This window comes from Pteronotus mesoamericanus, unplaced genomic scaffold, assembly GCF_021234165.1.
Source record: "Pteronotus mesoamericanus isolate MK-2021 breed Mesoamerican mustached bat unplaced genomic scaffold, CSHL_Meso_final scaffold_705, whole genome shotgun sequence".
Lineage (NCBI taxonomy): Eukaryota > Metazoa > Chordata > Mammalia > Chiroptera > Mormoopidae > Pteronotus > Pteronotus mesoamericanus.
This window is the reverse complement of record NW_026555326.1, coordinates 11641480-11713568: the sequence shown is the minus strand read 5'-3', so window position 1 is coordinate 11713568 and position 72089 is coordinate 11641480. Positions and strand designations below refer to the sequence as shown.

Here is a 72089-nt window from a genome sequence, read left to right as displayed (position 1 = left end):
GAAACTACATCAAAAGAAAGAAAATTCAGCAAAAAAAAAAAAAGTCCTTGATTGACATTGGGACTGTATGAGACAGCATAGTCATCATAGATGTACCTTCTTCATTTGCTAATCACTAAGGATTGTTAGAGTTGGTTGCCAACAGTGAATACTATGACTCCATCACCAGCCATGGGTTAACCTTGCTTTGCCAAGTGCCCTGGGACATTTTGGTCCTTGGCTGTGTGTGCTGCCATTTCCTCAGACCCACAGATCTTGTGACATACACTCTGAGTGTTAGTGAGTTGAGATGCCTGGAAAATGCTTAGTGTTCAAGTAATGGGAGTGAAGGGGGAAATTCTCCAAAAATAGTAACATAAACAGATGTCAGGTTGAGAAATAAGTCAAATTGCTTTATTATTATTTTGTTTTGGTGGTTTAATGCTACGACTTATTTTTGTCTCACTTCTTACATTCTTTATCCAAGGCAAAAGACTGGTTATTCCCCTACACTTTCTACTATCTCAGAGATAAACTGCTTGAGGGCGAGGACTGTGCCTTCCAAGAAACAACTCAACTAGAAGATAGTCATTCAGTGAAAGGCATAATTACCTAACTAATAAAATTTTTGAAGGTTTTTATTTATTTTTAGAGAGAGGGGAAGTGAAGGAAAAAGAGAGGGAAAGAAACATTGATGTGGAAGAAAAATGTCAATCAGTTGCCCCAACTGGGAATCAAACTGGTGACCTTTTGCTTTGCAGGACCATGCCCAACCAGGGCCCTAACTAATAAATTTAAAATTGAAGTTCAGGCTGAGTTACCTGTGTGGTCAGTTCCCTTTGGTTAGCACCATCCTTCATAGAGCTAACCCTCAAATCCACAAAGAATTCTCTACAGCTGCTTTCTCTTCCTCAGGTAGAATGGCAGCTTGACTAGACTAAGAAGCACAATGGTTTCCATTTCAGCTGGTTCAATTCTTAAATTCTTTCTAGTTGCTGGACAAGTCTTATCTATCCAGGGACAGCCCTTGAAAGAATTATGGAAACTGCAAAATGTGTCAAACTCTTTTTCCCCCTATATCTTTCCCTCACTGTCACTGGTTACCCTTCTCTTCCACTTCCACCAGTGCCCAAGATTTTACCCCTCCTTATCAGAATAAACTCTTGGGGAGCTAAAAATTATATTGGATAAATATACATCAGTTAGATCAGTTAATCTGAAAGGAGATATCAGCTCCTGCCTCTCTACCTATTATTCTTCAGCTCCCTGAGTAACAATTCCCCCCTCATTCTTAGCCCTGCTCCATTTCTCAGATCCTTCTCAAAGCTATTAGTGCAGTGGTTATAAGTACAGGCATTGCAGTCTAGCTATGTCACTTTGAACAAATCACAGAACCTGTCAGTAAAATGGGTACAAAATGCCTACCTCTTGGGATTATTGTCAAGAGTAAGCAAGATAGTATGTTCAAAGGTTTTAGTACTGGAACTGAAACATAAGTGCCCAATAAATGGTGAATGTTGTTATTACTCTTGATTTAAGCAATCTTACTTCTTGATCATGCATCCCCAGTTAACACCCACCTCAGTTGGGTACTTTGCTGTGACCACTCTCTTCCTGAACCTGCAGCTGTTTAAGATCAGGATATTGTTTCTATTTCTAGCACTCAATATAGTTCCCCATGTCTAACAAAGAGTAGATGTTCAGTAATTGCTGAGTGAAGATATGGGCCCAATAACTCTAACCTAGGTAAAGAATAGTGAGGCTGACTGGCACCTTGAATTCTTTCCTAAATTTCAGTTCCTCTTCAATTGGGTTTCTGAGTGAACTTATTTTTAGTTCTCCAGTTCTCCAGAGAGGACTAAACATTTTCTCCAACTGAGGACACTGGAGTCCTACCCCAAATCCCATTTTAGGCTGAAGCTAATCCCAAGAATAACCCCAGGCATCAGTTCTTTAAGGGATGGCTTAAAGTTCATTTTTGTTAATCTGCATCAGCACCTCTCCCATTGATATGGACAATGGTCATTTTATAAATGGTCATTTTATAAAAAACTTATTTTAAAAGCATTGCTTTGTTCATTAATTTATGCTATACAATTTAAGTAAAATCAGAGCACTTGCTATGCAAAAGCAGCTTCAAGACAAGAATCCTAACACCTCCTTCAACTTGATTTCTGTTCCTAAGTGCCACCAATCTGAAACTTCTGGAATCATCATTAATCCTGCCCCTTTGTCACTGATAGACCAGTAGTGGTAAACTTGGGCTAGGGCAGCTCCCTAAGCACCATCCTGCCCTAAAGCTGGCCTGGAAGCTAGGTGCATTTGCTCCAAAAGGGCCTAGTTTGCTCAGAGAAAATAGACTTGGGTGTACCTAGAAGATGTATTTTTTCCATTCATTTTTGGGAAAACACCAGGCCTTGAGTCTTGCTTTCCTATGACCTGCCATTGGACCCTGGTCATTCTCAGCTTCCTAGGTCTTGTCCAGCAGAAAAAAAAAATTAATGGAAACAATGGTGAAAGGCCTCTAGGCTTGAGCATCAATAGATTCCCACTCACAGAACCCCTTCCAGGTGGTGGACTTAATCCAACCAGAAATGATCTTCTCAAAGTCATGAAAGCCCCTCCTGGGCAGGCGGAGAAGGCCTATATTCAGTGTGAAATCAGAAACTTTCTTTCTTGCTGTGTAGCTCTTACTGCCTGAAGCTCCCTCCTCAATCAACCTGAGTCACCTACCTCAGATCTTAGGACTCTGTATACATTGCATGAATTCTATTTACTTTAATAGTAAAATAAACAAAAATCACCTCAGCATGGGGTGAGTGGTAACATTTCATTGACTACAAAATTGTTCCTATAATTTCATATTACCATACTATGATCGATGATGGCAAGGATGATGATATGCATAAGAAAAAAAGCACAATCTACTCTGTGAAGATGGTTCATCATTTCCCCTAATACTTTTGTGCTTTTGTTTAAGCCATTTCCCATCCTGGAAGGCCTTAACCCCACTAACTTCCATCAATTAAAGTCTTACTCATCTGTTAAAACCCAACTCAGATGTCACTTTCTCCAAAAAGCCTTTCCGAATCCTCCCATTAGAATGAATCGTTTCACTCTCAATGTTCCTGTGAGGTTTATTTTATAATATCTCATGTTATTATATTAAAATGATATATAATATTCATTATATAATATCCCTATATCATTATATTAAAAAGTTATAAAGATATATAGAAGATAATGAACACTCTGCCTAGCCTATAATCTAAATTCAATAAAAAGAAGCCATTATTAAGATTATGAATTATACTTATAACTGGTCATAGCTTAAGTTTTAAATGTACATAATTTGAAGGGGAAAACCACTTTTGGCACTATAAATCACAAAACTAAGCTGTTCTAGTAACAAATCTGAAAGAAAATAAAGATATGAGACATACTCTTTGTTCTTTCACCTGCTGGGGCAAACACTTCATTTTCTCTAAAAGACATTAAATACCAGAATTAAGTGGGTCCTACCAACTGACCTCCCCACCATCATCACCACCACAAGAGATACATAAAATCCCCTCTTTGTTATTTCAGCTATGCTCAAACTCACTTCCAACTGAGGTCACTGTTTAAACTTTTAAGAAACTATAATAAACATCATAAAAATAGCTCTCATTTACAGAGTTCCTATGTGTATTAGACCATAAGCTAGGTGCTTTACTATCTCAGTTAATACTCATGAAAATAAAAAAGTAAAAAGTAAACTTGCCCAAATGCACAGCTAATCAGTGACATATCTGAGATTCAAACCAAGGCAAACACAGCTAAGCATTCTTGCTTCCTTCATTGTTGAAAAGGTTCCCTAAATTTTATAATTTAGGTGGAAGCTGTGACTTCCACTCACCATTTCATTTTATCTTTGAGACCACCAAAACATACCTAACTCCCCTTTCATTTGACCAGCCTGAAAATTATTAAAAAGAGTTGGCCTGATGTTAAGCCCTCTCTTTCCCAGGCTAGATATCCTTCAGCTGTCTTCTCTCCTACAAAATGGCTTCAGAGTCCCTCAGGGCCTGGTTTCCACCTCTAGATATGTTTCACTTTGTCCCAGTTGCTCTTCAAGGACAGTACCCAGAACAAGCCGCACTCTCCAAGTGTTGCCCATGAAGCAGGGAGCCAGGTGGAATGCTTACTCCCACAGGAACATCATGCCCTTGCTTCAGGGTAAGTCTCTCTCAATTGTACTCATATTATGCCAAGTCACCTCCTGCCTCTACACACAAACAGTTGGCTTTTTAGGACCAAGTAGGAGACTTCCTCATTTATCCCTATTAAGTCCCTTCTTGTTAGATCTGAAACATCACTTTAGTCTGCTAAGACCTTTCTAAATCCATATCTTATCATCCAAATCCCTTAGCATATTTGATGAGTTCTGTAAACTCATCCGAGTCACTAGTAAAAATGTTGTCTGAGATCCTGCAGCAAATGACTAGAGATGTCCCTTAAAGTTGACACAGATTCATTTATCATCAGTCCTTGCATAAAATTGTTCACCAATTACATATCCACTTAACTGTACTGGGCTCATAGGTCTCTATCTTGCTGATACCTACCAGGTTGATAACCTCATCAACAAAGGAAATGAGCTTAGTCTGGCATAACTGGTTCTGAGTGAGCTCTTGTTTTATAACCATTAGTCTGGCAGGGTGGATTCTGAATCTACACTGCTTCTCCTGATGGTGTCTGAACATAAACTGGGAGTTGCAATAACAGGATAAATCACCTATAATTACTGCCAGAACTCTAGCAAGCTAGAGCTCCCAATTACCTATGTTAACACAAAACAAAAATACTTTAATACAAAACACCAGCCTGTAGGTTAATTGTGAATTTCTCTCTGCTTCTCTGACCCTCACTCTGATCCCTTCCCTATTTCATCATATTCTCTTTTCCCTACCTCATATGAATCCTATAACCTCATGAGCCCCTCTGACCTCCCAAGGCTCCCCACCTTGGTACTCTTTCTCATTCCTGCCCTCCCTGAAATGCTACAAGCTCCAAAATGAACCCTTCCTGAGCCCCTCCCTCCTCCATCCTAGTTTCCTAAAGTACTGATATCAGAGAGATATAAAAAAAAAAGCAACTGGACTGAAAAAAAATTCACTTAAAAGTGTGAATGATTAATTGCTCAGCAAGAAGCTTGGTATTTCTTAAACAGATGCATAGGTAACCCCAACTAATGTCTAGTTAGTGAATTAGAAGCTATGTGATAAAAATTTGGGTTAAGAATTGCAAGCAGAGGTGGTAATTCTTAAAGAAGGGGGTTGGAGGTGCAAGAGTGGGGATGACAATAGGGGAGGGTAGTTGCACAGACAGAGGAACTCAAGAGTTAAAGATTTTAGCTGTAGTTTTAATTGATTAAGTGATTAATACAAAGGGAAAGCTGTTTTTGTTCCCAGAACTGGAATACAGGACCTAAGTGACTCCAGGAGCAACAAGCAATTCAATCTTTGTGCCCTCAGGGGTCTGCAAATGAGGGGGATAGTATCTGAGCCATTGTGTTCCAGGGAAGGAGCACCTGTGATGCAGATAAAGAATTGTTGATCAGCAGATAAAGAAGTACTAGGAAAATCACCATGGGACTGCAACTCATCCGATTAACCTTTTTTCCAAACCTCTTACCTACCCTTTCTTCTCCTTATAAAAAAGTCAGCTTGAGATAAGATGCTAAGACAGTTTTTAGGGTACATAACCTGCTATCTTCTTAGATTGCCAGCATCTGAATAAGGCAACCATAAAAATTCAATTCTTGCATCTACTTATTGGTTCTGGTAGTGATAGACAGCATGAACACCACCCTTCAATTTTCAGTTCTAGTCAAGACTCTTGAACTTAAATAACAGACACTTAATATGATTACCTTAATCAGAAAAAGGATTTAGAATGGGTATCAGGTATTGTCCTCAGAGCTGTGAGGTGGCTTGAAAGTCAGACAGACCCAGGAAAGGGTAGGCAGCTGAGAAAACTCATTTAGATCATACAACAAAAACAGGTTGTCTGGAAAGCTGTGTTAATGTCCACTGCTTCTACTGGACACTCAACACTGAATCATCCCTAGGTACCTGAATCTCTGCCTCTGCTGACTTAAATATTTTCAAATGCCCCAAAGATTCACAACCAGAACCAAAGCATCCGTTGGCCAAGCCTGGGCCACATAGCTACCCTCCAGGACCAGGGAGCAGGAAGAAGACTACCTTCCCCTTTTTGGCTTCCCTAATGGGAGAGTTGTTCTTCTCACCCTCCCCCCTTATTTTAGGATTCAGAAGTAAAGCACCCAGAAGCATGAGGGATGTCCAGTATAATCTCTAGAGTTCCTCAAGTTTTACCATGTACTTTCACTGAGAATCTGCCATGCCCTGCCCATTCTAGAGCCATTTGTGGGGGTTGGAATGAACTCCCCATTTTCAAGAGTTATTGTGTAGATAATTTAGTACTGCAGTAACTAGTGTTTTTACCTCATCACACTGTTCCCAAACACAGCAGCCAGAATCTTTATAAACCACATTTTTAAACTTTTTATTAGAATATAACACACATACAGAAAAGCACACAAATCACAAATGTATAGCACTATGAACTTTTACAAAATGAACATTCTTGAACCTCAAGAAATATTACCAACACTCTAGGTGCCTCACCGCATCTTGTGTCAGTCACTACATCTCCAAGGTAACTGCTATCCTGACATCTAGCATAATACACTTATTTTAGAACTTTAAAACATGGCATCATATAGTAGTTTATCTTTTATGGTAGGCTTTTTCCCCCTTAAAATCCTTTTTGTGAAATTAATTTATATTGTTGGATATGGTTATATTTGACTGACCACTTTGCAAAGATCACTACCTGGCTGTCCCCAGGTGCCCTGGAAGTTACTGGCATCACATACTGAAGTCAGCTCAGAAAGCAAAATCTATAGACATTTGTTACATTCACAAGAAATTTGTACCCAGCCATGGTTAGTTTTATCTAGTGTGCTAGAGTAACACTGCCTTTCTGTTATAATCTGATAAAACCAGGTGAATCTGAGTAATAATAGTAGTGATAAAGATATAAAGAATATCTTAGGTTTACAGATGTGTTTTTACATGAGCTTAAAATACTCTAAAATGTCCTCTTAGTTTGTGAAAATGCTTGCATCAGAAACAGAATTCAACTTCACAAGCAGTTAAAGGACTTGATTTGAGAGTATTTGGAGTGCATGGGATATTTCCATGACAGAACAGAGCTGGCCCTATACTTGCACATGCCCATGTGAGCTATATTCATGCCCATTGCTGTGGTCTGTAAACACACGGGTGATTGCGGGTAAGTGGGCTTGAGGAATCATAATAGTGAGGGAAGGATTACTGGTGCAATTAGAGATAACAAAACAGGTTTACAAAAAGATTGCTTATAGAGACAAGGGGATGCATTAATAGAAGAGAGCTGGCCATGGGCAGGACAAGGAATGCTGATGATCAAATCTAAAACATTTATGCTCTCCCAAAAATGTGCTCCAGAAAAACAATCTTCTTGAAGAAACAGGTTGAAAATTAAATTGCACTTCCCTGGGAGTGCCTGTGGGATAGAGGGATCTAGAGGTGTGAAGCCAGGGAGAGGGAAGGGGTGACTAGCAGGGACTTAAGGGGAGAAAAATTCCTGACTCTCAACTGTTCTGTAAATGGAAAAAGAAAGTACTTTGCATTCCATAGGGCTCTATTCTTGATTAATTCATACTAACAGGACACAAAGAGGTTGCTGTGTGTGAGAGTTCCCAGTTAATGAGGAAGGCAGTAAGGGAAAAAGTCTGAAGCTTGGGGGTGTTGGGGAAGGAGGAAGCCTAAGTGGCCATGATCCAGCCCAGTGGTCTAGCCCTTCCCCAGACAAAAGTGATTGATTCTCTCTGCTTCCCATCAGCAATCCCCCCACCCTGCCACCACAAAAGCCCCAGTATCAGAGTCATTTAATCACTCTGTGATGATGGAGAGGGTAAAGCAAAGAGGAAAATGGAAAAGAAGCAGAGAGAGAGAAAAATCTGAACAAAAACAAAAAGTTGAAGGACTACCAGTATTAGGAAGAGAAAGAGGTGTGAAAGCTGAGGAAGGAGCTATGTCATAAAATCTTCTGTCATACTTCCCCACAAAACCATGAATTTGCCCCAGTGTGGATGATAAGCAAGGGGAAGCCATGAAAGATATTCAAGATGAAGGGGTAGGCAGGGTGAGGTTCTTGTGGGCTGAGGGATAAAGCTCTGATTTTACACTTCACTACAGCATTCATTCACATTTGCCTTCCATTCTTAGGCTGCTAAGGTCCTTTTGAAAGAAAAAGAAAAAAAAAAAAGCTTGATGTGGAAAGTTGAGAATTCAAGTCCAGTCAAGAGTCTCAACAATAATGTATATCTACATGTATGAGGTACTGTTTTAGAAGTAACAGGAGACAGAAAAATGAGAAGAATGTCTCTGTCCTCTTACCTATCAGAAAATAAAGGACAGATTCTGTTAAGGGCCATCGGAGGGTTAGATATTAAATAAGATATTGAGGACCAGCAAAGGGAGAGAGAAATCACTGTTAAAGTGAGTAGGGAGGCCTACCAGAAGGAAAGCATAATTAAGAAGAGCATTAAAAGATAGGGAGGGGAACTAAGTATTCTAATTAGAAAGAATCATCTTAAACCAACACCCACAAGTGGAAAAGCACTGAGCACTTTTGAAACAATTGATTCTGTGTAGTCAAACCCTAGGGAACTGGCTATAAGGAGATGAGGCTAGAAGGGAAAAAAAAGCCATATTATAAAGACATTTGAATGCCAGAGTTTGAGCTTTATTTGGTAAGCAATAAGGAGCCAGTAACTCTTTTCCTACAGGAGAGTTCCATGATCAAGTTGCATTTCAAGAATAGTAATCTGGCAGCAATGTATAAGTAATCATGATGGTAAGGGACTAGAGATAAGGAGTCCAGTCAGATGGCAACTGAAATAGTCTGGGTGGGGTGGGTGGGGGCAGAGTAATAGCCTGAACTCGGCCTGGGGTAATGGAAATGGAAAAATGGTATAGATATAGATACATATATTTTTAAATGTTTCATAAATAAAAATTACAGAACTTAGCTTTGATTGAATGTAGTTGGCATAAGAAAGGAAATAGTGACTCTAAGGTTTGTGCCCAGAGCTGATAGAAGCATAATGATGTCATTAACAGAAATAGAAAAATCAGAAGCTCGAGGGGGTAGGGTGAGGAGCAGGAAGCAAGGAGAAGGCTTGGTTTTGGGATGTATTAAAATGTTAATAGCTGGCCCTGGCCAGGTGGCTCAGTTGGTTAGAACATCATCCTGATATGCCAAGGTTGCAGGTTCGATCCCTGGTCAAGGAACATACAAGAATCAACCAATGAATGCTTAAATAAATGGAACAACAAATCAATCTCTTCCCCCACCTGCCTCAAATCAATAAATAAAAAAAAATTTTTAAATGTTAATAGTTTATCTAAATAAACTCTCTAGTAGGTAATTGAAACATGGAAAGCAAATAAATTGCAGCTAAATATATAGACATATATATTTAGTAATAGGAGTAATTGAAATCACCAAAAATTAAAATGCTAACACATAGTTGAGGTCTCACTGTGTACCAGGAGCTGTGCTAAGGTAATACATGCACTATCTCATTTAATCCTCACAATAACCATATGGTAGATGCTCTCATTATCCACATTTACAGATGAATGAAACTGAGGGTTAGAGAGATTGGTGAACAAGGATTTGAACCCAGGTAGTCTAACCCTAAAGCCTGTACTCTTTGCCACAAGACTCTACCATACCTGCAAGGGCTGTTTGAAAGAGCACGCTTTGGGAGAGAAGTGTGTGATAGGGAAGTAAATATAGCAGCATGTGGAAAAAAAAAAAAAAAGACGAAGAAGAAATGAACACAGTAACGATGGGACCAAGAGAACCAGGTATAAAACCTAAACAAATTAATAAGCTTGAGAGATCTTGAAGAGGAGCCCAGGACAGGCTAACTGACATGGTAAGGCACGGGAGGAAATTGGAAGGGGTGGAATTAGGAGGTCTTGGGAAGGAGTTAGCCTGAGCAAGAAAGTGAGAGACTTGTCTGGAACCAATGTAGAATATAAGAAAGTGTAAATACCAAGGAATTTGAGGAAGAACTGAGGAACCTGGGATAGGTGACTATTATGGATTGAATTGTGTCTCCCAACAAAAGGTGTTGGATTCCTAACTCCCAATACTTGTGAATGTGACTATATTTGAAAATAGAATTTTTGTAGATGATCAAGTTAAGGTGAGATAGCAGGATGGGTCCTAATCCAATATGACTGTTCCCCTAAGAGATTGGACACAGAGACAGATACAGAGAGAACACCATGTGAACATACAGAAGAGATTGAGGTGATATGTCTACAAACCAAGGAAGGCCATGCCAGAAAACCACCAGAAGGTAGGAGAGAGGCATAGAATAGATTCTCCCTCATACCCTCAGAAAGAACCAACTCTGCCAATATCTTGATCTTGAACTTCTGGCTTCCTGAACTGCAAAAATTAATTTTTGTCATTTTAGCTGTCCAGTGTGTGGTACTTTGTTATGGCTCCCCTAGAAAACTAATACAGGGGCCTTGACCTTCTCAGGAAGTGGAAGATGTCTCTCAGACCATGCAGCCTCTGTGGAGAAATGCTTCCAGCTCAGTCCAGGGCCAACCTAGGTTCTGGATGGTGGAGACAATACAGCCAGGGCAATACTTGGGCCAGAACTTAGGACAAATCAAATGGGAAAAGTCTTCCTTACCCTGCTTCCAGAGATTCATGGAGTAACAGCTTTCCTTATCCAGTTTGGTTCCCCAGGGCATCCTGGAGACAGGGTTCAAGACTGAGGCAGGCATAGTCCCTGAGCTGACACAGCTGAGCCAAGTATATATAAATGTATGCATGCAATGGGTCTATCCAGGGTGAGCGCCCATCTGTGATTGGGTTCCAGAATGTGAGGCTCACGCTGTTCTCAGTATATATTGTAGGTTACAGATAAAACCTTTGAGGAAGTAGGGTTGAGACTGACTTTTCTGAGGAGGAAAATGAAGAACTGATTTTTATTTTCATGAGGTCTCTGGAAGCCTGGGATTGGTACAGACTGGGAGAATGTGTGCTGATACTGACTCCTTTTAGGGCATGAGTACAAGCCACTGTGAGGATTAACCCATCTCCTTATCTATGACTTACACCTCTGTTATCTAGGAGTCTCTTGTCCCTGTACCCCAAATGACCAGTGACTATCATTCTTCTTGATATCCCCTCAGTGCCTAACCTAGGAACTGGCACATAGCTACCCAGTAAAGAGTGGAGGATCAAGAACTTCCCTAATACTTGGAATAAGGTTGATCATTTTGAGGAGAGCATGTTTCCATGTTTTTTATTCCAAATGCAGTTTTAGAACACTGAAGCCTATTTAAAAGCTGGACTGAAGCACACCTAATGTTGAGACATTTCTAACAATATTGACACCACCTATTCCAAAACAGCACATTTCAAGGTCATGAGCTACTGTTTCCTACAATTAGTGTGGTTCAATCAATTGTCCTAACAGAAAAAATAATTATAGCAAAACAGAGAGTATTAAGAAGGAAAAACTAGATGGCAGAACTTTAAAATGCTTAAGCACACCTGACTGAAAGCCCATGGATGGAGTGGGAGTCTGAAACAGACCAAAATACCAGGCAGTTGAAAAACCCATATTCCCCGACTAATCAGAAGAGTCTATTGGAAAGACAGCCCAAGAGGAGAAAAGGAAGGGACAGTTGAAAAAACTGGATGATTAGGGTAAAGTGGGAACTAGGTAATTAAAAATATGAAAGGAAGAACCCTGGCTGGGTGGCTCAGTTTGTTGGAGTGACATCCCATACACCAAAATGCTGTAGGTTTAATTCGCACTCAGAGCACATACCTAGGTCATAACTTCTATCCCTGGTCAGAACTTGTATGAGAAGCAACCAATCAATGTTTCTCACCCACATCAATGTTTCTCCCTCTTTCTTCCTCCCTTCCTCTTTCTCTAAAGTCAATAAGCATATTCTGAGGAGAATAGGAAGATGGTGGAGGAGTGAATGGGAGTCACGCTAACCTCCTCCCAAGACCAAACTGGAATTGAGACTAAATAGTGAAGTAATCACCTGGAAAACAATGGAATGATAGTGGGAGAGGAGCCTTGGAGCCGCAGACAGTGGATTCGGGGGGCGGGGGGGTGTCAGTGGCCACACCCCCAAAGAGCCAACGGGTGAGAAGTGCGATGGAGGCTCAAGATGGTGGGCTGGGTGCCCACGGGCACTGGCACCAGAGGGATGTTGAAACGGCCAGTTAGCTCCCCCCTAGAAGAACGAGGTCTGAATCATAAACAGGGACCCCTAAACTACAGCAGCTAAAACCAAGAAAATACAGACAAAACGCAACCCCAAAAAGTTTAGGGGCGCTGTCTGCCAGAGACAGGTGGCTGGGGATGCAAAGAGACATTTAAAGGGCCAAAGCAAAAATTGCAGTGGCAGCCACCCTCCTTGATCGCTGGGTAGAGGTGGCAGCAGGGTGGGCTGGTGCCTGGGAAAAGACTGGTGAGGAAAACTTTGTGACGAGAACTGACACAGCTGCCGGTGGAGCCCGGGGGGATAACACACCTCCCACTCTGCAGCTACCATCTCGCTCAGGCATAAGGGAATCAATTAACTTGCCTTTTGTGCGCTCCACACACAGCTTGTGCATGTGAGCTGGGGGACTGACTGCAGACTGGCTGGGAGAGCCTTGAGGAGAGACTGGAGACGGAGGCGTTGGGGAAAGAATGGGAGGAGGAACCGAGGAGTCCCGACTCCTTCCCCGTTCGGTAGTCTCCATTGTGGGCTGGAAAAGCGCGCCACCAAAGAGGCAGAAGAGGGGGGCGCAGGAACCAGACTGCCTGCGATTGAAACGCAGGCCGCACAGGTGGTTGATCCTTGGCCGAAGGGATCACAGAACTGCCCAGAGAACCCTGAGGAGAGACTAGAAAAGGAGGCGTTGGAGAAAGAACGGGAGGAGGAACAGGGGAGTCCCAACTCCTTCTCCTTGCCGTAGTCTCCATTGCGTGGGAAGTGGCCACACCCCCAAAGAGCCAAAAGCTGAAAAGCACACATAGACACCCCCAAAACACCCAGTGCAGGCGCACACACTTGCACCAAGTGACCGGTGAGGGTTCGCGAGCGTGTGTGTGACCCTCCCGGGCTGGTAAACGCTTGCACCGGCCAGAAGACCTCCCACAGATTGGCACCGATACGGCCTGTGAGGGAGTGCACAGAGTGGCAAGGGCAGGTGTAAATTGACCCACCCACCCGCGATTGCAGAGCGGCCCATAAAATTAGTAGATCCCTGGCCGAAGGGGTCACAGAGCAGCCCAGAGTCCCTGGAGGGGAGACCAGAGACAGGATTAACTGGAGAGTCCTGGAGCTGACTTCCTCCCATTTCTGTAGTCTCCATTTGGCGAGGGCAAGCAACGCACCCAAAGAGACAAGAGCGGGGAAAACACAATAGAAGAGCCTAAACTGACCAGTGCTGGGGAGCTCCACAGCAGGGGGACCAGATGAGTACACGAGGTCGCGAATAAGCCCCCTGGTCTGCGGCAAGCACATGCGAGCCCAGGCAGGTGGGGGATCCTGCTGAGACCGGGGAGCGCGCTAAGGAGCCGGAGTAAGAGTGCAGAGAGATCCCAAAAAATAGCCCAGCCCTGACCAAAGGGGTCACAGAGCTGCTCCAAGCAGGAGTCAGACACAGACAGTAAACTCCTGGAAGGCTCAAACAAACAACCCAAGGTCATATAGGGTCAACAACTGACATCATCAGATTCAGGCCCAAAAAGAAAAGGACAAAAATACTTAACAGACTCTCACAAAAATGGGAAGAAAAAGAAGTTCCACCCAAATGTGTGGAAAAGGGGACTCCCCACAGGGACAGCTAAATGAAATAGAGGCAAGGGAACTATCAGATACTGAATTCAAAACAATGGTTCTAAGGAAGCTCAATGAGCTTAGCCAGCTCAAAGAGAACTATGAGAAACTGCAGAGAGACTATCAGGATCTTACAGCAAACTATATCAGCCTGGAAAAGGACATAGAAACTATCAAGAAGACACAAGAGGATATGAAGAATACCATTTCTGAATTGAAGAACACAGTAGAAGGAATCCAAAGCAGGCTGGATGAAGCTGAGGATCGAATCAGTGAGATGGAGGATACAATAGAAAAAAGCTCCCAGAAAGAACAAAATGGAAAAAAGACTCAAAAAGAATGAAGAGACATTTAGGGAAAAGCAGGACAACCTGAAACGCAATAATATCCGTATAATAGGGATACCAGAAAGAGAAGAAGAGGAGCAAGGGATAGAGAACCTCCTCGAAAAAGTAATGATGGAAAATTTCCCTAATTTGAGGAGAGAAAGGCGATCATGGATGCAGGAGGCACAGAGGACCCTACTCAAGAGGGACTCAAGGAGGTCCACTCCAAGACACATCATCATTAAAATGGCAACTATCAAAGACAAAGAGAGAATCCTCAAGGCAGCAAGGGAGAAGGAGAAAGTACCATACAAGGGGGCCCCGATACGCCTAGGAGCTGACTTCTCAACAGAAACACTACAAGCCAGAAGGGAATGGCAACAAATATTCCAAGTCATGTAAAGCAAGGGCCTACAGCCAAGGCTGCTCTACCCAGCGAGGCTCTCCATTAAAATACAAGGGCAAATACGGAGTTTCCCAGACAAGACTAAAAGAATACATCTCTACCAAACCAGCATTCCAAGATATGCTAAGGGGACTCGTTTAAGCAGATGAAGGAAAAGAATGAGACAGAGAGGAACACAGGTACAAAGAGAAAAGATGAGTAAGTTTCTATCAGTAATATCTCTCAATGCGAATGGACTAAATGCCCCAATCAAAAGACACAGGATAGCTGAATGGATAAGACAACATGACCCACACATATGCTGCCTACAAGAGCCCCACCTCAGAGCAAGAGACCTACACAGATTGAAAGTAAAGGGATGAAAAATAATATTCCAAGCAAATGGGCATGAGAAAAAGGCCGGGGTTGCCATACTTGTATCAGACAAACTAGATTTAAAAACAAAGGCCATAAGGAGAGACCCAGAGGGGCACTTTATCGTACTGAAAGGAAGAATCTATCAAGAAGACATCAACATTGTAAACTTATATGCTCCCAATATAGGAGCCCCCAAGTTTATAAGGACATTGTTGGATGACTTCAAAAAAGATATAGACAGCAACACACTGATAGGAGGGGGATTTCAACACCCCACCATCAAAAATGGACAGATCTGCCAAACAAAACATTAATAAACATATTGTGGCGCTGAATGACACACTGAATCAAAGAGACTTAACTGACATATAGAGAACCTTACATCCCAAAGAAGAAAAATACACATTCTTTTCAAAGGCTCATGGCAGTTTTTCAGAGATAGACCACATGATAGGACACAAAGCAAACCTCAGCAAATTCAGGAAAATTTAAATAATACAAAACTTTTTCTTGGACCTCAGGGGCTTGAAACTCGAAATCAACCTCAAAGAGAAACTTCAAGAACTTGCAAACTCATGGAGACTCAACAGTAGGCTATTAAACAATGAATGGGTCAACAATGAGATAAGAGAAGAAATCAAAAAATTTATGGAAACAAATGAAAATTAACAGACAACAGTCCAAGACCCATGGGACACAGCAAAGGCAGTCCTGAGAGGGAAGTTCATAGCAATACAGGCTTACCTAAAAAAAGATAGAAACATTTCAAATAAAAGACCTAACCCTTCAACCTCAAGAACTGGAGAAACAACAACAAATAAATCCCAGAGCAAGTAGAAGGAAAACAATAGTCAAGGTTAGAGCAGAACTAAATAACATAGAGATGAAAAGAACAATTCAAAGGACCAACTAAGCCAGATGCTTGTTCTTTGAAAAGATAAATAAAATCAACAAGCTTTTAAGCAGACTCTTCAAGAAAAAAAGGGAGAGGACACAAATTAATAAGATCAGAAATGAAAGAGGAGAAATAAGAACTGATACCACAAAATACAAAGGATTGCTAGAAACTACTGTGAACAATTATATGCCAAGAAATTTGAAAACCTTGATGAAATGGACACATTTTTAGAAAAGTATAATCTTCCAACACTGAAGGAGGAAGAAACAGAAAGCTTGAACAGACCAATAACAGCTGGGGTAATTGAAGCACTAATCAAGAAACTCCCAGCACACAAAAGCCCAGGGCCAGACGGTTTCCCAGGAGAATTTTACAAAACATTTAAAGAATAGCTAACCCCTGTCCTTCTCAGACTATTCCAAAAAATCCAAGAGGAGGGAAGACTCCCAGACTCTTTCTATGAGGCCAGCATCACCCTAATCCCAAAACCAGATAAAGACCCTACAAAGAAAGAAAACTACAGGCCAATTTTGCTGATGAACATAGATGTTAAAATCCTCAACAAAATATTAGCAAACCGCATCCAGCAATACATGAAAAAGATTGTCCACCAAGATCAAGTGGGATTCATCCCAGGCATGCAGGGATGGTTCAGATTACGCAAGTCAATAAATGTAATACATCACATAAATTAAAGAAAGACAAAAACCACATGATCATCTCGATAGATGTAGAGAAAGCATTCGATAAGGTACAGCACCCATTTATGATCAAAACAGTCAGCCAAATGGGAATCAATGGGGCATTCCTCAATGTAATAAAGGTCATATATGAAAAACCTACAGCCAACATCATACTCAACGGGCAAAAACTGAAATCTTTCCCACTAAGATCGGGAACACGACAAGGATGTCCACTCTCACCGCTTCTTTTCAACATCCTATTGGAAGTCCTAGCCACAGTGGTCAGACAAGAGAAAGAGATAAAAGGCATCCAAATAGGAAAGGAGGAAGTAAAGCTATCCTTGTTTGCATATGACATGATAGTGTACATAGAGAACCCTGTAGACTCTACCAAAAACCTCCTCAACCTAATAAGTGAATTGGGCAAAACAGCAGGATACAAAGTCAACATTCAGAAATCAAGGCATTTTTGTACACCAGCAATGCAATAGAAGAAGAAGAAATCAGAAAAAAAAATACCATTCGATATAGCAAGAAGGAAAATAAAGTACCTAGGCATGAATTTAACCAAAGATGTAAAAGAACTGTATGCAGAAAATTATACAACATTGAAAAAAGAAATTAAGGAAGAAACAAATAAATGGAAGCATATACTGTCCTCATGGATTGGAAGAATTAATATCATCAAAATGTCCATACTACCCAAAGAAATTTATAGATTCAACGCAATCCCTCTTAAGATACCAATGACATATTTCACAGAAATAGAACAGACATTTCAAAAATTTATATGGAACCATAAATGACCCCAAATTGCCTCAGCAATTTGAGAAAGAAATACAAAGTAGGAGGGATCACAATACTGGACATCAAACTCTACTACACAGCCACCATACTCAAAACAATCTGGTACTGGCACAAGAACAGACCCATAGACCAGTGGAACAGAATAGAAAGCCCAGAAATAAGCCCAGGTCTCTATGGGCATCTAATATTTGACAAAGGGAGCAGAAGCATAAAATGGAGCAATAATAGCCTCTTCAACAAATGGTGTTGGGAGAGCTGGATGGCTACATGCAAAATATTGAAATTGGATCATCAGCTGACACCATACACAGAAACAATCTCAAGATGGATAAAAGACTTAAATAGAAGTCACAACACTATCAAAGTCCTAGAGGAGAACATTGGCAGGAAACTCTCAGATATCCCACACAGTAATTTTTTCACTGATATGTCTCCTAAAGCAAGGGACATAAAGGAAAGAATAAACAAGTGGGACCTCATCAAAATAAGAAGCTTCTGCATGGCAAAAGAAAACATCAGCAAAATGAAAACAGAGCCAATCGTATGGGAAAATATATTTACTAATGATACATCAGATGGAGGTTTGATCTCCAATATATATAAAGAACTCACTCGACTCCACTCCAAGAAGACAAATGATCCAATCAAAAAATGGGCAAAGGACCTGGACAGATGCTTTTCCAAGGAGGAGATATAGAGGGCCCAGAGGCATTTGAAAGGATGCTCAGCATCACTAGCCATCAGAGAAATGCAGATCAAAACCACCATGAGGTACCACCTCACACCGGTCAGAATGGCCATCATAAACAGATCCACAAACAACGCGTGCTGGCGAGGCTGTGGAGAAAAGGGAACCCTAGTCCACTGTTAGTGGGAATGCAGACTGGTGTAGCCACTGTGGAAAGCAGTGTGGAATTTCCTCCAAAAGCTGAAAATGGAACTGCCATTTGATCCAGGGATTCCCTCCTGGGACTATACCCTAAGAATCTCAAAATGCCAATACAAAAGAACCTATGCACCCCAATATTCATAGCAGCACAATTTACAATAGCCAAGTGTTGGAAGCAACCTAAATGCCCATCAGTAGATGATTGGATCAAAAAGTAATGGTACATATACACAATGGAATACTACATGGCAGAAAGAAAAAAAGAACTACTAAACTTTGTGACGGCATGAATGGAACTCGAGAGCATTATGCTGAGCTAATAAGCCAGGGGGCGAAAGACAATATTGTATGATCGCACCTATTAGCGGAACCTCACCAAGAATAAAAGATGCAAGGAAAATAAGACCAGCAACACTGAAAGGAAAAGAAATCAACAGAGACAAGAAGGAAGGAGGGGGGGGCAGGGAAAAGGAAGGGAAAGGTAAAGTCAAGGAACATATAGCAAGAACTCATGGACAAAACCAAATGGGAAGAGCTGAGGTAGGGAAGGATGAAGGGGGCAAGGGAAGGTGGTGGGTGGTTGGCAAAGACAAATGTATTTGAAAAAATAAATTAAAATAAAATTTAAAAAAAAAAAAGAAAAGTCAAGACAAAAGACAAATGGGGTGAAAAAAAAGGAATATAAAGATTGACAGAAAAAAAGTGCAAAAAGATCTCCCCAGGATAATGAGATGAAATAAAATCAAGATAAATGCAAAGTATTTATGTTCACAAAATTAACTGTACAGGAGCACCAATGAAAAAACAGGAGTATTTGATTCTTCTTTTGGTATTTCACATATAAACAGTCTATTGTGTTAACAAAGCAATATGCCCCTCTTAATCACTTAGGAAGTTAGTTTTAGTGAGTCCAATGTGTTAGATAAAAATTTGCTCTGAATTGTCCTTTTGGTTGCAGATTTAGTATACTCTGATTTAGGTTTAATTAAGTCTGAATTCATGTATACTGCCAAATATAGCTGTATTCTAATTCTTGCCACACCTAAGAATGTCCATAGTGTGTGTTTTGCCCAGAATTAAACAATGAGTCATGGGTAGGGATAAGAAGAAATATAAGATTTTCTTCTTAAACTCAGAATTCTCATTTTTCTTTAATGTAATCTCCTCTAAGAAACTTTCCTGTCTTCCCAGTTGCAATTAATCATTTGTTCATTTTATTTTCATATACAAATACATGTATATACACACGTGTGTGTGTGTGTGTGCGCGCGCGCGTGTGTGTGTTTAGGACCATTCACTGTCTTGAATTTAATTCAGTTATCCTGCACCAACCAACTCACTGACCCCAAACTCAACTGTAGGTGATAACCTCTTGAGAGATAAGATCTATGCCCTATTTCTTTTAAAATCTTTAATACTCTAGCATAGAGATTTGTACAAATTAGGTGCTCAATAAATAATGGCAGAATTGAGTGGCCATAATGGAGAACAGGCTTTGCAGTCACACTTGAATTTGAATCACTATTTACTAAGCTCCTCCTAGTTACTTTTCCCCTATGAATTTTTTAATCATTAATAACCACTTTATAGGACATTTTCTTAGTAGTAAATGCTATCAAAATCCATAGGTAAAATAAATATGTTTCCTTCCCCTTTGATTTCTAGCTCTGGTTTTAAAGAGGTCATGATAAGTTTCTTTAAATGGAATAATGAGAATGAGATACCCTGACTCTGGTCTTCTTAAGTTCCTAGAAAAAGATCAGATATCAGTGGTTTCTGGTTCCCAGCAGCCCACAGTCCTGTAGACTCTCTCAGTTCCTGACTAATCCCCGGAGTCACAGCAAGACAGCTGTTTCTCTATAAGTCAGCCACACAGGGCTATTTGAGAACCACAGGGCTTCTTTCCCCTGTCACTGCCCTTAACAGCATTCAGTCTGCACAGAAACAGCTCTCAGGCTTCACAATTGTTTGCAATTCAACAAATATTTGATGACTTACTGTGTTTCAGAAACTGCTAGGGCCATATGAGATTAAAAAATTGACTAAGACATAATTCCACCCTCAAGGAACTCAGTCTGCTAGTTTGCACACAGCAAGCAGAATTGATACCAGTGGGGGAATAGTGGGGAGAGGTAGAAGAGGTATTCTCCTGCCTTTGTCCGGGGAATCCCAGGACCCCAAAGTAGATCTACTCTAGATCTGGTCAGAAAAGACTCTGCCAGGATAGTGGTATTTAACATATACTCCTTTGTGTTGTCATTTCTCTTTTTCTGTATTTTTTGTCTTTCCATGCCTGGTACAACTATACCTGCACACACTGGAACATCTTTTTTATTAGTCTATTTAAGTGCATAAGGCCAACAATTGGGTCTCTTTTAAGTAATGCTGTATTTTCCACATTTATTACATTATACACATAATAAATATTTGTTGAACAAGTGAGTAAATGAATGAATGAAAGAACACTAAAAAGGGATGAGGATGTGGATAGAGAATAGGGAGAAGCAGAAGAGGAAAAAAGCCCTCTAATTCCAAGTCCCAAGATCCCCAAGGAGAACAGCATAAATATAGCAGTTTGAGAGCAAGAAGCAATTTAGTATTATTGTCACTGCTTAGCTGATGGATGGGAGTCAAATCATTCCCGTGTTGGGTACATGGCCAATGGGTTGATTGATAGGACTTGTACAATGTCTCCACTCCCACATCAGGAAGAGAGGACTCCAAGTCCAGGGTTCCCAAGTTCAATAGCCTTTTCTTTTTTGCCTTTAAAAAAATTGCTGAGGCATGAGATACTTCCGTTCTCTACTGGCATCTTTACACTGTGCCCAGAGAAACAATCATATCATTTTCAGGAAGGCAAAGGTCTGCAAAGGCAGGGAAACAGGAACTGTCTCCATGGATGTTTCCTCCCTCACACCCTGCATGCGCGCGTGTACACACACACACACACACACACACACACACACACACACACTCTGTGGGCAACAACCAGGGGCTAGGAACAGATTCTGTGTGAAAAGGAAAGCCAGACTTCACCAGAGGCTCCAGGCTGAGAGTCTGGCCCTTCCTGACACCCAGCAATACCCTCAGCTGCAAAGTCAGGGAATAGCATGTTATTCTTAAACACATACACTTTTTCTTCCTTACCCTCTCCTACATACATTAAATCCTGAATAGGCAGCTTTGTCCTGCAGACCTCACTCCAACCCTACTTAGCCCCAATGTCAGGTCTTCACCAGAAAAGCATTCATATCCCTCCCAAACATATCTCCATAAACTCAGCTCCAGCTTAGGGTCCCAAATACATGTCAATCCCAGTCTCATTCCAATCTTCTGCATACTTAACCCTTCTAAATACATACTCCCTTCCCTTTCTTTCTTAAGAGTAAGCCCTCTCCCATGGGTCCTTGACTCAGAACATCTCAACCAGAATTCCTCTCTCACATTTAAATTCCAACAGCACTTGCTGTCAGTACTTCCTAATCTTATTCATGGAATAAAAAATGAAACTTGTACAGAACCCTGAGATAAACACATGGAACTGATCTCAGCCAGGACAAAAAGCCCAGGAATTCCAGATGCTTGTAGGATGGGATTGGAGATGGGGGAGAGCAGTTCAATACTTCAGGCACACCTGTAATATATTCAAAGTCACTACACACAGCAGTGGTGGGTAAGATCAGGTGGGCAGACTGCCTGACCCTGTTACAGACCACACTGTAAGCCAAAAATAGAAAAAAAGGTATACATAAAAGCCCTTGCCTTTAAAGAGCTTCCACACTAGTTGAAAAAAAAAAAAGAACAGAAGATGCCTGAATGTATAAATAAGCACACATACACACACATCATTTTTAAGTTCTGTTGGGAAATGCACCACTAAATTTCAGGGAGTGTAGCCCCACTGACAGGTGAGAGGGCCCCAAGGCAGGAGCTAATAATCAAGGAGGCCTTGGGGAAATAAGCCACTAAGGAGATGAAACCTGTTCCCTTGGCAGGGGCACAACCCCTGCCCCACCTCACATCACTCTCTAGTTCCTGTGATGGTCGGTTGTTGATGACAGGTAAGTTCTCTCAAGAGGAGGGACAACTTAAGCCAGATATCAGCCAGTATGGGCAGCAGACAAGGAATTGGGGAACAAAGAGAAAGGGCAAAAAGGCCCACACCTTTCAACTCAGCTTGGACATGGACACAGTCCTCATTCTTTCTGAAAGTAGTCTCCTTATCTCTTGGTGACTCTGCTCTGCCCACCTGGCTCAGGCTTGTAACAATACTAAAGGCAGGTACAGCCCTAAACTGGATCAGGTGGTTCCCAGGGATAATCAGGCCTAGAAGTAAGTTCCTCTAAGCATGCTTGTTCTTCCCGCAAAAGCGATGATAACTGGCTCATACTGGAAAGGAGATTTACATTATTCATACACCCTGACCTGAGGCAGATCTCTTGTGTTCCTCCAATTGTTATCTATGATCTCTATTTGCTTTCTGTAAATATAGTCTTTTGACATTGATTGATGAGCTTTGCATCCATACCTCTGTGCATATGGTTCTCAATAAAAGCCTTTGGACAAGGGGGTTCGGAGCCTTCCTTCTCCACTAGAGGGAAGAGCCATGACCCCTCTCCTGGAAAACAGAGAAGTGTTTGTGATGACTTGTGTCTATTTCCCCCATCTGTGACAACCCCAGGATGGGCTCTGTGGGATTCAGAGCCCTGCTCCCTCCTCAGCTGGCTCTGGACAATAACCCTGAGATCCAGGAGCCCTGTGCTCCCCTGTGACACTCCTCTGTGGCGCTCCCCACAACACATCACTTCCTGCGATAAAATCCTTTGTGTAACAGAAAAAAACATGACTTTTTGCAACAAAAACATATTGTAACGGGGCATAGCCAGGGCCCCCCCCAAAGTGTATTTGTAACAGGGTCCAGAGATTGGGGTGTCCAAGAAAAATATATTCCCCACCCCAGGGCAGGCCACCATGGGGGATAGGAGCCTTGAGCAGGGCCATTGAGAAGTCAGTTTTTCATGTCAATAACAGGATAGTTTCATTCCTCCTTTGCAAAGAGGATTATTTGGCATATCACCAAAGCTAATCAGGAAGGTTTAAAAGACTTAATACAGAATGTAACAGGGAGAGAGAGAAGAGACAGGGGCCTGCAGGAGAGACAAAGGGACACAGACTCTGGAGAACAGTGTGAAGACCATGCGGAAAGAAAGAGGGGAGAAAGGACTCTTGCTAGTGGGCCAGGAGAAGGTGCCACATGGTTATGGATTAAGAGCAGGAGATCGCGGCAACGCAGTGGATGGTGCTGAGACCCGTGAGAGGCCTGCCTAGCTGAGCCCCAGACTTCTGTTCTCTTTTTCTTCTGAAGGATGGTACCCTGACTGGCCTGACTGGCCTAACTGGGCAAAGGGGGAAGGCAGGACAGTGTGTGTGCTGGTGGTAGTTTTGAAGGGATTTTGAGGTTTAAGGGTGACATTTAGCCATTAATCAAACTTGTATAACTTTTGAATAAATAGTTCCTTTTCCTTTTCACCAAACTCTGCCATTCAGAGCCATAATTCCAAGGGCGGCGGGCAAAGGACCCACAACCGAGGGGTCCCGGGGAAGGAGGGTGTCGTTTAGGTAATAGCATCTGGCCACCCACCCCGCACAGATCCTTTTGTTTTGGTAATAATATGACAGTTCAAACTCTGATTTTGCTACTTACCTCCTGTATGAACTTACGCAAGTTAATATTATCTCTTTCATCTCAATTTTCCCATATGTAGTATAGGAATAATAATGCCTATCCTAATAAGGTTGTATTATTAAATCATCTATAATGAGGTATAATTTACATACAATAAAGTTCATCTTTAAAAGGTACACAATTCACTAAGATACAATCATGTCATCACCACTGCAATCGAGGTATAGAACATTTCTATCACCCCCCAAAGTTCCTTCAGGCTCTTTACATTCAATAGTCTTCACTGCCCCATTCTCTGTCCCTTGGCAACCATGGATTTATTTCCATTACTATAATTTTGCCTTTTCTAGTTTTTCATGTATATGAAATGATATAATCATAATTCTTTGTGCCTGGCCTCTTTAACTTAGGATAGTGATTTTGAAATTCATTTATGTTGTATCTGTTCATTTTTATCACTGAATAGAATTCCATTGTATGGATATGTCACAATTTTTTTTCTTTTTAATAGAGAAAAAAGTGAATGCTGTTTTAGATCGTAGAGATGAGCTACTTAAAAGGTGTTGAAAAACCAATAAGGAAAGTTCTTGTTAAAATGGAAGCTCCACCTTGACCATCTTAAGTATCACAGCTATGTTCCCAGCATCAAGCATAATACCATGCACATAATAGGAGCTCAATAAATTGTTTTGAAAGGAAGCAAACAATCAAGAGAAAATGGAACCAATAGTATAGTTATGAAAAGATCCTTGAATCAGCATCACTGACTGGAGGGAACTAGTTACCAGAAAAATGGACAGAAGGAGATAAATGTGTACACAAGAGGGCAGGAAAATCAAGTAGTTAGACTCAATAGCCGTCATGGTTTTTTTTTTTTGTTTGTTTGTTTGTTTTTTAAATTATGAAGCAAATCTGTCTGCTAAGGATGGGGAAAGAAAAGTGAAGGAGGAGACTTGAGTTGTCCATTGAAGTGTTGCAATACTCTCAAGTGGACAAGGGGAAGGAACACCTTCTGTGCTGAGTTAGGTGTTTCAGGAGACACTCTCCTCCATTCCCTCTGTTCCCTTCTTCAGGCTTGATGTAAGAGCAAAGTCTCAAGGATGATGGAGCCACAGGATGGAAGGATCTGGCCATCAAACTGGAATACCTGCCTTTATCTGTATTTCTTTTGAGCTATGGAGGGTAATAATTCTGCCTCTTTGCTTTCATGCTGTTGGAACTCATACACCTACCATATTTTGCTGTGTATAATGCTCACCCACAATTTTGGCCCAAACTTTCAGGAAAAAAAACCTTTCATTTTAATTTTTAATTCAATTTTCATTTATTTTACATTTAGATATTTGTTTTTATAAAGATATTTTAACATTTATTTTTTAACATTATAGTACAGGAAATTTTATGTAACAAATAATTACAAAACACAAGAACAGATACAAGGTATTTCAGGTACGTGTATAATGTGTGTCCTTATTTTTCACTAAAAAATTTCAGCAAAAAGTATACATTATACACAGCAAAATACAAATATATGCTTGTCAGCCTGACACAGGCTACACAATGTCCTGAGAGGATTCATTATGAGAAAAATGTAAATCACAGCTTTAAGACCTTGCTTTGGAATAAACTGATGGGAAAACAATTGGAAAGTGACACTTCATCTTCATTTTCATAAGTGGCCTTAATTTTTCTTATAGAAAAAGTTTAAATCAGTTTACCATAAATATGAACCATTAAATTTTGTAGCTTTCAAGTAGTCTCTAAAAGGAGGTCAGTAGAGATCACCTAATCTTAAATCATGACATCATCCATTCAAATCATTGGCATAATCCCTTGCCAGTGAAAACACAGCATGCCTGGATACACCCTTGATCTTTAATAGAAGTTAGTTTCAAAGACTAGGAGATTTCTGTTACAGCCATGCATTCTTTAACACCTGTTTATTAGCAAATATCAACAATTTAGCTTTTCTTAGTTCCTCGTGGACTAACATTGTATAGTGTTCTTCTCTAATTAAAGAAATCCCTTCTCTTTCTGTACTGTCCTCAACAGCTTCTCCATATTTGGAAACGTGTTATTAATCACTACCTTTTCTACATTACTTCCTATTGCAGGGGATGTATGTACAACTTCATTCAAAGAAAACTGCCTTATCCAGGCAACAATGATAACTTTGTGCTTCCTCCTCCATAGTTAACAGTTCTGGTTCCATGGCCACTTCCTAGGAACCAGATGGTGGCCGAAGCCAAAGACAACTTCTGAGGCCTCCTTGCTTCTGCCCCTGGAGTTTCAGACATCAGTCATTGTTTCTGCGTTTTCTATGATGAACCTCAAGAGTCATTGTTGTCCACCCCCAGATCTTCTTGGATGGCCAGTGTTGCAATGACCAACCACGGGGGCAGGAGCAGAGGCCCAGAATGGTTTATTTATTCCATTGATGAACACTGGGTTTGTTTATAGTTTTTGACTTTCACAAATAAAATTACTATGAACACTCTTGCACAAGTCTTTTTGTCAGTGTTTTTATTTCTTTTGTGTTAATACCTAAGAGTTAAATTGCTGGGTTTTATAAAGTAAGTGTATACTTAAAAAACTTCCAACTTGCTGTGAAGTGGTTTCATCATTTGACACTCCCACCACCAATGTATGTGAGTTCCAACTGCTCGACATCCTTACTAACATTTGGTGTTGCCAGTCCTTTTAAATTTTAGCCATGTTGGTGGTTATGTAGCATTATTTCATTGTGGTTTTAATTTCCATTTTCCCAGTGACTAATGATATCCAATGCTTTTTCATGTACATTTTAGCCATTTATATATTTTCTTTTGTGAATTGTCTATTGAAGACTTTTGACTATTCTACCTGCTGGATTGACTCTTTATGATTGACCTGTAAGCATTCTTTTTCTTTTAAATTTTATTTTGTTATGTTTTTTTTTTGTAGAAAAAATTATAAACTTTTTATATAAAATTATCTTAAACATTTTTGTGCATATATTTTTTAACAAAAATGGGATAATTCAGAACATATTAATTAGTATCTACTTCCTTTTAAATTGAAGTATAGATTACTAATTTCTTTACATCTGTAAACATAAAACAGCATCATTTTTATTAAATTCTGTCACATGAACAGTACCATGCTTGATTTAATATTTCTATTGCTGGATATTTAGGTAGTTCAAACTTTTCATCATTAAAAATAGAATAGTGCATCATTAATAATTTTCTTTTTCTTTTTGTACCCCAGTGGAGATTGAAATTTTATTTCTTTTTTTTCTTTTTTCTTTATTTATTTTTAAATACATTTGTCTCTGCCTCCCCCCCACCACTTTCCATTGCACCCTCCCTCCTTCCCTCCCTCAGCTCTTCCCCTTTGGTTTTGTCCATGAGTTCTTGCTATATGTTCCTTGACTTACCCCTTCCCTTCCCTTTCCCTGCCCGCCCCTTCTTCCTTCCCTCTTGTCTCTGTTGATTTCTTTTCCTTTTGTCCACAGCCTCACCAGCACCTGTTGTTTGTTGATCTGTTTATGATGGCCATTCTGACCGGTGTGAGGTGGTACCTCATGGTGGTTTTGATCTGCATTTCTCTGATGGCTAGTGATGCTGAGCATCCTTTCAAATGCCTCTGGGCCCTCTGTATCTCCTCCTTAGAAAAGCATCTGCCCAGGTCCTTTGCCCATTTTTTGATTGGATCGTTTGTCTTCTTGGAGTGGAGTCGAGTGAGTTCTTTATATATCTTGGAGATCAAACCTCTATTTGATGTATCATTAGCAAAAATATTTTCCCATAGGGTTGGTTCCCTTTTCATTTTGCTGATGTTTTCTTTTGCCATGCAGAAACTTCTTATTTTGATGAGGTCCCACTTGTTTATTCTTTCCTTTATGTCCCTTGCTTTAGGAGACATATGAGTGAAAAAATTGCTGTGTGGGATACCTGAGTTTCCTGCCAATGTTCTCCTCTAGGACTTTGATGGTGTTGCAACTTATATTTAAGTCTTTTATCCATCTTGAGTTTATTTTTGTGTATGGTGTCAGCTGATGATCCAATTTCAATTTTTTCTTGATCAGCCTTTCTAAGGGTATATGAATACTATTAATCTTTTCAAAACATCAAGTATTGGCTTTGTTGATTTCTCTTTTGTCTTTTCATTTAATCAACAATAGCTTTTTATTGTTCCCTGACTTCTTTTTTTTTATGTTTGTTTTCCTTTTTCTAGATGTAGATCATTCATTTTAAAGATTTCTTCTTTCTTAAAAAAAAAGATATTTAAAGCTTTAAATTTCCATTCAAACATTTTAAGGTATATACCAACATTTAGTTTCATCTAATTAAAAGTATTTTTCTATTTCTCTTGTGAATTATTCTTTGAAACATGGCTTATTTATAAATATGTTGTTTAATTTCTAAACATTTGGAACTTTTCTAGATAACCTTATTGTTATTGATCTCTAATTTAATTTTACCATAGTCAGAGAATATATTCTGTAACATATTAATCTTCTGAGAGTATTGAGAGTTATTTTATGGCTCAGCATATGGTCCAATTTGGTGAATATTCTCTGGGCACTAGAAGAGAATGTTTATTCTGCTGTTATAGAGTGAAGTGTTCCATAAATGTCAATTAAGTTGTTGACTCTGTTGTTCAAAATTTTTCATCTTTATTGACTTTCTATTACTTGTTTTATAAAGTACTTAAAGAAAGTTATTAAAATTTCTCACTGTAATTGGATATATCTGTTTTTCCCTCCAGTTCTGTCATATTCCACTTCTGTTATTGATACATTTATATTTAGTCCTGATGAAGTGACACTTTTGGTCATTATGAATTGTATCTCTTTATGTCCAGAAATACTCCTTGACTTAATGTCTACTGATACCATCCTAACTATAAACCTTTATGGGTATTCTTTGTATTTAAATTGTCTCCTCTAGATATCATATACTTGAGTCTTGATTTTCCTTATGCCATATGAGAAATTTATCTTTAAATGAAGTGTTTAATCCATATTTATTTAATGTTAAGTATTGCAATCATTGGGTTTAAGTCTTTCATCACGCCACTTATTTTCTATTTATCGCATCTGGATTTTTCTCCTATTTCTCTTGCCTTTTAGGTTTTGTGGTTGTTTATTGATTAAAACTTTTAATATTTCATTTTATTTCCTCTTTGGGCTTTTTTTTTAATTTATTTACTTTTTAAATACATTTGTCTCTGCCTCCCCCCCACCACTTTCCATTGCCCCCTCCCTCCTCCCTCCCTCAGCTCTTCCACTTTGATTGGTCCATGAGTCCTTGCTATATGTTCCTTGACTTTCCCCTTCCCTTCTCTTTCCCTGCCTCCCCTTCACTTTTGTCTCTGTTGATTAATTTTCCTTTCAGTGTTGCTGGTGATATTTTCCTTGCATCTTTGCACTGTTGGTTAGGTTCCACTTATAGGTGAGATCATATGGTATTTGTCTTTCGCCCCCTGGCTTATTTCGCTTAGCATGATGCTCTTCAGTTCCATCCATGCTGTCGCGAAGTTTAGTAGTTCTTTTTTTCTTTCTGCTGCGTACTATTCCATTGTGTATATGTACCATTACTTTTTAATCCAGTCATCTACTGATGGGCATTTAGGTAGCTTCTAACACTTGGCTATTGTAAATTGTGCTGCTATGAACATTGAGGTGCATAGGTTATTTTGTATTGGCGTTTTGGTGTTCTTAGGGTACAGTCCTAGCAGGGGAATCCCTGGATCAAAAGACGGTTCCATTTTCAGCTTTCGGAGGAAATTCCACACTGCTTTCCACAATGGCTGCACCAGTCTGCATTCCCACCAACAGTGGACTAGGGTTCCCTTTTGTCCAGAGCCTCACCAGCACCTGTTGTTTGTTGATCTGTTTATGATGGCCATTTTGACTGGTGTGAGGTGGTACCTCATGGTGGTTTTGATCTGCATTTCTCTGATGGCTAGTGATGCTGAGCATCCTTTCAAATGCCTCTGGGCCCTCTGTATCTCCTCCTTGGAAAAGCGTCTGCCCAGGTCCTTTGCCCATTTTTTGATTGGATCATTTGTCTTCTTGGAGTGGAGTCGACTGAGTTCTTTATATATCTTGGAGATCAAACCTCTATCTGATGTATCATTAGCAAATATATTTTCCCATAAAGTTGGCTCCCTTTTCATTTTGCTGATGTTTTCTTTTGCCATGCAGAAGCTTATTATTTTGATGAGGTCCCACTTGTTTATTCTTTCCTTTATGTCCCTTCTTTAGAAGACATATCGGTGAAAAAATTGCTGTGTGGGATACATGAGAGTTTCCTGCCAATGTTCTCTTCTAGGACTTTTATGGTGCTGCGACATATATTTAAGTCTTTTATCCATCTTGAGTTTATTTTTGTGCATGGTGTCAGCTGAAGATCCAATTTGAATTTTTTGCATGTAGCTGTCCAGCTCTCCCAACACCATTTGTTGAAGAGGCTATTATGGCTCCACTTTATGCTTCTGCCTCCTTTGTCAAATATTAGGTGTCCAAAGAGACCTGGGCTTATTTCTGGGCTTTCTATTCTGTTTCACTGGTCTATGAGTCTGTTCTTGTGCCAGTACCAGATTGTTTTGAGTATGGTGGCTTTGTAGTAGAGTTTGATGTCCGGTATTGTGATCCCTCCTACTTTGTGTTTCTTTCTCAAAATTACTACGGCTATTCGGGGTTGATTATGGTTCCATATAAATTTTTGTAATGTCTGTTCTATTTCTGTGAAATACATCATTGGTATCTTAATAGGGATTGCGTTGAATCTATAAATTGCTTTGGGTAGTATGGACATTTTGATGATATTAATTCTTCCAATCCATGAGCACGGTATATGCTTCCATTTATTTCTGTCTTCCTTAATTTCTTTTTTCAATGTTGTATAGTTTTCTGCATACAGGTCTTTTGTGTCTTTGGTTAAATTTATTCCTAGGTACTTTATTTTCCTTCTTGCTATATCGAATGGTATTTTTTTTTTCTGATTTCTTCTTCTTCTATTGCATTGCTGGTGTACAAAAATGCCTTGATTTCTGAATGTTGACTTTGTATCCTGCTGTTTTGCCCAATTCACTTTTTAGGTTGAGGAGTTTTTTGGTAGAGTCTACAGGGTTCTCTATGTACACTATCATGTCATATGCAAACAAGGATAGCTTTACTTCCTCCTTTCCTATTTGGATGCCTTTTATCTCTTTCTCTTGTCTGACCGCTGTGGCTAGGACTTCCGATACGATGTTGAAAAGAAGCGGTGAGAGTGGACATCCTTGTCGTGTTCCCGATCTTAGTGGGAAAGCTTTCAGTTTTTGCCCGTTGAGTATGATATTAGCTGTAGGTTTTTCACATATGGCCTTTATTAGGTTGAGGAATGCCCCATTTATTCCCATTTTGCTGACTGTTTTGATCATAAATGGGTGCTGTCCCTTATCAAATGCTTTTTCTGCATCTATCGAGATGATCATGTGGTTTTTGTCTCTTCTTTAATTTATGTGATGTATTACGTTTACTGATTTGCGTATATCTGAACCATCCCTGCATGCCTGGGATGAATCCCACTTGTTCTTGATGGATAATCTTTTTCATGTATTGCTGGATGCGGTTTGCCAGTATTTTGTTGAGGATTTTAGCATCTATGTTCATCAGCAAAATTGGCCTGTAGTTTTCTTTGTTTGTAGGGTCTTTATCTGGTTTTGGGATCAGGGTGATGCTGGCCTCATAGAAGGAGTCTGGGAGTCTTCCCTCCTCTTGGATTTTTTGGAATAGTCTGAGAAGGACAGGGGTTAGCTCTTCCTTAAATGTTTTGTAAAATTATCCTGTGACACCGTCTGGCCCTGGGCCTTTGTGTACCGGGAGTTTCTTGATTAGTGCTTCAATTTCCCCAGCTGTTATCGGTCTGTTCAAGCTTTCTGTTTCTTCCTCCTTCAGTGTTGGAAGATTATACTTTTCTAAAAAATGTGTCCATTTCATCAAGATTTTCAAATTTCTTGGCATATAATTGTTCATAATAGTTTCTGATGATCACTTGTATTTCTGTGGTATCAGTTATTATTTCTCCTCTTTCATTTCTGATATTATTAATTTGGGCCCTCTCCCATTTTGTCTTGATGAGTCTGCTTAAAGGCTTGTCAATTTTATTTATCTTTTCAAAGAACCAGCTTCTGGATTGGTTGATCCTCTGAATTGTTCTTTTTGTCTCTATGTCATTCAGTTCTACTCTGATCTTGACTATTTCCTTCCTTCTACTTGCTCTGGGATTTATTTGTTGTTGTTTCTACAGTTCTTGATGTTGAAGGGTTAGCTCTTTTATTTGAAATGTTTCTGTCTTTTTTAGGTAAGCCTGTATTGCTATGAACGTCCCTGTCAGAACTGCCTTTGCTGTTTCCCATAGGTTTTGGACTGTTGTCTGTTCATTTTCATTTGTTTCCAGAAATTTTTTTATTTTTCTCTTATCTCATTGTTGACCCATTCATTGTTTAATAGCCTACTGTTGAGTCTCCATGAGTTTGCAAGTTCTTGAAGTTTCTCTTTGAGGTTGATTTCGAGTTTCAAGCCCCTGTGGTCTGAGAAAAAGTTTGGTATTATTTCAATTTTCCTGAATTTGCTGAGGTTTGCTTTGTGCCCTATCATGTGGTCTATCTTTGAAAAACTGCCATGAGCATTTGAAAAGAATGTGTATTTTGCTTCTTTGGGATGTAAGGTTCTCTATATGTCAGTTAAGTCTCTTTGATTCAGTGTGTCATTCAGCGCCACAATATGTTTATTAATGTTTTGTTTGGAAGATCTGTCCATTTTGACAGTGGGGTGTTGAAATCCCCTACTATCAGTGTGTTGCTGTCTATATCTTTTTTGAAGTCATCCAACAATTTCCTTATAAACTTGGGGGCTCCTATATTGGGAGCATATAAGTTTACAATGTTGATGTCTTCTTGATAGATTCTTCCTTAGAGTATGATAAAGTGCCCCTCTGAGTCTCTCTTTATGGCCTTTGTTTTGAAATCTACTTTGTCTGATACAAGTATGGCAACGCCAGCCTTTTTCTCATGCCCATTTGCTTGGAATATTATTTTTCATCCCTTTACTTTCAATCTGTGTAGGTCTCTTGCTCTGAGGTGGGGCTCTTGTAGGCAGCATATGTGTGGGTCATGTTTTCTTATCCATTCAGCTACCCTGTGTCTTTTGTTTGGGACATTTAGTCCATTCACATTGAGAGATATTACTGATAGAAACTTACTCATCTTTTCTCTTTGTACCTGTGTTCCTCTCTGTCTCATTCTTTTCCTTCATCTGCTTAAACCAGTCCCCTTAGCATATCTTGGAGTGCTGGTTTGGTAGAGATGTATTCTTTTAGTCTTCTTTTACCTAGGAAACTCCGTATTTGCCCTTGTATTTTAATGGAGAGCCTCGCTGGGTAGAGCAGCCTTGGCTGTAGGCCCTTGCTTTTCATGACTTGGAATATTTGTTGCCATTCCCTTCTGGCTTGTAGTGTTTCTGTTGAGAAGTCAGCTCCTAGGCGTATCGGGGCCCCCTTGTATGGTACTTTCTCCTTCTCCCTTGCTGCCTTGCGGATTCTCTCTTTATCTTTGACATTTGCCATTTTAATGATGATGTGTCTTGGAGTGGACCTCCTTGAGTCCCTCTTGAGTGGGGTCCTCTGTCCCTCCTGCATCCATGAGCGCCTTTCTCTCCTCAAATTAGGGAAATTTTCCATCATTACTTTTTCGAGGAGGTTCTCTATCCCTTGCTCCTCTTCTTCTCTTTCTGGGATCCCTATTATATGGATATTATTGCATGTCAGGTTGTCCTGCATTTCCCTAAATGCCTCTTCATTCTTTTTGAGCCGTTTTTCCATTTCTTGTTCTTTCTGGGAGCTTTTTTCTACCTTGTCCTCCATCGCACTGATTCGATCCTCGGCTTCATCCAGCCTGCTTTGGATTCCTTCTACTGTGTTCTTCAATTCAGAAATGGTATTTTTCATATCCTCTTGTGTCTTCTTGATAGTTTCTATGTCCTTTTCCAGGCTGATATAGTTTGCTGTAAGATCCTGATAGTTCCTCTGAAGTTTCTCATAGTTATCTTTGAGCTGGATGAGCTCATTGAGCTTCCTTAGAACCATTGTTTTGAATTCCATATCTGATAGTTCCCTTGCCTCTATTTCATTTAGCTCTCTCTGTGGGGAGTCCCCTTTTCCACTCATTTGAGGGGAACTTCTTTTTCTTCCCATTTTTGTGAGAGTCTATTAAGTATTTTTGTCCTTTTCTTTCTGGGCCTGCCTGTGATGATGTCAGTTGTTGACCCTATAGGGCCTTGGGTTGTTTGTTTGAGCCTTTCAAGAGTCTAATGCCTGTGTCTGACTCCTGCTTGGAGCAGCTCTGTGACCCCTTTGGTCAGGGCTGGGCTATTTTTGAGGATCGCTCTGTGCTCTCACGCGGGCTCCTTGAGCACATTCCCAGCGTGGCAGGGTCCCCCACCTGCCTGGGCTCGCATGTGCTTGCCCCAGACCAGGGGGCTTATTCACGACCTCACGTACTCATCTGGCCCCCCTGGCACACGAGCTTCGCGGCACTGGTCAGTTTAGGATCTTCTATTGTGTATTTTCCCTGCTTTTGGCTCTTTGGGTGCGTTGCTTGCCCTCGCCAAATGGGGACTACAGAAATGGGAGGTAATCAGCTCTAGGACTCCCCGGTTAATCCTGTCTCTGGTCTCTCCTCCAGGGGTCTGGGCAGCTCTACTAATTTTATGGGCCGCTCTGCCATCGCGGGGGGCCGGTCAATTTACGCCTGTCCTTGCTGCTCTGCGCACTCCCTGGTAGGCCGTTTGGGTGCCAGTCTGTGTGAGGCCTTGCCGGCCGGTGCAAGAGTTCACCAACCCGCGTGGGTCACACACACGCTCGCCAACCCTCGCCAGTCACTCAGCGCAAGTGTGCTCACCTGCTCTGGGTGTTTTGGGGGTGTCTATGTGTGCTTCTCAGCTTTTGGCTCTTTGGGGGTGTGGCCTCTTCCCGCGCAATGGAGACTACGGCAAGGAGAAGGAGTCGGGACTCCCCGGTTCCTCCTCCCGTTCCTTCCCCAATGCCTCCGTTACTAGTCTCTCCTCAGGGGCCTCAGGGCAGTTCTGTGACCCCTTCAGCCAAAGGTCCACCCCCTGCTTGTACTGAGTTTCAATCACAGGCAGTCTGGTTAATGCGGGCCCCGCTTCTGCCTCTTTTGAGTCGCGCCTTTCCAGCCCACAATGGAGACTACAGAACAGGGAGGGAGTCAGGACTCCCTGGTTCCTCCTCCTGTTCTTTCCCCAACGCCTCCATCTCCAGTCTCTCCTCAAGGCTCTCCCAGCCAGTCTGCACTCAGCCCCACAGCTCACACATGCACAAGCTGTGTACGGAGCGCACAAAAAGCAGGTTAATTGATTCCCTTATGCCTGAGCGAGATGGTAGCTGCAGAGTGGGAAGTGCGTTATCACCCAGGCTCCACCGGCTGCCGTGTCAGTTCTCTCCACAAAGTTTTCCTCACCATTCTTTTCCCAGGCACCAGCCCACCCGGCGGCCACCTCTACCCAGAGATCAAGGAGGGTGGCTGCCACTGCAACTTTTGCGTTTGCCCTTTAAATGTCTTTTTGCATCCCCAGCCACCTGTCCCTGGCAGAGAGGGCCCCTAAGCTTTTTGGGGTTGCGTTTTGTCTGTATTTTCTTGGTTTTAGCTGCTGTAGTTTAGGGGTCCCTGTTTATGATTCAGACCCCGTTCTTCTCGGGGGGAGCTAACTCGCCCTTTCAACATCCGTCTGGTGCCAGTGCCCATGGGCACCCAGCCCACCCTCTCGAGCCTCCACCACAATTCTCACCCATTGGGATGTGTGAGAGTAGAATCCACTGTCCGCGTCACCAAGGCTCCTCTCCCACTATTGCTCCACTGCTTTCCAGGTGATTACTCCATTATTTAGTTGCAATTCCAGTTTGGTTTTGGGAGGAGGTCAGTGTGACTCCCATTCACTCCTCCGCCATCTTCTCTCTATTATTTTGAATTAGTGTTTCATGTTTCTTCTGATATTCCCAGAAGGGGAATAACTGGATCATAGGCCCTTCCATTTTTAATTTTTTGAGAAAACATCATAGTGTTTTTCACAGTGGCTGCATCAGTCTGCATTCCCAACAATAAGAAACAAGGATTTCCTTTTCTGCACATCCTCACTAGCACTTGTTTGTTGATTTATTAATGATGGCCATTCCTGTGAGGTGATAACTCATTGTTGTTTCAATTTGCATTTCTCTGATGATTAGTGACATTGAGCATCTTTTCTAATGTCTATTGGCCATCTGTATGTCTTATTTGGAGAAATGTCTATTTAGGTCCTTTGTCCATTTAGTAATTGGATTGTTTGGTTTTTTGGTATTGAGTTGCATATTTTTTTATAAATATTGGATATTAACTTCTTATTGGATGTGTCATTGGTGAATATCTTCTGCAATCAGTAGGTTGCGTTTTTGTTTTGCTGATGGTTTCCTTTGCTGTGCAAAACTTTTTAGTTTGATGTAGTCCCATTTGTTCATTTTCCCCTTCTTTTGCCTGTTCAAGTAGATATATCAGAACAATATTACTATGAGCAATGTCAGAGAGCTTACTGCCTATGCTTTTTCTACAACTTTTATGGTTTCAGATCTTACAGTTAAGTAATCTATTTAGAATTTATTTTTCATATGGTATAAGGAAGTGGCCTACATTCTTTCTTTTTTTTCTTTTTTCTTTTTTTCTCTTTTTTGCATATGAGTTCTCTCTAGAAAGTATCCAGCCATGTGATATAAAAAACAGACATTTGTTGAAGAAGGTACAAGAAACATAAAAAAATGTTTCTTATACTAATACACCTCAGTCACCTTCAAAGTAAGCATCTAGGGACCCCACAGAGTTCTCCCAATCACCATCAGCTACCTCTTCTTATTTTCCTGATCTCATCAACAGCTTGAATTCTCTTCCCTTTACTTTCTTTTTTATTTATTTTATCAAATACATTTGTCTCTGCCTTCCCCACACCACTTTCCCTTGCCCCCTCCACCTTCTCGCTCCCTCAATCCTTCCCCTTTGGTTTGTCCATGAGTCCTTGCTATATGTTCCTTGACATTCCCTTTCCCTTCCTTTTCCCCGCCCCTTCCTCCATCCTTCTGTATTCTATCTGTTGGTTTCTTTTACTTTCAGTGTTGCTGGTCTTATTTTCCTTGCATCTTTTATTCTTGGTGAGGTTCCGCTTATAAGTGCGATCATACAATATTGTCTTTCGCCCCCTGGCTTATTAGCTCAGCATAATGCTCTCGAGTTCCATCCATGCCGTCACAAAGTTTAGTAGTTCTTTTTTTCTTTCTGCCATGTAGTATTCCATTGTGTATATGTACCATTACTTTTTGATCCAATCATCTACTGATGGGTCTTTAGGTTGCTTCCAACACTTGGCTATTGTAAATTGTGCTGCTATGAACATTGGGGTGCATAGGTTCTTTTGTATTGGCGTTTTGAGATACTTAGGGTATAGTCCCAGGAGGGAATCCCTGGATCAAAAGGCAGTTCCATTTTCAGTTTTTTGAGGAAATTCCACACTGCTTTCCACAGTGGCTGCACCAGTCTGCATTCCCACCAACAGTGGACTGGGGTTCCCTTTTCTCCACAGCCTCGCCAGCACCTGTAGTTTGTTGATCTGTTTATGATGGCCATTCTGACCGGTGTGAGCTCATAACTCATTGTGCTTTTGATCTGCATTTCTGTGATGGATAGTGATGTCAAGGATGCTTTCAAATGCCTCTGGGCCCTCTGTATCTCCTCCTTGGAAAAGCATCTGCCCAGGTCCTTTGCCCATTTTTTGATTGGATCATTTGTTTCTTGGAGTGGAGTCGAGTGAGTTCTTCACATATCTTGGAGATCAAACTTCTATCTGATGTATCATTAAAAAATATATTTTCCCATAGGGTTGGCTCCATTTTCATTTTGCTGTTGTTTTCTTTTGCCATGCAGAAGCTTCTTATTTTGATGAGGTCCCACTTGTTTATTCTTTCCTTTATGTCCCTTGCTTTAGGAGACATATCAGTGAAAAAATTACTGTGTGGGATATCTGAGAGTTTCCTGCCAATGTTCTCCTCTAGGACTTATATGATGTTGCAACTAATATGTAAGTCTTTATACATCTGGAATTTATTTTTGTGTATGGTGTCAGCTGGTGATCCAATTTCAATTGTTTGCATGTAGCCGTCCAGCTCTCCCAACACCATTTGTTGAAGAGGCTGTTATTGCTCCATTTTATGCTTCTGCCCCCTTTGTCAAATATTTGTTGCCCATAGAGACCTAGGCTTATTTCTGGGCTTTCTATTCTGTTCCACTGGTCTATGGGTCTGTTCTTGTGCCAGTACCAGATTGTTTTGAGTATAGTGGCTTTGTAGTAGAGTTTGATGTCCGGTATTGTGATCCCTCCTACTTTGTGTTTCTTTCTCAAAATTGCTGCGGCTATTCGGGGTCGTTTATGGTTCCATATAAATTTTTGAAATGTCTGTTCTATTTCTGTGAAATACATCATTGGTATCGTAATAGGGATTGCGTTGAATCTATAAATATTTTGGGCAGTATGGACATTTTGATATTAATTCTTCCAATCCATGAGCACGGTATATGCTTCCATTTATTTGTGTCTCCCTTAATTTCTTTCTTCAATGTTGTATAGTTTTCTGCATACAGGTCCTTTACCTCTTTGGTTAAATTTATGCCTAGGTACTTTATTTTTCTTCTTGCTGTATCGAATGGTTTTTTTTTTTTCTGATTTCTTCTTCCTCTATTTCATTGCTGGTGTACAAAAATGCCTTTGATTTCTGAATATTGACTTTGTATCCTGTTTTGCCAAATTCACTTATTAGGTTGAGGAGTTTTTGGGTAGTGTCTACAGGGTTCTCTATGTACACTATCATGTCATCTGCAAACAATGATAGTTTTGCTTCCTCCTTTCCTATTTGGATGCCTTTTATCTCTTTCTCTTGTCTGACCACTGTGGCTAGGACTTCCATATAATGTTGAAAAGAAGTAGTGAAAGCAGACATCCTCGCGTGTTCCTGATCTTAGTGGGGAAATTTTTAGTTTTTGCCCTTTGATTATGATGTTGGCTGTAGATTTTTCATATATGGCCTTTATTACGTTGAGGAATGCCCCATTGATTCCCATTTGGCTGACTGTTTTGATCATAAATAGGTGCTGTACCTTATCAAATGCTTTCTCTACATCTATCGAGGTGATCATGTGGTTTTTGTCTTTTCTTTTATTTATGTGATGTATTATGTTTATTGACTTGCGTATATTGAAACATCCCTGCATGCCTGGGTTGAATCCCACTTAATCGCAGTCGATAATCTTTTGAATGTAATGCTGGAGGTGGTTTGCCAATATTTTGTTGAGTATTTTATCATCTATATTCATCAGCGAAATTGGCCTGTAGTTTTCTTTCTTTGCAGGGTCTTTATCTGCTTTTGGGATTAGAGTGATGCTGGCCTCATAAAAAGAGTCTGGGAGTCTTCCCTCCTCTTGGATTTTTTGGAATAGTCTGAGAAGCCGCAAGATTAGCTCTTCCTTAAATGTTTTGTAAAATTCTCCTGTGAGACCATCCAGCCCTGGGCTTTTGTGTGCTAAGAGTTTCTTGATTAGTAATCCTAATCAAGATGGGATTGGAAACTCCTTCAATTTCCCCAGCTGTTATTGTTCTATTCAAGCTTTCTGTTCTTCCTCCTTCAGTATTGGAAGATTATACTTTTCTAGAAATTTGTCCATTTCATTGAGGTTTTCAAACTTCTTTCCATATAATTGTTCACAGTAGTTTCTTACAATCCTTTGTATTTCTGTGGTATCAGTTCTTATTTCTGCTCTTTCATTTCTGATATTATTAATTGGGTCCTCTCCCTTTTTTTCTTGATGAGTCTGCTTAAAGGCTTGTCAATTTTATTTATCTTTTCAAAGAACCAGCTTCTGGATTGGTTGATCCTTTCAATTGTTCTTTTTGTCTCTATGTCATTCAGTTCTGCTCTAATCTTGACTATTTCCTTCCTTCAACTTGCTCTGGGATTTATTTGTTGTTGTTTCTCCAGTTCTTGAGGCTGAGGGGTTAGGTCTTTTATGTGAAATGTTTCTATCTTTTTTAGGTAAGCCTGTATTGCTATGAACTTCCATCTCAGGACTGCCTTTACTGTGCCCCATAGGTTTTAGACTGTTGTCTGTTCATTTTCATTGGTTTCCAGAAACTTTTTGATTTCTTCTCTTATCTCATGATTGACCCATTCACTGTTTAATAGTCTGCTGTTCAGTCTCCATGAGTTTGCAAGTTTTTGAAGTTTCTCTTTGAGGTTGATTTCCAGTTTCAAGCCATCATGGTCCAAGAAAAAGTTTGGTATTATTTCAATTTTCCTGAATTTGCTGAGGTTTGCTTTGTGCCCTATCATGTGGTCTATCTTTGAAAAACTGCCATGAGCCTTTGAAAAAAATGTGTATTTTTCTTCTTTGGGATGTAAGGTTCTATATATATCAGTTAAGTCTATTTGATTCAGTGTGTGATTCAGCTCCACGATATCCTTGTTGATGTTTTGTTTGGAAGATCTGTCCTTTTTTGACAGTGGGGAGTTCAAATCCTCTACTATCAGTGTGTTGTTGTCTATATCTTTTTTGAAGTCATCCAACAATTTCCTTATATACTTGGGTACTCCTATATTGGGAGCTTATAAGTTTACAATGTTTGTCTTCTTGATAGATTCTTCCTTTAAGTATTATAAAATGCCCCTCTGTATCTCTTTTTATGGTGCTGTTTTTAAATCTAATTTGTCTGATACAAGTATTGCAACCCCTGCCTTTTTCTCTTGCCCATTTGCTTGGAATATCTTTTTTCATCCCTTTACTTCAATCTGTGTAGGTCTCTTGCTCTGAGGTGGGTCTCTTGTAGGCAGCATATGTGTGGGTCATGTTTTCTTATCCATTCAGCTATCCTGTGTCTTTTGAGTGGGGCATTTAGTCCATTTACATTGAGAGTTATTATTGATAGAATCCTATTCATTTTTTCTCTTATACCTGTGTTTTTCTCTTTCTCACTCTTACCCTTCATCTTCTTAAACCAGTCCCTTTAGCATATCGTGGAGTGCTGGTTTGTTAGAGATGTGTTCTTTTGGCTTTCTTTTGTCTGGAAAACTCCTTATTTCCCCTTCTATTTTAATTGAGAGCCTTGCTGAGTAGAGCATCTTTGGTTGTAGGCCCTTGCTTTCCATTACTTGGAATATTTGTTGCCATTCCCTTCTGGCTTGTAATGTTTCTGTTGAGAAGTCAGCTCCTAGCCGTATTGGGGCTGCCTTGTATGTTACTTTCTCCTTCTCCCTTGCTGTCCCTAGGATTCTCTCTTTGTCTTTGACATTTGCCATTTTAATGATGATGTGTCTTGAAGTGGACCTCCTTGGGTCCTTCTTGAGTGGGGTCCTCTGTGCCTCCTGGATCCATGAGACCCTTTCCCTCCACAAATTGGGGAAATTTTCCATCATTACTTTTTCAAAGAGGTTCGCTATCCATTGCTCCTCTTGTTCTCCTTCTGGTATCCCAATTACGCAGATTTTATTACATTTCAGGTTGTCCTGCATTTCCCTAAATGCCTCTTCATTCTTTTGGGGGGGGTTTTCCATTTCTTGTTCTTTCTGGGAGCTTTTTTCTACCTTGTCCTCCATCTCACTGATTCGATCCTTGGCTTCATCCAGCCTGCTTTGGATTCCTTCTACTGTGTTCTTCAATTCAGAAATGGTATTCTTCATATCCTCTTGTGTCTTCTTGATAGTTTCTATGTCCTTTTCCAGGCTGATATAGTTTGCTGTAAGATCCTGATAGTTCCTCTGAAGTTTCTCATAGTTATCTTTGAGCTGGCTGAGCTCATTGAGCTTCCTTAGAGCCATTGTTTTGAATTCCATATCTGATAGTTCCCTTGCCTCTATTTCATTTAGCTCTCTCTGTGGGGATCCCTTTTTCCCCTCATTTGGGGGGAACTTCTTTTTCTTCCCAGTTTTGTGAAAGTCTATTAATTAATTAATTAATTATTAATTAATTTTTGCCTCTGCTTCAATTGATCCATCTAGATTTCCTGTGTTTGTGGATTAAACATCTATGGTAGTAGGCGGGTCATTTTATTTATTTATTTTTTCTTTACTTTTCTTCTGGGCCTGCCTCTAATGATGACAGTTGTTGACCCTATATGACCTTGGGTCATTTGTTTGAGCCTTCCAGGAGTCTATTGTCTGTGTCTGACTACTGCTTTGGGCAGCTCTGTCATGCCTTCGGTCAGGGGTCCACTATTTCTGTGGATCGCTCAGTACTCTCACATCTGCTCCTTGAGTGTGCTCCCCTGCCCAGCAGGATCCCCCGCCCACCTGGGCATGTGCAGGCTTGCCCCAGCCCAGGGGCGCTTATTTGCCCAACCTCATGCACTCATCTGGTGCCCACGTGTGGTGGGCGCTCCAGCACTCTTCAATTTAGCACCCACTTCTGCCTCTTTGGGGGCGTGCCCTGCCTGTGCAAAATGTGAACTATGGAATGGGGAGGAAGTGGTGACTTCCCGGTTCCTCCTGCCATTCTTTCCCCAAATCCTCCGTCTCCAGTCTCTCCTCAAGGGTCTCTATGCAGCTGTGTGACCCCTTTGGCCAGGGATCCTCTATTTCTTCCACCTTGTCTGCACTTAGCCCCACAGCTCACACGTGCACAAGCTGTGTGCAGAGAGCACAAAAGGTAGGTTAATTGATTCCTTTATGCCTGAGCAAGATGGTAGCTGCAGAGTGGGAGGTGAGTTATCACAGGGCACTGCCAGCCACCGTCTCAGTTCTCTTCACAAAGTTTTCCTCACCAATCTTTCCTCAGGCACAAGCCCACTCTCCTGCCACCTCTACCCAGAGATCAAGGAGGGTGGCTGCCACTGAAAATTTTTTCATTGACCCTTTAAATGTGTCTTTGCATCCCCAGCAGCCTGTCTCTGGCAGAGAGTGCCCCTAAGCTTTTCAGGGTTGCGTTTTGTCTGTGTGTTTTCCTGGTTTTAGCTGCTGTATTCTGGGGGTCTGTGTTTATGGTTCAGACCCTGATCTTCTCAGGGGGACCCAACTGTCCGTTTCAATGTGCCCCTGGTGCTGGTGCCCTTGGGCACCCAGCCCACCCTCTTGAGCCTCCACCGCACTTCTCACCCATTGGGATGTGTGAGAGTTGAATCCACTGTCTGTCCATTGCTCCAAGCCTCCCCTCCCTCTATCGTTCCATTGTTTTCCAGGTGATTTCTCCATTATTTAGTCGCAATTCCAGTTTCATCTTGGGAGGAGGTCAGCCTGACTCCCATTCACTCCTCCGCCATCTTCGAATCTCTCTTCCCTTTAAAAGGTGATTTTAGACTTGGAAAAAGTCAGATGTCACAGGGTACCAAATATGGGCTGTAGGGGGCTTGAGTCACTTGGGTGACTTGATGTTACACCAAAAACTCTGCACAAGATGTCATACGTGAGGGGTTATATTGTCGTGAAGAAGCTGCCAATCACCCATAGTTGCCCATAGTTGCAGCCTTCTGAACCATCAGAATAGTTTCTATAAAGGAATGTTCAAGTTTAATGCAAAATTTGATGCAGATTCTTTGCTTTGCTTGCTCACTCATTTTGAATGCAATGGCCACACAGTACACATGTTCACTCAGTGACATCTACCGCCCCCACTGACTAGTACAGTGAAGTCGTCATTGTTCATACATGCAAATCAAGTCTACTCTTCTTGATTGCCAGGTTACACTGATATGCAAAAATTCCCATTACATTAACAATGGCTGGAAAATTTCTGTACATACCTCATATATCTGTCCAATTTCCCCAACATCATTTATTAAATAGACTATCTTTACCCCAGTGTATATTCCTGCCTTCTTGAGACAAACTATATTTATTCATTCATTCAACAAACACTTTTTGATCATCTAATATAGTAAAATCCCTGCAATGACAATGATTTAGAATTAAGACAACTGGAGATTAGCTCCTATAATCCATCCAACCCCCTTTCTCAAAAGGAGCATTCTAAATGTCTTATTATTTGAGGAAAAGAGAGCATTGGAATGGGAGGAGAAGGCAGGATGGTGAGAAATTAAAGAAATAGTAGATAAGTTGGCTTTGGGGAGCAGAGAGGGGAGCGTCAAGTCCAGCATCCTCAGTATCTCTTGAACCTATCTACTTGAATTGGACCAAGAAATGGGTACCACTACCAGGATATTCAAATGTAGAGTCACTGCTCTTGTACTGGAAATTTCAACAAGATCCAGAAATATCTCCATCAATATTTAAACTACAACAAATAACTGTCACCAGGAGTTGCCACAACAGTCATGTGGTGGTTAATTTGAATGAGAATTCCTAATTAGCTTGATCCCTTATGCACTAGTAGTAATTCTTGAACACAAGTTAATCAAGGATCAGCAAATATTTATTAATATAAATTTTAGTTTATATTCCTTCAAAAAACTTACATTTTATGGGAGGAGCCATCCAACTTAATGAATAGTTATCAAACAATTTATTTTTTTTAGATTGTATTTATTTATAGAGAGAGGGCAAGGGAGGGAGAAAGAGAGAGAGAGAACATAGATGTGCAAGAGAAACATCCAATCAGTTGCTTCCCATGTGCCCCCAACTGGGGACCTGGCCACAATACAGGCATGTGTCCCAACCCGGAATTGAACTGACAGCCCTTCAGTTTTCAGGACAATACTCAGCCCACTGAGCCACACTAGTTAGGGCTCATTATTATACAATTTAATTAACTGTATAATAGAGGTATGGATGGTATGGAATCATCCCAACCAAGCAAGAGGACAATTAGCAGTTTTTCTTTCTTCTTGTATTTTAGGAGACTTCTGTGATGATCTCCATTGTAAACACTTTGAGATTTTGTACAGGTTGTCAAGAATGGAGTGTTTCAAGGACTTCACAGAAATGGTTGAGTATGGTCACAAAATGGAGGAAAAAGTGAAGGCTATGCAAAGTGAAATAAAGAAAAATATACAGGAACCAACAGTAAAGGGAAGAAAACCAGAACTCAAATCAACAATTTGGAACTGAAGGAAGACATAAACATTCAAACAGAACAGAATAAAGAAACAAGAATTCAAAACAAATGAGGAGAGGCTTAGCAACTTCTGGGACAATTTTAAATGTTCCAACATCCAAATCATAGAGGTGCCAGGAGAAGGGGAAGAGCAAGACATTGAAAAGTTACTTGAAAGAATAATGAAGGAGAACTTTCCCAATCTGGCAAAGGAAATAGACTTCTGGGGAGTCCCAGAGGCTCAGAGAGTCTCAGAGTAGTTAGACTCAAGGAAGAACACACCAAAGCACATCGTAATTACATTACCCAAGTTAAAGATAAGGAGAGAATCTTAAAAGCAGCAAGAGAAAAGGAGACAGTTACCTACAAAGGAGTTCCCATAAGACTATCATCTGATTTCTCAAAATAAATTTTGCAGGCAAGAAGGGGCTGGCAAGAAGTATTCAAAGTCATGAAAATCAAAGACCTAGCCCCAAAATTACTCCATCCAGCAAAGCTAACATTTAGAATGGAAGAGCAGATAAAGTGTTTCCCACATAAGGTAAAGTTAAAGGGGATCATCATCACCAAGCCCTTATCATATGCAACGTTAAAGAGACTTATCTAAGAAAAAGAAGATCAAAAACTATAAACAGTAAAATGACAACAAACGCAACTATCAACAACTGAACCTAGAAAAAAAACCACTAAGCAAACAACTAGAATAGGAACAGTATCAAAGAAAAGAAGATCAAAGGGGCAGGGGTAGGGGAGAATGAGGGAAATGGTACAAGGAATAAGAAGCATAAATATGGGAGGAAAATCAAGATGGCAGAGGAGTGAATGGAAGTCACACTGACGTCCTCCCAGGACCAATCTGGAATTACAACTAAATTGTGGAGAAATCACCTGGAACAAACAACTGAACAAAAGTGAGAGAGGAGCCTTATAATATCAGAGACAGAAGAATTAGCTTTAGCACAACTTAACTGGTAAGGAGTGCGGTAGAGAGACTCAAGAAGGTGGGCAGTGCACCCAACATCAGGGCGGCAGCACCAGAAGGATACTGAAACACCAGTTGTATCCCCCTGAGAAGAGTGGGGTCTAAACCATAAGTGGGGATCTCCAGCCTACAGCACCAGAGCCCAAAAACTACAAAGATAAAAACCAGCTGCAAAAATTGTAAGGGTTGCTCTATGCCAGAAACAGGCAGCTGGAGCCACAACGAGCTTTTTAAAGAGCCAATGCATAAATTTTTATTTGTAGCCACTTACCCAGGTATGTGGCAAAGGCGGAGGCAGAGTGGGCTAGAGACGTCAGAGGAGAGACTGGGGAAGGAAGCTTTGGGGAGTGATTGGCTAGAGTAGCTGGTGGGATCCTGGTGCTGACTCCTCCCCAATATGACCCCAACCATCTTACTCAGGCAGACCACTCCCCTGAGCAGAAACAGCGTGAGAGAACACAATAGCCCCATCCCCAAGCAGGGACCCTGCCTGGGCCTGGAAGTGCTAAAGACTGATTGCTGAGTACAGGGGGGCAGCCACAGATAGTAGATCCCTGGCTAAAGGAGGAGCAGAGTGTTCTAGAGACATTTGAGGAGAGATTGGAGATGGAGGCTTTGGGGAGAGAATTAAAAGAGCAGCTGGCAGGATCCCAGTGCTGACTCCTCGCCCATAGGGCAGCAGCCATCTGGATCAGGAAGGCCACTCCCCTGAGTGGCAGCAGCATGAGAGGACACAATAGCCCCATCCCAGGAGGGACTCTGCCCTGCTTTGTGGTGTCTAAGCCTGAATGCTGAGTGCAGAGTGACTAGATTAACAACTGAAAAGACAGCCACAGACAGTAGATTCCTGGAAGTCTCGAACAGACTGCCTAAGGTCAGACAGGGTCATCAGCTGACATTATCAGAGACAGGTCCAGAAAGAAAGTAACAGCGGTCTCCTACCATAGAAGTTCATACCACAAAGTCAGGAAATCAAGACAGATCAATTTAAGAAGCAGAAGCAAAAAAAGAAGAGTCTCACAAATAATGGGAAGAAAAAGAAACACCCTCCCCCCCGTCAAAGGGAAAGGAGGAATCTCCACAAAGAGAATTAAATGAAATAGAGGCAAGTAAACTACCAGATATTGAGTTCCAAACAATGGTCCTAAGGAAGCTCAATGAGCTCAGTGGGCTCAGAATTACCAAAAACTACAGGCAAACTATGAGGAACTTAATGCAAACTGTAACATCATGAAAAAGGGCATAGAAACTATCAATAAGAGACAAGAGGAAATGAATACAATTTCTGAATTGAAACACGGTAGAAGGGATCAAAACCAGGCTATATGAAGCAGAGGAACAAATCAGTGAGCTGGAGGATAAGGTAGAAAAAAGTTCCCAGAAAGAGCAAGGAAATGAAAAAAGACTAAAAAAAGAATGAAAAGGCATTTATGGAAATGCAGGACAACCTGAAACCTAATAATATCTGTGTAATGGGGATACCAGAAGAATAAGAGGAGGAAGTGATAGAGAACCTGTTTGAAAAAGTAATGATGGAAAATTTCCCTAATTGGAGGAGAGAAAAAGCCACACAAGTCCAGGAAGCACAGAGGGCCCCATTCAAGAGGAACCCAATGATGCCCACTCCAAGACCCATCATCATTAAAATGGCAAACATCAAAGACAAACAGAGAATCCTAAAGGAAGCAAGGGAGAGTTATGGCTAATAGATGACTTCTCAACAGAAACACTGCAAGCCAGAAGGGAATGGCAAGAAATATTCCAAGTCATGCAAAGCAATGGCCTGCAACCAAGACTGCTCTACCCAGCAAGGTTCTCAATTAAAATGGAAGGCAGATATCCCACGCAGCAATTTTTTCACTGATATGTCTCCTAAAGCAAGGGACATAAAGGAAAGAATAAACAAGTGGGACCTCATCAAAATAAGAAGCTTCTGCATGGCAAAAGAAAACATCAGCAAAATGAAAACGGAGCCAACCCTATGGGAAAATACATTTTTTAATGATACATCAGATAGAAGTTTGATCTCCAAGATATATAAAGAACTCACTCGACTCCACTCCAAGAAGACAAGTGATCCAATCAAAAAATGGGCAAAGGACCTGGGCAGACGCTTTTCCAAGGAGGAGATACAGAGGGCCCAGAGGCATTTGAAAGGATGCTCAGCATCACTAGCCATCAGAGAAATGCAGATCAAAACCACCATGAGGTACCACCTCACACCAGTCAGAATGGCCATCAGAAACAGATCCACAAACAACAGGTGCTGGCGAGGGTGTGGACAAAAGGGAACCCTAGTCCACTGTTGGTGGGAATGCAGACTGGTGCAGCCATTGTGGAAAGCAGTGTGGAATTTCCTCCAAAATCTGAAAATGGAACTGCCTTTTGATCCAGGGATTCCCTCCTGGGACTATACCCTAAGAATCTCAAACGCCAATACAAAAGAACCTATGCACCCCAATGTTCATAGCAGCACAATTTACAATAGCCAAGTGTTAGAAGCAACCTAAATGCCCATCCATAGATGATTGGATCAAAAAGTAATGGTACATATACACAATGGAATAGTACACAGCAGAAAGGAAAAAAGAACTACTAAACTTTGCGACAGCATGGATGGAACTGGAGAGCATTATGCTAAGCGAAATAAGCCAGGGGGCGAAAGACAAATACCATATGATCTCACCTATAAGCAGAACCTAACCAACAATACAAAGATGCAAGGAAAATAAGTCCAGCAACACTGAAAGGAAAAGAAACCAACAGAGACAAGAGGGAAGGGGGGGAGCGGGGAAAAGGAAGGGAAGGGGAAAGTCAAGGAACATATAGCAAGGACTCATGGACAAAACCGAAGGGGAAGAGCTGAGGGAAGGAGGGAGGGAGGGGGCAAGGGAAAGTGGTGGGGGGGAGGCAGAGACAAATGTATTTGAAATAAATAAGTAAACAAACAAACAAACAAACAAATAAATAATTTTTTAAAAAAAGAAGTCTCCCAGACAAAAGAAAGCTAAAACAATACACCTTCACCAAACCAGCATTGCAAAATATGCTAAAGGGACTGCTTTAAGGAGATGATTAAAAAGAGGTATGCCCTCTCCCTCCTTCACTTCTGCTGCCTCCTTCTTCTGTTACTCCTGGTGCTACTTGTGTTCTCCTTCGGTGCAGACCTGGTACCTCTTGTGAAGTGGCAACTGAGGAGACTCCGGTGCTTGCCATGGCCAATGAAAAGGAGTCAAGACTGAGAACAACGATCGTATTAATTTGAAGGTGGCAGGGCAGGATGGTTCTGTGGTGCAGTTTAAGAGTAAGAGGCATACACCACTTAGGAAACTAATGAAAGCCTATCGTGAACGACAGAGTTTGTCAATGAAGCAGATCAGATTCCGATTTGATGGACAGCCAATCAATGAAACAGACACACCTGCACAGTTAGAAATTGAGGATGAAGATATAATTGATCCAGCAGCAGACAGATGGTTTCTACTAAAAAGGGAACCTGCTACTTTATTTCAGAACTCTGTCACTCCAAACCAAGAAGACATTCTCAATTAGAAAACTGCAATTTGGTTCCACCACATCCTGACTACTCCAGTATAGTTTTCTCTGTTCTTTCATTTTCCCTTTACCCATTCCTTTATTGTACATAAAGTAACTGATGTATGTGCACAAGCATTGGCATTTTTTAACTAAATGGCCAATAATATGTTTTGATTGACATCACATGGAGATGGGATGGGGAAAAATACTGGTTCTGTGAAGACACCCCCTTTCTCCATTAGTAGCATGCCCATTCATCTTATCTTTATATTTTAAAAAAGTAAGTTATTTTACTCTTGCTGTTTAACAAAAAAATAAAAGAACAACATAAGAACCCTTGCATACCTTGTTTGGTTGGAGAATTTTAATGTTTTTCATTTACCATTGTAAAATCAAGGACAATTTTATAATTTTTTTGTACATAGCTGTTACATGTAGGGCAATCTGTCTTTAAGTAGCGATAAATTATTCTAAAAGAGATGAATCCTAAGTAGTTTTCCCTTCAAATGAAGTGTCTTGTTGTTTAAATAAACTTTTTGTTTAAAATGGAAAAAAAAAAAAACCAGGATGAAAAGAGTCTATGAATACCCAGTTCCTTTCACAGTCACCAATACTTGATAACGCCAATATTTTTTAATACTTATTAATCTGATTGGGACAATGATGTGTTATTTTAATTGCTACTTTATTATTTGTTGAAACTAAACCTGTTTTGTATATTTCTTGCCTAATTCTATTATTTTTAAAAAGCTTTAAATGACTTTTTGATATTCTTTATCCATTTTTTGATTAAATATGTGTAGACATTTTGCTAAATAAAACCTATTAACCCTTTTTTAGATGTGTTGTAAATACTTTCCCATTCTATTACTTGTCCCTTAGCTTTTTTATATGTATATTACTGTATAATCTTAAGTGTTTAATATAGTCATATTGTCAATGTTTTACTTTACAGCTTCGGGTTTGAATATATTACTTCAGGGTAAGAGAAATATTATTTTGTATTTTCTCCTAAAACTCCTTGGATTTTACATATTTATTTTTAACTCATCTGAATATTTTTTGTATAATGTGTGATAGAGAGCTCTATATTTGTTTTATTTCAAGTAATAGTGGTCCATGCACCTTATATGTTGAATAAGCCTTATTTTACCCATTGATTTGAAATATCAGTTTAATCATGTATTACATTGTTAAACAGATATATATGTTTATTTCTAGAATGCTCATTTTATTTTATTGATCTAGATTATTTCTGTGCTGGTGTCATGTTGTTTTAATAGCTGAGACTTTATGATGGATTTAAATTTTTAATATTTTATAATGGATTTTGACATTTTAAATAAATAAATAAATAAAATCTGCATTTAAAAAAAAAAGAAAGAAGGCACTCTTACCTTTTGTGACAACATGGATAGAACTGGAGAATATTATGCTAAGTGAAATAAGCCAGTCAGTGAAAGACAAATACCATATGATCTCACCTACAAGTGGAATCTATTCAACAAAATAAATTAATGAACAAGAGAAACCACAGATATGGAAACATGGAGCAGGCTGAAAATGACCAGAGTGGATGGGAAAAGAGGACAATGGTGGAAAGAATGAGAAGGAACTAAAAAAGAACATGTGTGAATGACCCATGGACATGGACAACAGAGTGGGAATTGACTGTGGGAGAGGGGGGCAGGGTGGTATGGGTGGAGGAAGGCAAAGGGGGAAAAACTGAGGCAACTGTAGTAGAATAAACATGATTTAAAAATTAAAAAAGATTTTAAAAATGCATAAATAGTTGGTATGAAATAGACAGATGGAGGTTAAGAATAGTACAGGAAATGGAGAAGCCAAAGAATTTATGTGTATGTCCATGGATATGAACTAAGGGCAATTGGGGGGGGATGCTGATGTGGGAGCGGTGAAGGGCCGAGGGGAATAAAGGGGATAAAAATGGGACAACTATAATAGCATAATCAGTAAAATATATATAAGGAAAATGTGTTTACATATAAAGAATGAAGTCTTTTAGATCTATGTCAGACCAACAGATGAGTGTATTGAAATAAATACTGCAAATAGATCAACAACCACCATCCCCCACTGCAATACAATCTGCTTTCATTGATTATGTTCAGTGTTATCATTATTATGGTCACTATTTCAGTTGTTCTTAAAGTTAGTCACGTTAAGTCCATTCTTAAAATAAGTTAATCAACTTCTAAGCAGATATAAAAGCTACTCTATTTTACTATGCTAGTGGAAACAAAAGACCAGTTTAAAAAGTTATGAAAATCATTAAACTTAAAACTAACATGAGGGAGAAAAAGATCCCTTTGGGTCATAGCCTTTTTAAATCCAAGAATAGAAGAAATGGGAACAGACAAAGTCATATATTTGGAAGTTTAACATTTTATAAGGCAGCTGGAGAAGACTCAGAGAAGTCTGTCCAAGGTTGATTGCTTACAGATAGTGTGAGATGAAGGAAGACTGAAGACCAAAAATCCCCAGACACTAATCTTCTCAATGTTCTTACCTTGCCCGCTCTGCACTGTTCTTCTACTGCCTCTTCCTCCAATCTATTTTAGCAGTCAGCCAAACAGCAGCCAACTGGTCTGGTTATAAAAAAATTTCCCATCCCCAGGAATAGTTACAATAAAGTTTGAAAAATGCAACTTACAAGAAAAAATTTACACCAGGGGACATGAAAGGAACTGGGTTATGCATAAACCATGAGCTATATCTGCCAAGGTCTTCTTCCTTAAAAGGTTGGACCAAATTACACAGGGAGCCATAAAGGGAATGAAGTTAGCGTGAATGACCTCCAGAGCTAAGGAAGGGCTAGTGAAGAACTGTCATATCTCTCCAAAGAAAAATAACTCTAGCTTGGTGATGAGCTATGTGTCCTTTTTTCTGTGATCCTCTGGGTTTGGGCCCTTTTTATACTCTCTAATATTTGCCAGCTGTGTGTCTCAGTTTTTTTTATCCACGCCCTCTCCTGACTGATTATGGGTGCTTGAAAATACAGGATCTTCCACCCTCATCTCAAAGCAGACACCTTATTTCCTAGCCTTTCATTCCCACCCAATAAAACATAATGAACTTAAAATGATGTAAGATCCACTTCCACTAATCTCAGTTTAAAGCTCAGTTGTAGACTCTTTTCCTCCTTTCCCCTCCTTGTTCCTTTACCAAGAGAAAGAAAACTAGTATTACCAGAGGCTTGAACTCTAGTTGCTATCTCTCTCTCCACATTCTTCAAAGGACCAGTACCTCTTTGATACAGTAATGGAAAAAACACAAATTCTCAAGTTCAGGAGGCCTGAATATAAATCCTTATTGTGTCATTTCTTAGCACTGTGACCTTAGACAAGTGAATTAATATATTTAACTTCTAGTCCCCCATCTTTAAAATGAGAATAAAAGAGCCACTTCATTGGGTTTACATGATGAACAAATGAAATGATGTATGTAAAGGTATAAGTCATATAATGTGTATTTATTGTGTTAACTATTAGGAAAAAAGACTTTAATTTTAGGTAAATAATGTTTTCATTTCTGATAACAACACATCCACATGCATCTAACTCTTAGAATATAATAGATTAATGAGAACTACATTGTGTCAGTTCCTAATAGCATAAGTGATGGACAGTAGCAGAACTTTCTCCTTATAGTTTTAATCAAGAAGTTGTTGTGCTTTCTTATTTTTTTGTCAGATTTACAACGAAAATAGATGGTGAATTAATAAAGCTAAATCAATCTCTCTGTCCAGTAATTGACAGAACCATTTCTCAACCTATTTCCACTTACCCTGGGAGCCTTTCCACTCACCATATAGAGTTTGAAGAAGGAAGTTGGCCTCCTTCAAAAGAGAAAGTTCCAGCACAAACAGTGTCTCAGACTTCAGGCAGGAACAATCTATGCCCATTAAAAGACTAACCATGAATCCAGACAAAGTATGGAGTATGGAATTACTTCATATTTTAGTTAGCACTGCACAGTTTTCAAAGGTATTTCATAATTTTAACACTCTGGGAAGGACAATTCAATTATACACATATTTGGCACTCTATGTGTCCCCTTCATTGATACAATATTAATTAAACAATTATTTACATGTATTATTTGTTTGATGTCTACGTCCACGAGGACAGGGACCATGTTTAACCAGTGCAGTATTGTATTTCCAGCTCCTAGCCCAGTGCCCAGCACAAAGTAGATACTCAGTATCTACTGAATGAAAAAAAGTTGTAACCCTCATATGTTCATCACTCTCTAATAAAATATTTTTATTCAAGCTAACAAATTTAGTTGCAAAATTAACCTACTACCAAAACAAATATCACGACATTTTTTTCCAAAACCAAAAGTAAGTACCTTTCTGGATAATCCAGGCTACTGCTCCACAGATAATCGGAAGAGGACTACAGACATCTCTAACTCTTACTGCTAATGAATCATCATACCATTTAAGAAGTTAGCAGAGCCTTAGTTGGTATGGCTGAATGGGTTGGACATCATCCCTAAAAGCAAAATGTCACCGGTTTTGATTCTCAGTCAGGGCACATGCCTAGGTTGCAGTTTCAGTCTCTGGTTGTGGCTACCAATTGATGTTTCTTTCCCTGTTTTTCTCCCTCCTTTCCTCCCTCCTAAAAAAAAAAAAAAATGCAACTGCCCAATAGTTATTGGTATCTAAAAAAAAAACAATAAAAATCTTCCCAGCTCTCTTTTTTAAAAAAAGGTCAGCAGACTATTTTCTTCTCAATTCTATTTCATCAGTTTTACCTAAACACTTGCCACTCTAATAGGTTGTTTCTCCAGATTAAGTCTCCCCACCATTTTTTTAAAAATGGATGACACATCCCCCTCATTTTGATCTTTCTATTCTTCAAAATTCTCCTCCTGGAAGAGAGCGATGCACTTTACAGATGGTTTTATCAAAGTTCTAGGTTTCTAGGCCCAAAACCTAGAAAGCATCCTAAAACTCATAATATATATTTTGAAAGTTTTAGAAAAATTTCAGATTTTTCTAGAGTGTTCTTTTCTGATTTCTGCCTACAGCTTCTTTTTTTTTTTTTCCTTAAAATTTTTTTTGTTGAAGACTCTAAAAATACATAAGTAATCAGGGAGGCGTGATAGAAGTCCTGAGGTATGCTTTATTCCTGGCATTACCCCAGATTCACTACAGCTGTGTCTAAGGCTGCCAACACAGTTGAATGACATATCAAACACACTGTCCATGACCTGTCCTGTCATGCAGTGCCAAAAGCTGCTTTGGTTAATTTTTATTTTTAAATACAATTGGTGTGGGAGTGAAGTATAAATCCTGCTTTTGCAAGCTTTGGACAGGGACATTAATCTCTCTTTTTCACTTATTTCTTCACCTGAAAAATTGGCATGACAATAAAAATCTTTCCCTTCACATTGATATCTAGTAAAAAATAAACTATCCAGGACCAGTGCTGAATAGGTGCCATGTAATCACCTTAAAATGATGTTTTCCAGAATCTCTGTGTCATATGTTACATCTTTAACAAGCTTCCTCAGCCATGTTGTGAGCCCCTAACCCTAGCATTTACCAGTTGTACAAGCAACACATGCAGATTCATCTTAGTGCAAACTAAGTCAAATGAGAAAATAATTCTCCTAAAGCCTGCATCATAGTATTCCAGAGCCAAATGCAGATCACTTTTGAATAATACAAGCCACAACTCTGAAGGCAACAAGTGCTAGCCTTCTTCGGGTGCTTACCACTATGTGCTAGGAACTGTTTTCAGTGTTCTGTATGCATTAGCTATTCATTCCTAACAGGTACTCTATGATGTAGGTGCTTATATATTAAACTGCATTTTATATATAAGGAAACTGAGGCACAGGGATATTAAATGGTTTGCTTGATATCATACAACTAGTAAGTGGTAGAGTCCAGATTTGAGCCAGCTGGCTTAGTTGCTACCTCTATTGCATTTTCAAGATAATGTCAGCAATCATTTATGTGCCAGCCATTGGGCCAAGTACTTCACATAGATTACCTCATCAAATCCACATAACAATCATCTCCAACTACAGATGATAAAATTGAGACTTAAAAGCATTAACTTGACAAATATTAGTGAGCACAAAGTTCAGAGCCAGGCTGTCTGATTATAGAGTTCGAGAGGCAAAGAAAACACTTAACCATACTGAGAAAGCCAATAATGGGCTTGAACTACAGAGGCTTCTATGCAAGAATCCCTCATCCTTTAGAAAGACATGAAAATGTTCTTGCTGGATCTAGTGAGGAGAGAAATTTCCCTGGAGTCTTGATTCTCATGGGTGTGTAGACAGGTCTAAGGGAAAATGAGTACAAGTTGGGTTGAGCCTCTGTTGATATAGGTTGTAACTTTTGATCTGCTATCAGGCTTTTGGAGGGGAAGCCCAAGGGCAGGCAGCTCACATTAGAGCAGGCTCCCTTACAACCACTTTCCATGGCCCCAGGAGCTCCACCAACACCGCCCCCAGCAACAGAGGCTTCCCATAGCATGCAAATGAATGAATTAAATTCACACAATCTCAGCCATAACTCTTAGAATGGACTCTCTGACGCTATAACCAGAATAGCCCAAGAATATTTCTCTCTCTCTGAGGTCAGTCAGGGTCTGCTAAAGTTTACCCTTTGGTTTGCCATCATGGAACCAACACTCTATGATTTACTTTTGCCCCTGGTACAATCAGAATACAGTATAATTGAGCAAGACCAGAGGAGATGGGCAGACCCAGGGGAGAGGAGGAGGACAGCAGAGATCTTGAGACTCGGGTTTAGCACTTTGGGGTTAGAGGTGCATGGGAGACAGGGTAATTATTTCAGTGATAAAAGGGGCTAGTGAATAGAAGAAGAGGAGAATAGGGGATACCCTCTGGGAACTCTAGCTCTACCAGTGTAACGTTCATTGAACAGTAAAAGGGAGAGCATCAAAAGGCCCACCCAGGAAATGTCATAACAGTCTTCCCAATTCATACCCGGGTCTTGCCTATTTTCATTTCCTATCCTTTCAGCCCCTCACATTTAGACCAGGCCCATCTCTTCTGGAGTGATTCAAAGAGTTCCCTCAACTCTGAGATCTGGAATTGGCCTCTTTCTGTACCTAGTGAAGATCTCCTAAAAACCCATACATGGCAAAAGAAGGACAGCATCGCCCCCTAGTGATGCAAGGCCCATCCCCAGGGTGTTCTGGAAGCTTTCCTGGACTGCGCAGGAAGAGGCACACTGATGGAATGGATACGACTTCCTTAGAAACTCTGATTGTTAAGTGACTTATGTTTTGTTAGAATGGTGAGGTCTCCAAACACCATCACCCTGTTCTCCCTGCCCTCCCAGCCTGTTTTCTGCATGAAGGAGCCAGACCTGCATGCAACATCTATTTTGAGGACAGCTTACCCCTGCAAGAAAACTTGTACTTTGGTAGGTCAGCATATCTGGGGAGTTCTGATACCTTTGTTTTCATTTTGATCCATTCTGCCAAGTTGAAGCAGACCAATATTCATTTGTCTTACTTCCAAATAAATAATATTTCACAAATCAAACACCATCACATATGTACCGCTGAGGAATAGTGAGTTACCTATTTGGGCAAAGGAAAGAAAGGCCCAGAGAATCATAGCCAAGCCTGCAGCAAGTGTGTTGGGGGGGCAGATTTTGTTGACTAGGTAAACTAGGCCTTTAGCTCAAAAATCAGGATAGGAGCACTGAGCTCCATGTGCCCAGATCAGTGCTGCACCATCTGCTTTCCCTGGATCCCTAGGCAGATGAACAATACTCCTTCTGCGCAGTATCTCTGGGACTACCTGAGACTTTGCCACAATGCTGGGTTCATCCTCTTCCCAGCTCCTCTTCTGCCCCTGTTAAAGGAGAGTGGACACCAAGGGGCAATCGGCATGGCTGAAGCAGCCCCTACATCAGAGCATAGTGCCCAGAATCCAGACCCACCCTTGGACAAATTAGAAGCAGGGAGTGACAGTGGCAAAAGGAGCCAGATTGTTTCCATGGATATGAATTGCAGTTGCATTTTATGACAACAGTGCCAAGCTGCCCAGAGAGTCATTGTTTGGATGCCTGGGCATCCTCTCAGAAAGAAAATGAAGTAAGAAGCAATTTTTTTAAATTCCATTGATTTCTCACTCAGTTTCAGGCCAAGGACAACCTCTGCCCTCTCGGAGGGTTCATATTGGAAGGGAAGGGAGGAAGGTATGTTCCTCTCTGGAGCTTTGGGTCATGGTGAGCAAGGCTGATCGTGAGCTGCACCTTCCCATCACAGAATTTCTCCTTTTGGAGGATTTAAAATTCCCATATCTGCTTTCCTAATACTTTTCTGTATATTTTTCTTTTTACATTTTTAAAAATTAATTTATTTATTTTTCCGAATACATTTGTCTCTGTCTTACCCCCACCACTTTCCCCTGTCCCCTCTCCGCTCTCCCTCCCTCAGTCCTTCCCCACTTTGGTTTTGTCCATGAGTCCTTGCTATATGTTCCTTGACTTTCCCCTTCCCTTCCTTTTCCCCCACCCACACCTCCCTCCTTCCCTCTTGTCTCTGTTGGTTTCTTTTACTTTCAGTGTTGCTGGTCTTATTTTCCTTGCATCTTTGTATTGTTGGTTAGGTTCCACTTATAATGAGATCATATGGTATTTGTCTTTTGCCTCCTGGCTTATTTCGCTTAGCATAATGCTTTCAAGTTCTATCCATGCTGTCGCGAATTTAGTAGTTATTTTTTTCTATATGTTGCATAGAATTCCATTGCTTAAATGTACCGTAATTTTTTTATCCAAACATCTACAGATGGGCATTTAGGTTGCTTCCAACACTTGGCTATTGTAAATTGTGCTGCTATGAACATTGAGGTGCATAGGTTCTTTTGTATTGGCGTTTTGGTGTTCTTAGGGTATAGTCCTAGCAGGGGAATCCCTGGATCAAAAGGCAGTTCCATTTTCAGCTTTCGGAGGAAATTCCACACTGCTTTCCACAATGGCTGCACCAGTCTGCATACCCACCAACAGTGTGCTAGAGTTCCCTTTTCTCCACAGCCTCGCCAGTACCTGTTGTTTGTTGATCTGTTTATGATGGACATTCTGACCGGTGTGAGCTGGTAACTCATCGTGATTTTGATCTGCATTTCTGTGATGGATAGTGATGCCAAGGATCCTTTCAAATGTCTCTGAGTCCTCTGTATCTCTTCCTTGGAAAAGCATCTGCCCAGGTCCTTTGCCTATTTTTTGATTGGATCGTTTGTCTTCTTGGAGTGGAGTCGAGTGGGTTCTTCACATATCTTGGAGATCAAACCTCTATCTGATGTATCATAAGCAAATATATTTTCCCATAGGGTTGGCTCCGTTTTCATTTTGCTGATGTTTTCTTTAGCCGTGCAGAGGCTTCTTATTTTGATGAGGTCCCACTTGTTTATTCTTTCCTTTATGTCCCTTGCTTTAGGAGACATATCGATGAAAAAATTGCTGTGTGGGATATCTGAGAGTTTCCTGCCAATGTTCTCCTCTAAGACTTTGATGGTGTTGCAACTTATATTTAAGTCTTTTATCCATCTTGAGTTTATTTTTGTGTATGGTGTCAGCTGATGATCCAATTTCAATATTTTGCATGTAGCCATCCAGCTCTCCCAACACCATTTGTTGAAGAGGCTGTTATTGCTCCATTTTATGCTTCTGTCCCCTTTGTCAAATATTAGATGCCCATAGAGACCTGGGCTTATTTCTGGGCTTTCTATTCTGTTCCACTGGTCTATGGGTCTGTTCTTGTGCCAGTACCAGATTGTTTTGAGTATAGTGGCTTTGTAGTAGAGTTTGATGTCCGGTATTGTGATCCCTCCTACTTTGTGTTTCTTTTCAAAATTGCTGAGGCTATTCGGGGTCATTTATGGTTCCATATAAAATTTTGAAATGTCTGTTCTATTTCTGTGAAATATGTCATTGGTATCTTAATAAGGATTGCATTGAATCAATAAATTGCTTTGGGTAGTATGAACATTTCGATGATATTAGTTCTTCCAATCCATGAGCACGGTATATGCTTCCATTTATTTGTGTCTTCCTTAATTTCTTTCTTCAATGTCGTATAGTTTTCTACATACAGGTCTTTTATGTCTTTGGTTAAATTTATGCCTAGGTACTTTATTTTTCTTCTTGCTATATCGAATGGTACTTTTTTTCTGATTCTTTTTCTATTTCATTGCTGGTGTACAGAAAATGCTTTTGATTTCTGAATATTGACTTTGTATCCTGCTGTTTTGCCAAATTCACTTATTAGGTTAAGCAGTTTTTTTAGTGTAGTCTACAGGGTTCTCTATATACACTATCATGTTATCTGCAAACAATGATAGTTTTGCTTCCTCCTTTTCTATATGGACACCTTTTATTTCTTTTTCTTGTCTGACCACTGTGGCTAAGACTTCGAACACCATGTTCAAAAGTAGTGAAAGCAGACATCCTTGTCGTGTTCCCAATCTTAGTGGGAAAGCTTTTTAGTTTCTTTGAAAAGAATATGTATTTTGCTTCTTTGGGATGTAAGGTTCTATATATGTCAGTTAAGTCTATTAGATTTAGTGCGTTATTCAGCTCCACAATATCTTTATTGATGTTTTGTTTGGAAGATCTGTCCATTTTTCACAGTGTGGTGTTGAAATCCCCTACTATTAGTGTGTTGCTTTCTATATTTTTTTGAAGTCGTCCAAGATTTTCCTTATATATTTGGGTGCTCCTCTGTTGGGAGCATATAGGTTTACAATGTTTATGTCTTCTTGATAGATTCTTCCTTTAGGTATTATAAAATGTCTTTCTGGGTCTCTTTTTATGGCCTTTGTTTTGAAATCTATTTTGTCTGATATACATATTGCAACCCCTGCTTTCTTCTCTTGCCCATTTGCTTGGAATATTTTTTTCCATCCCTTTACTTTCAATCTGTGTAGGTCCTTTGTTCTGAGGTGGGTCTCCTGTAGGCAGCATATGTGTGGGCCATGTTTTCTTATCCATTCAGCTATCCTGTGTCTTTTGATTGGGGCATTTAGTCCATTTACATTGAGAGTTATTACTGATAGAAACCTATTCATTTTTTCTCTTTGTACCTGCTTTTTTCTTTTTTTCACTCTTACCCTTCATCTTCTTAAACCAGTCCCTTTAGCACATCTTGTAGTGCTGGTTTGGTGGAGACGTATTCTTTTAGCCTTTTTTTGTTTGGGAAATTCCTTACTTCCCCTTTTATTTTAATTGAGAGCCTTGCTGGGTAAAGCAGCCTTGGTTGTAGGCCCTTGCTTTTCATGAATACTGAAATATTGGAATGTTTCTTCCCGTTCCCTTCTGGTTTGTAGTGTTTCTATTGAGAAGTCAGCTGTTAATGGTATTGGGGCTCCTTTGTATGTTACTCCCTGTTTCTCCCTTGTTGCCTTTAGGGTTCTCTCTTTGTCTTTGATAGTCGCCATTTTAATGATGATGTGTGGTGGGGCCCTCTGTGCCTCCTGGATCCATGAGCGCCTTTCTCTCCTCAGATTGGGGAATTTTTCCATCATTACTTTTTCAAAGAGGTTCACTATCCCTTGCTCCTCTTCTTCTCCTTCTGGTATCCCTATTATATGGATATTATTGCGTTTCAGGTTGTCCTGCATTTCCCTAAATGCCTCTTCATTCTTTTGGGGTCCTTTTTCCATTTCTTGTTCTTTTTGGGAGCTTTTTTGTACCTTGTCCTCCATCTCACTGATTTGATCCTCGGCTTCATCCATCCTGCTTTGGATTCCTTCTACTGTGTTCTTCAATTCAGAAATGGTATTCTTCATATCCTCTTGTGTCTTCTTGATAGTTTCTATGTCCTTTTCCAGCCTGATATAGTTTGCTGTAAGATCCTGATAGTTTCTCTGCAGTTTCTGATAGTTATCTTTAGCTGGCTGAGCTCATTGAGATTCTTTAGAGCCATTGTTTTGAATTCCATATCTGATAGTTCCCTTGCCTCTATTTCATTTAGCTCTCTCTGTGGGGATTCCTCGTTTCCCCTCACTTGGGGGGAACTTCTTTTTCTTCCCACTTTTGTGAGAGCTTTTTTTTTTTTTTTAATTTTTGCTTCTGCTTCAATTGATTTGTCTAGATTTCTTGACTTTGTGGATTAAACTTGTACAGTAGTAGGCAAGTCTTTTATTTATTTTTTCTTTACCTTCTTTCTGGGTCTGCCTTTGGAGATGTCAGTTATTGACCCTATATGACCTTGGTTCGTTTGTTTGAGCCTTCCAGAAATCTATTGTCTGTGTCTAACTCCTACTTTGGGCAGCTCTGTGATCCCTTCCGCCAGGGATCCACTATTTTTGTGGATCACTCTGCACTCTCACGCAGGCTCCTTGAGCATGTTCCCCAGCCCCAGGCAAGATCCCCCGCCTGCCCGGGCACGCCCACGCTCCAGCCTGGGCACTCGTGCTCATCTCAGCCTGTGACCAGCTTACTCGCCCAATCTTGTACACTCGCCTGCCTCCTGCACTCAGCGAGCACCAGGGCACTGGTCAGTTTAGGGTCAGTTTAGGGGAAAAGCTTTCCCCACTTTTGGCTCTTTGGGGGCGTGGCCTGCCCACGCAAAATGGATACTAGGGAAATTGGAAGAAGTCAGCTCCACGACTCTCTGGTTAGTCCTGTCTCCAGTCTCTCCCCCAGGGTCTCTGGGCAGCTCTGTGACCCCTTCAGCTGGAGATCCACTATTTCTGCGGACTGTAATCGCCAGCCTTCTGGCTCCCTGCCTGCTTCTGCCTCTTTGGGGGCATGGCCCGCCTGCGCAAATGGGGACTATGGAATGGGGAGGGACTCTGCTCCAGGGATCTCAGATAATCTTCCAGTTCTCTCCCCAACCCCTCCATCTCCAGTCTTTCCTCAAGGGTCTCTATGCAGCTGTGTGTCCCCTTTGGCCAGGGATCCTCTATTTCTTCCAGCCAGTCTGCACTCAGCCCCTAGCCCATATGCACACACACACACACTGTGTGCGGAGCACGCAAAAGGCAGGTTAATTGATTCTCTTATGCCTGGGTGAGGTGGCAGCTGCAGAGTAGGAGGTAAGTTATCACCCGGGCTCTGCTGGCCACCATCTCTGATCTCTTCACAAAGTTTTCCTCGCCAAGCTTTCCTCAGGCACCAAGCTCACTCTCCTGCCACCTCTACCAAGATCAAGGAAGGCAGCTGCCACTTCAAATTTTTGTGTTGGCCCTTTAAATGTCTCTTTGCATCTCCAGCCACCTGTCTCTGTCAGAGAGCGCCCCTAAGCTTTCCAGGGTTACATTTTGTCTGTGCATTTTCCTATTTTCAGTTGCTGTAGCCTAGGGGTCCCTGTTTATGGTTCAGACCCTGTTCTTCTCAAAGGGACCCAGCTGGCCATTTCAATGTCCCTTTGGTGCTGGTGCCCATGGGCGCCCAGCCTACCATCTTGAGCCTCCACCGCACTTCTCACCCATCGGGATGTGTGAGAGTTGAATCCACTGTCTGTCCGCAGCTCCAAGGCTCCTCTCCCTCTCTCGTTCCTTTGTTTTTCAGGTGATTTCTCCACTATTTAGTTGCAATTCCAGTTTGGTCTTGGGAGGAGGTCAATGTGACTCCCATTCACTCCTCCGCCATCTTTTTTTTTTTTAATCCTCTTCTGTATCTTTTGCAAACTCTCAGACTTAAGATAAAATGGGACTTATTGCCAGGATGTCCCTTCTGCAGTTTGGGGGAGCAAAAAACATTCCTCAGTGGACCTCCGGACACACATCCAAAACCCTATGACTGTGGTAATAGGAGGGTTAGAAATCTGTCCTCTGGGTCTCCCATTTGTGTCCAGAGTCCCTTCATACCTGCAAGAGTGTAATCTGGCTTTGACCTATTTTGGTGGACTGTCTGGAGAAAATGGGCCAGATTTCTGCAGAGCCTGGCAAGTTACATCAGAAACACAAGCAATAAAGAAAATCCCAGGTTCCTCAGTAACTGCAGGACCTAAGGAAGTACAAAGCCCTCAGGAAGCAACTCTTAAGAAATGATCAGCCTCTTCCCCAGTATCACCCTGGAGAGTTGGGCAGGGCATAAATTGGCCAAGGACCTTCAAAACTAAATTTTTTCAGTTCTTTATAAATTCACAGGAGTTTGCAAGTAAAGATTCTAGCTTCATGGGCCAGATGACTGAAACTGTGGTGCCATTCTCATGGGAAAGGCTCAGGAAGACAACATTACTAACTCAACAGTTGGACCTGGAACATCTTGGCAGAATGAGTCTGCTGCTTAGGAAGTGCCAAGGTCAGAGAATGCAGCAATTCCATTGACATTTTTAGGAAGAAAGAAAACCTCCAAGTGTTTTGAAGGCCTTGTGCCCTACAGGGCAAGAGAATAAAGGGTGATAGCTTTTTGGCCAGCTCTTTTGGTTCCCACACACAGTGCTTGCTCAGAACTCATTCCCATGTCTAAAATCCCAGGGAGCCAGAGCTACGTTCCCACGTTGCTGCCCATTTTCCCATGCAGCTTTTTCTTCCTGAAACCATGTGTGATGTTCCACCTGTATCTGCTCATCTGGAAATGGAATACTTCAGTAAACCCAAGGAACCCTGTCCTGTTCTAACCTTCTTAGGGAGACTCAGTGAACATTCTCAGGTATCTGTCTGTCCCAGAAGAGAAAGAAAAATAGAGAAAAATAAAATTTTATATATTCTCATTTTAGGTGCATCCTGATCAGCTCTAGATCCTCAATCCCAAGAACTTGAAGGTTGCAGTCAAAATGTTTTTTTTAATTATATTTGATTGGTTATGCTATTAGAGTTGTCCCAATTTCCCCCCCTTTGCCCTCCCCCACCCAGCAATTGCCCGCTCCCTCAGGCAATCCCCACACCATTGTTCATGTCCATTGGTAATATGTAAGTTCTTTGGCTACTCCATTTCCTATACTGTACTTTATATCTGCATGGCTATTCTGTAACTACCTATTTGCAATTCTTAGCCCCTCACCATTTCACCCTTTCCCCCAAACTTCCCATCTGGAAACCAAAACACTTTCCATATCTATGATTCTGTCTCTGTTATTCTTGTTTGCTTAGTTTGTTTTTTAGATGCAATTGTTGATAGATATGTATTTATTGACATTTTATTGTTCACTGTTTTCATGTTCTTCTTTTACTTACAAACATCTCTTTAACATTTCATATAATAATGGTTTGGTGATGATGAACTCCTTTAGCTTTTTCTTGTCTCAACAATTATCTGCCTTTTGATTCTAAATTATATCTTTGCTGCACAGAGCAAACTTTTTTTTAGGTATACAAATAAAGTTTCATTTAGTCCAACAAAGATTTGTTTTGTTTTGTTTTGTTTTGTTTTTTATTGCTCAAATACATTTGTCTCCATTTTAGGACCACCACTTTCCCCTGCCCCACCCACCCCCACCTCCCACTCCCACCCTCAATCCTTCCCCACTTTATACATGTTCCTTGATTTGACCTTTCCACTTCTTTTCCTCTTTACCCTCCTCTCTCCTCCCCTCTCATTACTGTCAGTTGGTTTTTTCATACAATGTTGCTGGTTATATTTTTCTTGCTTGTTTGTTCTGTTGATTAGGTTCCACTTAAGAAGTGAGATCACATGGTATTTGTCTTTCAGCCCCAGGCTATTTCACTTTTACTTTCCAGTTCAATCAATGCTGTCGTGAAGGGTAGTAACTCTTTCTTTATTTCTGTTGTGTAGTATTCCATTGTGTAAATGTACCATAGTTTTTTTGGTATTCACTTATTGATGGACACTTAGGTTGCTTCCAGCACTTGGTTGTTGTAAATTGTGCTGCTATGAACATTGGGGTGTATAGGTTCTCTTGAATTGGTGTTAAGGGATTCCTAGGGTATAATCCCAGCAGCGGAATTGCTAGGTCAAAAGGCAATTACATTTTTAGTTTTTTTAGGAAATTCCATACTGTTTTCCACAGTGGCTGTACCAGTCTGCATTCCCACCAACAGTGTAGTAGGGTTCCTTTTTGTCGGTAATCTTGACAGCACTTGTTTGTTGACTTGTTTATGATGGCCATTCTGACTGGTGTGGAGTGGTGGCTTATTGTGGTTTTAATTTGCATCTTTCTGATGGCTGGTGATGCTGAGCATCCTTTTATGTGTCTCTGGGCTCTGTGTATGTCCTCCTTGGAGAAGTGCCTGTTCAGGTCCTTTGCCCATTTTTTAATTGGATTGTTTGTCTTCCTGGAGTAGAGCTGTGTGAGTTCTTTGTATATTCTGGAGATTAAATCCTTGTCCCAGGTATCATTGGCATATATATTTTCCCATATATTTGGTTCCCTTTCCATTTGATAATATTTTCTTTAGACATGCAGAAGCTTCTTATTTTGATGAAGTCCCATTTGTCTATTCTTTCCTTTATGTCCCTTGCTATAGGGGACATATTGGTAAAAATATTGCTGCGTGAAATATCAGAGTTTCCTGGCCTATCTTCTCCTCTAGGACTGTTATGGTGCCATGACTTATATTTAAGTCTTTTACCCATCTTGAATTTATTCTTATGTATGCTGTAAATTGATGATCAAATTTCATCTTTTTGCATGTAGCTCTTCAGATCTCCCAACACCATTTGCTGAAGAGGCTATTTTCACTCCATTTTATGCTTCTGCCCCCTTTGTTGAATATTAATTGACCATAGAGACATGTGTTTATTTCTGGGCTCTCTATTCTGCTCCATTGATCTATGTGTCCATTCTTATGCCAGTACCAGACAGTTCTGATTGCAATGACCTTGTAATATAGTTTGATGTCAGGTATTGTGATCCCTCCTACTTTGTTCTTCTTTCTCAAAATTGCTGTGGCTATTAGAGGTCATTTATGGTTCTATATAAATTTTTGAAATGTTTTTTCTATATCTTTGAAATATGTCATTGGAATTTGAATAGGGATTGCATTGAATCTATAAATTGCTTTGGATAGTATGGACATTTTGATGATGTTAATTCTTCCAATCCATGAACACGGTATATCCTTCCATTTAATTTTGTCTTCCTTAATTTCTTTTTCCAGTGTTGTGTAGTTTTCTGAGTACAGGTCTTTAACCTCCTTGGTTAAGTTTATCCCTATGTACATTTTGTTGTTGTTGTTGTTGCTATGGAAAAATGGGAATTTTTTCCTGATTTCTGATTTTGATATTTCATGTTGGTGTACAAAAATGCCCTCTATTTCTGAATATTGACTTTGTATCCTGCTGTTTTGCCAAACTCACTTATTAGGTCAATTAGTTTTTTGGTGGAGTCTATAGGGTTTTCTATGTACATTATCATGTCACTGGCAAACAATGACAGTTTTACTTCCTCCTTTGCCATTTGGGTGCCTTTTATTTCTTTTTCTTGTCTGATCACTGTGGCTAGGACTTCCAATACTATGTTGACTAGAAGAGGTGAAAGTGGACAACATTGTCTTGTTCCTCATCTAAGTGGGAAAGCTTTTAGTTTTTGCCCATTGAGTATGATGTTGACTATAGGTTTTTCATATATGGTTTTTATGTTGACATATGCCTTTTTACTCCCGCTTTGCTCTGTGTTTCTCTAATAAATGGATGCTGTACCTTATCAAATGCTTTTTCCATATCTATTGATACAATCATGTGGTTTTTGTCTTTACTTTTGTTTATGATGTATTACGTTTATTGATTTGCAAATATTGAACCACCCTTGCATCCCTGGGATGAATCCCACTTGATCATGGTGGATGATCTTTTTAATGTATTGCTAGATGTGGTTTGCCAATATTTTATTGAGGATTTTAGTGTCTATGTTCATCAGTGATATTGGCCTGTAGTTTTCTTTCTTGGTTGTGTCTTTATCTGGTTTTGGGATTAGGATGATGCTGGCCTCATGGAAAGAGTTTGGGAGTCTTCCCTCAATTTGTATTTTTTGGAATAGTCTGAGAAGGACAGGGGTTAGCTCTTCCTTAAATGTTTTGTAAAATTCTCCTGTGAAACCATCCAGTCCAGGGCTTTTGTGTGGTGGGAGTTTTTTGATTACTGCTTCAATTTCACCAGCTGTTATAAGTCTGTTCAGGTTTTCTGCTTCTTCATTCAGTATTGGAAGGTTATATTTTTCTAGAAATTTGTCCACTTCATCAAGGTTTTCAAATTTCTTGCCATAATTGCTCATATTAATTTCTTACATTCCTTTGTATTTCTGTGGTATCAGTTGTTATTTCTCTTCTTTCATTTCTGATATTATTTGTTTGGGTCCTCTCTCTTTTTTTCTTGATGAGTCTGCTTAAAGACTTGACTATTTTGTTTATCTTTTCGAATAACCAGATCCTGGATTTATCGATCCTTTAAACTGTTGTTTCAGTGTTGCACAGAGTAATCTTGGCTATAGGTCTCCACTTTTCATACTTTGAATATTTCTTGCCAATCCCTTCTAGCCTGCAAAGTTTCTTTTGAGAAATCAGCTGACAGTCTCATGGAAACTCCCCTAAAGGTAACTAACTGCTTTTCTCTTTCTGCTTTTAAAATCCTTTCTTTATCTTTAACCTTTGGCACTTTAATTATTATGTGTCTTGGAGTGGGCCTCTTTGCACACATCTTGTTTAGGACTCTCTGTGTTTCCTGGACTACATGGCTGTTTCCTTCACCAAATTAGGGAAGTTTTCTTTCCTTATTTCTTCAAATAGATTCCAATTTCTTGCTCTTTCTCTTCTCCTCCTGGCATCCCTATGATGCAAATGTTGGAATGCTTGAAGTTGTCCTAGAGCCTGCTTACACTATTCTCATTTTTGTTTTTTTGGGTTCTTTTTTCTTCTTTTTGTTCTGATTGCTTGGTTTTTGCTTCATCATGATCCAAATCATGGATTTGATTCTCAGTTTCATCTACTCTACTGTTAATTTTCTGTAAATTATTCCTTATTTCATTAGTGTACTCTTTGTTTCTGACTGGATCTCTTTTTATGCTTTTGAGGTCTTCATTAAGTTCCTTGAGCATCCTTATAACCAGTGTTTTGAACTCTGCATCTGATAGGTTGTTTCTCGCCATATTTTTTAGTTTATCTTTTCTGGAATTTTGATCTGTTTCTTAGTTTGGGCCATGTTTCTTTGTCTCTTCATTTTGGCAGCTTCCCTGTGTTTGTTTCTACATATTAGGTAGAGCTGCTATGATTCCATGTCTTGTCAGCATGGCATAATATAGTAGGTGTTCAGTGGGTCCAGTTGCTCAGCCTCCTCTACCACCCATGCTGGGTACTTGAGGCTGGGTATGCCCTTCATGTAGGCTGAGTACACCCTCCTCTTATTGTTGAGCTTTGATTGTTGTTGGCAGTCAATGGAAAGGATTTACCCAGGACATTCAGTTTCACAGACTGGTTGTAACCACTGACCACCAACCTCCACCTTCCATGGAGAATCAGCAGTGCAAGGGTACACTCCACAGAGCAGGACTTACCATATTTTTCCGTGTATCACGCACACCCATGTTTTTGCATCTATTATACATGGGATTATTATGCCGATTATTATGCCCTTTATTATACCCATGGTGGGTATTCATTATACCCATATATAATGTATATGTTTATTTTTCACTCAAAAATGTTGGCAAAAAAGTGTGCATTATGCACAGCAATATACAGTACTACAGCAGGGCTCTGGGGCCCACTGAGTCTGCCCTTTGAGCCTGTCACTTGAGGAGGTGGTTGGGCAGTGGTGGTCTGACATGATCTGTCCACTGGGTGCAGGCTCTGGGGTTTCCCAAGTGGTGCAGGCCAAGGTCAGCTGCTGCCTTCTTTCTGTGTGGGACCACTTGGCATAAGCTATAAAATGATCTGCAGATGCTACTTTTGCTGGGCTTGGAGGTGCCCAAGCAATGCCAGGCTGTGAACCAAGACCACCTGCTGCTAGTGCCCAGCCTGGGCCCACTTAACAAGAGGTACAGGGGCTGGGGGCTCACTGAGGCCAGCTGTTGCTTGTTTGAGATGATATAGACATATCTGAAGCATGAGCCAAAACAAGACATTCATATGGAAAAACCACTGTTAACAGCTTGGGTGGGCTAAATTGGGTAGGGCAGAGTCTCAGGGAATCACCAGGGTGGGGCAAACAGTGTGAGCCAGATTAATGACTTCTCAGATAAGGCACCCAAAAGCTGGCTCTGCAACTCTGTTGGGGGAGGACTCAGAAAGGGAAAAATGCCCTCTGCTCACGCAGTTCTGTCTGGGATAAAACTGTCTCCCTGCTCTTGCCCTGATGCCAGACACTTCAGTTCCTTCCCATATGCCACCTGGAGTCTTTCAAGCTGCTACCCCAGTGCTGGAGCTCAAGTGGAATGAGTCTGAGTAAGTCTCTATGCAGGCTCTCTAAGAAGAATTGCTGGGGAATCCAGAAGTTTTTCCACTGACTCATCCCCTCTGGTTTTTAGAGCCAGAGGTTATGGAAATTTAGCTTTCTTGCACTGGAACCCTGGGAGGGTGGGGCCTCATGTGGGACTTAGACTCCTTGCTCCTGGGATATCCATCCCATTTTTAATCTACCACGTGTGGATATGGGACCAGCCTAGTATGTGTCTCCACCCCTTCTACCAGTATGGAAGGATGTGGTTTCTTCAATTCCGTAGTTGTCGGACTTCTATCCAACTTGATTTCTGACAGTTCTGAGTGATGGTTGTCCCATAGTTTAGTTATAACTTGATGTAGTTGTGTGAGGAAGAGAGCCATGTTTACCTACACCTCCATCTTAGTCAAATGTTTCTTAGAAACATTTTATTTTTCTCTTAAAGATGCCAAATGGTGAAGGAATTATAATTCCCCACCCCCTAATAACCCCTTATGAGGGATGTCACTGGGACTTTGAGAGGAGAGGGTTGATTCTGGTCTCCTGTGGAGGGCTCATCCTGGAGCTTGAGAAGGATTCCCCTTACTCCCAGATTCAAAACACCCATTCTTTGAAACCCTCATTTCCCTTTTCCACTTTTACATCTATATCTCCTGCCATTGTCCTTCTCTCCAGGCATCACTCATTCATTTATTCATTTACCAAAACCCATTGAGTTCTTTCATTTGCAGAGCTTTCATAAGATAGATATGAATAAGACACACTTTCTGTACTCAGAAACCTTATAGACTGGGGGAGACAGACACATAAATTAACCATTTAAAAAAACAACCTAGATAGGGTCAGAGAAGAATTCCTGGAGAAAGTATAGCCCAAAATGAGTCTTAATGGATGAGTCAGAGTTGAGGGAGAGAGGGTCAAAGTAGAGGGAATTGCATGGGCAAAGGCATGGGGGGGGCAAGAATCAGGGTGACGTGTATGGGAAACTTGGTAGATTGCAGATGTTCAAGTGCAAAGCTGTGAGTGGGATGAGCTGGAGTAAAATGCCAGCCTCAGACAGCAGAGGGCCCTATAGGCCATATTGAAAGCCCTAAGGTTCATCCCGCAGTGGTTCTCAAGCCTTGTTTCATGGGTTTCCAGGACTCCTCTGAAGTGCCTGAGAAGCAGGACTAGGGGCCTATCGCCCTCAACCTCAATGACTTATTTTATGTATTCAATTCCAGAGTAAGGTTTAACTTGAAATCAAAATGTTAAACACTGTCTCTGTAGTAATAGCAAGCTACAGAAGGATTTTAAGTCCAGGAAAAATGTGGTCAAGTTTGTGTTGCAGAAAGACAGCTCTGGCTTCGGGGCTTCACTTCCAACCATTCCTCCCAGCAGTCTATTGCCTAAGAAATGCTCTGATGGTAATAAATGATTTATGGTAAAAGTGAAGTTTCTTTGTTACATTTGTGAAAATTGTTACTAAACTAATTTTTTCAGAGGGGAAAAAAATGAAGTGGAGATCTCCTTTCCCCACTTGGGTTTCAGAGACCCCCCTGAACCAGTGATCTGTGTTGATGATCCCATCTAGTGGTATAAAGGCCACATGACCCCAAAAGGAACCAAGCTTGCTTCAGAAAAAATAGCATGAGTCACATTTATTTATAAAATTCTGTATTCTCTTATTTAACTTTCAAAACAACTTAGCAAGGTATATCTCATTGATTATTTTTGTTACAGGTTAGGAAACTAACTTCAGAACATGTTCTAGATTATGAATGAGGTCAAATTTAAACCCCTTACTTACATTAAAAAAAAAATAAAACTGAAGTGATAGGAGAGTCAGAGGTTTTGTTTCTGTTTTTGTTTTTTTATTCAAGGCTACTGGCCCAGACCGTAGCTATTTCTTTGTCAGAGAGAAAAGGTGGAAGCAAAAAGCTCCTTTTTATAAAAGGGTAGAAAATGCATGTAAAGAAAATAATGATAACATTTTTGCTCTCTCTCCACTCATGCATGATATCTGAATCTAAGTACAAGTCAGGAATCTGGAATCAAAAAGAGGCAAAAGAAAGCAGCCTAAAGAAGCAAAAGAACACAGATGATCCCCAGGTATGGCTTTCTGATTTGCAAATCAGAATAAGCCCTTGAAAATGGTG

General features: G+C 40.5%; 2 pseudogenes; one reads left to right on the top strand and one right to left on the bottom strand.

Moving 5' to 3' along the window:
* Nucleotides 1-25812: 25812 nt before the first annotated feature.
* On the bottom strand, nucleotides 25813-26701 carry LOC129062094 (ADP-ribosylation factor-like protein 5A; annotated as a pseudogene).
* A 19604-nt stretch (nucleotides 26702-46305) lies between these two features.
* On the top strand, nucleotides 46306-49599 carry LOC129062093 (small ubiquitin-related modifier 2-like; annotated as a pseudogene).
* The last annotated feature ends 22490 nt before the right edge of the window (nucleotides 49600-72089 follow it).